The sequence below is a fragment of the Anolis sagrei genome, chromosome 4 (assembly GCF_037176765.1).
Source record: "Anolis sagrei isolate rAnoSag1 chromosome 4, rAnoSag1.mat, whole genome shotgun sequence".
Taxonomy (NCBI): domain Eukaryota; kingdom Metazoa; phylum Chordata; class Lepidosauria; order Squamata; family Dactyloidae; genus Anolis; species Anolis sagrei.
Genome location: NC_090024.1, coordinates 244,301,226 through 244,373,314, shown reverse-complemented (window position 1 = coordinate 244,373,314; position 72,089 = coordinate 244,301,226). Strand labels below are relative to the sequence as shown.

The following is a 72,089-nucleotide window of genomic DNA, read 5'->3' as shown; positions in this document are numbered from 1 at the left end:
TATTGACTCTAAGCTGGAATGTGTCCAGAGGAGGGCGACTAAAATGATCAAGGGTCTGGAGAACAAGCCCTATGAGGAGCGGCTTAGGGAACTGGGCATGTTTAGCCTGAAGAAGAGAAGGCTGAGAGGAGATATGATAGCCATGTATAAATATGTAAGAGGAAGCCACAGGGAGGAGGAGGGAGCAAGCTTGTTTTCTGCTTCCTTGGAGACTAGGACGCGGAACAATGGCTTCAAACTACAAGAGAGGAGATTCCATCTGAACATTAGGAAGAACTTCCTGACTGTGAGAGCCGTTCAGCAGTGGAACTCTCTGCCCCGGAGTGTGGTGGAGGCTCCTTCTTTGGAAGCTTTTAAGCAGAGGCTGGATGGCCATTTGTCAGGGGTGATTTGAATCCAATATTCCTGCTTCTTGGCAGGGGGTTGGACTGGATGGCCCATGAGGTCTCTTCCAACTCTTTGATTCTATGATTCTATGATTCTATATAAGCAGTTCCTAGAATTAATCCAATATAATCATATAGCCAAGGCAAGAGACTTGAAGCACAGGTCTAGTGCAAAATCCAAGAAACAGCATGAAGCAGCCTTCCCAAGAAGACTTCCAAGGCCAGGAGCTTGAGCTACCCATAAAGCAATGTTGAAACTGACACCGAAGAATCCCCAGAGCGGGGCCTATATTGACTAAACATCAAAACAAATCAACTTTCCCACCGAAGTGATGATCTCAACACTTGGCCGCAATCCTCGGGCTACGTCTGAGCACCTGGCCACTTTGAGCCTGGTTATCAGAGGCTGGGTTATCAACTGCATTCCTTTCCTATGAGAACCGCGGCCTCCCTACAAACTCAGCCTGTGCAGCCTGTGCAGGCTGTGACTCAGAAGAACATTGAAATCCAACATCTGCACTCCCATCCCCATCATCCTGTTGAACCACAACACCCAGGTTGTGCCAGTCAACTTTCGCATGATATTGTTTCTAGCGTCCACTTTTTGCTTGATGTTCAGGCAGTGTTTCTTGTAGGTAAGAGCACGGTCCAGAGTGACTCCCAGGTATTTGGGTGCGCTGCAATGCTCCAGTGGGATTCCTTCCTAGGTAATAATCCTCAGAGCTCGGGATGCTTGCCTTAAAAAATGCAACCACAAAATGGAGTCCCCAATATGAGAGTGTGGAGAAGAGCAAACCACTGACCACCTGCTGCAATGCACCCTGAGCCCTGCCACATGCACCATGGAGGACCTCCTTATAGCAACACCAGAGGCACTCCAAGTGGTCAGCTACTGGTCAAAGGACAACTGTGCCCTTTGTTTGCTCCTGATACGATAAATAAATAAATAGGATTAAAAGAATTTCATAAGTGATTGCAAATGAGCATGCAATACTTCATCTCCTTCCTTTCCCTGCTCCAAGAATGCATGCCTTTTCTCAGAGTAGGCCTATCGATAATAATGGTGCATTGCAATAAAAATAAGGGTGCTAAAAACATGGAACCAGATTGTTAGAACGTAGTCTCACTTAATTTAAAAAAATCTGATTTCAGAAAAGATAATTTTAGCCAGAGAACAACACTAAAAGGATTACTATGATTTCTTCCCCTTTCCTTTTTTACCTTTGAGGTTCAAGGCTGAATGTCATGCTGAGGTCTTGGATAAGCGTGCTGACATCATAAATAACTTTCTGTGAAAAAAAAGAAGCTTCAATTAGCATAAAAGTTGGGTATTTTTTGGACTTTCTAGAGCAGCTGTTTGGCAACCGCAGCAGACAGGACCCTAGATCAAGGGTGGATCTGCAATGTAGAACTGATTCAGTTTGATGCCACTTTAACATCCATGGCTCAATGCTATGGGATCCTGGGAGTATCAGGACTCTTTGGCAAAGAAGGCTAGAGACCTTGTCACACTACAAGTCCCAGGATTCAATAGCATTGAGTTGTGGCAGAAGGGGTTTGGACTGGATGGTCTCTGGGGGTCCCTTCCAACTCTAGGATTCCGTGATTCTCTGATGATAGAACTTTGGGGCTGAAGAGAAATTTCACTGTGGAGGCACAATTAATATTTGGGGAAAATTATAGGGAGCTCGACCAAGACTTTCATAGAATCATAGAATCATAGAATCAAAGAGTTGGAAGAGACCTCATGGGCCATCCAGTCCAACCCCATTCTGTCAAGAAGCAGGAATATTGCACTCAAATCACCCCTGACAGATGGCCACCCAGCCTCTGATTAAAAGTTTCCAAAGAAGGAGCCTCCACCACACTCCGGAGCAGAGAGTTCCACTGCTGAACGGCTCTCACAGTCAGGAAGTTCTTCCTCATGTTCAGATGGAATCTCCTCTCTTGTAGTTTGAAGCCATTATTCTGCATCCTAGTCTCCAGGGAAGCAGAAAACAAGCTTACTCCCTCCTCCTCCCTGTGGCTTCCTCTCACATATTTATACATGGCTATCATATCTCCTCTCAGCCTTCTCTTCTTCAGGCTAAACATGCCCAGCTCCTTAAGCCGCTCCTCATAGGGCTTGTTCTCCAGACCCTTGATCATTTTAGTCGCCCTCCTCTGGACACATTCCAGCTTAGAGTCAATATCTCTCTTGAATTGTGGTGCCCAGAATTGGACACAATATTCCAGATGTGGTCTAACCAAAGCGGAATAGAGCATAGGGAGCATGACTTCCCTAGATCTAGACACTAGGCTCCTCTTGATGCAGGCCAAAATCCCATTGGCTTTTTTTGCTGCCACATCACATTGTTGGCTCATGTTTAACTTGTCCACGAGGACTCCAAGATCTTTTTCACACGTGCTGCTCTCGAGCCAGGCATTGTCCCCCATTCTGTATCTTTGCATTTCGTTTTTTCATTGATCCAGAGAAGTCTTGGTCCAGGCCCTTGTTCTTCAAGGGTCTGGAGAACAAACCCTATGAGGAGCTGCTTCAAGAGTTGGGCATATATAGCCTGCAGAAGAGAAGGCTTAGAGGCGATATGATGAGGGCTATGGATCAAGATAGGAGGGGAAGTCATAGGGAAGAGGGAGCAAGCCCTGGAGGCTAGGACCCAGAGCAATGGCTTCAAACTACAAGAAAGGAGATTCCACCTGAATATTAGGAAGAACTTCCTGACTGGGAGAGCTGTTCAGCAGTGGAACTCTCTGCCCCAGAGTGTGATGGGGGCTCCTTCTTTGGAGGCTAATAAACAGAGGCTGGATGGCCATCTGTCAGGGGTGCTTTGAATGTGATTTTCCTCAATGCGATTTTGAATACAATTTTGCTTCTTGGCAGAGTGGCGTTGGACTAGATGGCCAAGATGAGTAAAAATCTGTTACTTTCTGGGAGTCCAGTGGAATCTCTTTCTTTAGGGGTTCTAAGTAGAAAATGGATGGCAATCTGTTGGGAGGACTTGGATGGTGCCTGGCAGAAGAGGGGTGGACTGGATGACTTCAGGAGGTATCTTCAAACTCTGGAATTCTAGACAGAATCCTAGAGTTGGAAGAGACCTCATGGGCCATCCAGTCCGATCCCATTCTGCCAAGAAGCAGAAAAATTGCATTCAAAGCACCCCTGACAGATGGCCATCCATCCTCTGTTTAAAAGCTTCCAAAGAAGGAACCTCCACCACACTCCGGGGCAGAGAGTTCCACCGCTGAACAGCTCTCACAGTCAGGAAGATGCTCCTTAGGATTTTCATTTGGCCTTTAATCTATCTCTCTGTCTTTTCTCCTCCAATAAAACATCTCTTGCTCCCTCAGTGATTCTGCATAAGGCTTTCTTGCCATTTTGACCATCTTTTAGCCTCCACTGAACATCTTCAGAGGCTCATTGAATGCTGACCCCAAACATGTCTCACTGGCCCAATACTCACCATTTTAATGGTAGCGAAGTGCTTATTTGGGGGCCTTGGGCGTGTCCCATAGATCTTGATCTCCATGTCCTGGTAGGCTTGGATCGATGCTGGTTTCATGGAAAGCATTGGAGTCCCATGGGAGATATGCAATGAGGTGATTTTGGTATTCTGGAAGAAGAAAAAAGAGAATAAAATAATATATAAAGATCTAGATATTCCTCAGAGAACTGCTATGGAGAAAATTGCACTTGCCTCTGTAGAATGGATGAACTTTGGCACCACTTGGCTCAAAGCTGTGGGATTCTTGGAGTTGTTCTCGTCAGTGTGTAATGCATGTATGATGTGTGTTTAAATGTAATTTTATGTGATAGGATTGTGATTGTAATAGAATTGTATTGCCAGGATGTAGTTTGACACAGAAGGGTTAAACAGCAAAGTATCAAGCTGTGAGAATGTGACCCTGAGTTCTTGCTCTGTGAAAGATTAGGGAGTGCCAGAGATAAACTTCCTTCCAGCTGCAGTTTGTATTGTTTCCTATCTCTTTTGGTTTGTGTTCTTCACGTCTGTCTGCTGATGGTGTATGTTGTCTATTTTGAGCTGCTTAAGTAAAACTGAAAACATGCTTTTACCGGAGACTCCAGAGTCCATTATTCTGAGCTTCTGCGACACTCTGCTAACACTAACAGTTGTTTGGTGAGGCTCCAGCACTCTTTGGCAAAGAACGCTAAAGAACTTATGAAACTACAACTCCAAGGACTTTGTGGCATTCAGTCATGGCAGTTCAAGTGGTGCCAAACTGCATTAATTCCTTAATGTGGATGCATCCCTGGCCTTCATTTTGCGGATGGTTTGGATGCAGGATGAAAGGACAAATCTTTGTAATTACCAAAGCAAAATGAGACAATGTCATTGCTAATTTTGAAACTACATGGTAGTCATGGGCCTGGTATTTGTATCATCTGTTTATTTTTGTGTTTCCATTTCGTACCGTCCATCTGGACAGGCATGAAATGGTACACCCCCTCTGCTACAGAAATATCAGTGAAACCAAAGGAGAGTGAGAATGGTAACCATTTGGTCATTCCCATAGTCAATGGGATGAACATTTTCATTCATTCAGACAAAAGAAAACAAAACAAAAGAAAGGCCCTGCTTACGGAAGAAGTGCTTATGAATGAAACAAACAGAAACAGATAGCAATTCTATACAAAAGCACAAGACTACTATATGGTATTCCTTTATCATATTTGCTTCAGAAATGTTGCACTCCAGGTCCAGAAGAAGCCCTCTGACTTAAAACACACCACACGAAGAGTGAAGAATCAAATCTTCTTTTATTAAAGCTTAGTAAATAGACAGAAGAAATAAATGCTTGTAAGAAAATCAGAAGGTTCCAAAAAGTATTAGTCCATAAATAGTAGTAACCCAAAGCAATGTCCACACAAGAAATACAGGCAATCCAAGATAGCATTAATCCAGACAGGAATCAAGCAGGATGTAAGACAATCCAAAAGGCTAAAATACTCCACAGAAACAAGATCCCTTGAACAAGGTTTCATGGCACAATAACTTGGTTTCCAAACGATGCCTGATCTGACAAAATTTTCTAGAGACAAACCTTAAATCCCCAAAACTGGTTTCGTTTTCCCCCAGTCTTTGACTGTAATTGATGAATTATTTCGGATCTATGTAAACATTGGGCCTCTTGTCGATTCTGGCTAATCTCCAGCTGCCGACTCTGCTTATCTGACTCCTCATTAACTTTACCAGGTGTCAGACTGTTTTTCAAACTAGAATCTGGAGAGCTGACAGGCGGAGGGAGTAAATCTTCCTCCCAAGGCCAGACAGAAACATTCTCATGAGAATCTGTCCTTTGCACCGAAGCCTCTCTGTCAGTGTCTGCATGAAACTCATTGACCAAAGTGTCTCCATCTTGCACCTCAGAGTCAGTCTCAACATCCCCCACATCAGAAGCACAGGGGGACTGATTTCCCTCCTCATTCCCCACATCAGGAGAAACATCAGGAGACTGAAACACATTCACAGGTTAAAGCACAGGCTCAGGTTCAAGCACAGGCTGAGTCCCAACAAGAAATTAACTTCACCTTGAAACTCAAATGAGTCCTTTCCTTGTATTCAGGAGTTAAGCAACTTATTCAAGGCCTTCCTGTAGGTATTTGGCACAAGAATGCCAGCAATATATAATAAAGTGGCTGGGTTGTTGTAGGTTTTTTCAGGCTATATGGCCATGGTCTAGAGGCATTCTCTCCTGACGTTTCGCCTGCATCTATGGCAAGCATCCTCAGAGGTAGTGAGGTCTGTTGGAACTAGGAGAAAGGGTTTATATATCTGTGGAATGACCAGGGTGGGACAAAGGACTCCTGTCTGCTGGAGCTAGGTGTGAATGTTTCAACTGACTACCTTGATTAGCATATAATGGCTTGACAGTGCCTAGAGCAAACCCAGTGATTCCGGCCATGAAAGCCTTCGACAATACAATAAAGTGGCTGTCTAACCTGAATTGAGAAGTGGAAAATCTTTCAATCTGCAAATAATATTAAGTAATACAAATTATATTGGGAAACCCATTCATTTTAATCTAAGTCACGTTTCCCACGTGAGATAAGTTAGTTAACCTCTGGCCATAATATCGCCCAAAATCTGTCGAGAAACTCACCGCAGGCATCGAATAGCCAGGAATGCTTTCCATTTGTCTTTGGAAGTTTTCAACCTTAGAAAAAATGAACAAGAAGCAGATTAGGAATGGGATGATAGTGGTCTTCCTTCCGTCTTTTGTTTGTTTGTTTGTTTGTTGTCTGATGTTTTGTTTACACAACCGGAAGTGCATCTCTACTGTGGAATTAATGCAGTTCAAGACTCCTTTAACCTCCATGGCTCAATGCAATCCGGTCCTGGAACTGTAGTTATACAAGCTCTTTAATCTTTTATGCCAGATAGTGCTGGTGCCTCATCAAACTACAATTCGGACTCCATAGCATTGGGCCATGGCAGTCAAAAGTGGTATCAAACCGCATTCATTCTACAGTGAAGATACACCCTTAGTGTTCATAAAGCAATTGCCAAGGCACAACTCAGTCTCTTCAAAGTTGGTGTGATTAATATATGGATTTTTTTTTGTCGTGTCAGGAGTGACTTGAGAAACTGCAAGTTGCTTCTGGTGTGAGAGAATTGGCTGCCTGCAAGGACGTTGCCCAGGGGATGATTTAATGTTTTTATCATCCTTGTGGGAGGCTTCCTTCATGTCCCTGCATGAGGAGCTGGAGCTGATAGAGGGAGCTCATCCGCCTCTCCCCGGATTCGAACCTGCAACCTGTCGGTCTTCAGTCTTGCCGGCACAAGGGTTTAACCCACTGCACCACCGGGGGCTCCAAATGACAAGTGGATTGAATGAAATGGTATGAAGGGTGTACAGTTGGGCCCTATATAGCCTAAAGATGCCATCCTAAGAAATAATTCCTGGAAAAATACAAAAGGAGAATTCATGAACTGTCATTAAAAATTGCTGATGAGAACTGCTGACACTAATGACCAGAAACAAATGATTAACTCTTGGTGGAAAACAACATGTTTACATTACCAGAGACAATGACTCTTTTAAATTAAACCCTAAACGATGTGAGCTCGGGCTATTTGACAAACTACATCTCCTCCTATGAACCAGCTCAGACACTGCCGGTCATCGGAGGAGGCCCTGCTCTCGGTCCCACCCTCATCTCAAGTACAATTGGTGGGAATGAGAGAAAGGACCTTTTTGTGATTGCCCCCATCTCTGGAATTCCCTCCCTAAAGAAATAAAAATGTCCCCTCCCTTCTGTTCTTTAAAAACCAATTAAAACCCATCTCTGCACATTAGCATATGGAGAGGTGGAGAATTAAATGATCATAAATGGCAAAAATGCCCCCAATATGGAAGAGACAGGAAGAGTGTGGTCCACCCACTGCTCTTTTCCAAGGGTGTATTTGCAGAATGGCAGATTTGCAGGGAATGCAATCTGGCCTACTTCTGGGTTTCTTTTCTGGGAGAAGAAAGTAGACATAGTAATGCATGAATGAGTGAATGCTTATATGTGTGTGTGAATGCTGAGTGAAATGTAATATCCCCTTTGTTTGTTTACCCAAAGTAGTGATATAGTCTATGTGTCTACCTTCTTTCTCTGTAAAAACTGTGCGCAGCTAGCTGGGTGTCAGCTGCATTAAGATCACTACTGACCGAAGGTCATGAGTTCTAAGCCAGCCCGGGTTTGAGTGAGCTTCCGACCAATTTTGTGTAGCTGGTTGTCAACCATTGCAACCCGAAATACAGTTCCATTTGCCAACTAGGAAATTTAGGTACCACTTTGCGGGGAGGCTAATTTAACTAATTTACGAGGCCATAAATATCTCCAACAAGCATGCAGAGAATGAGGAAGTACTTCATCAATGTCGCAGATGGATGGCCAGAAAACGTTGGACTGTTAAATAGCCTCTGACTGTCTGTCTATATGTGGTGTGTGTCTATGACATTGAATGTTTGCCATGTATATGCACATTGTAATCCATACTGAGTCCCCTGTGGGGTGAGAAGGGTGGAGTATAGGTATTGTAAATAAATAAATAAATAAATAAATAAATAATGAAGTGCTTAATACTCTGTCTCAATGGGAACAAAATAAAAGAACCTTTCAAAAGCTTTTAAAAGTATTGATGACACTGGGACGTCACCTTTCTGCCTTCACAGTTTAGGCAATGAGGGATTTGGGCTTTGGAAACTTGGCGGAATGGTAAACAGTCCCTGCTTACCTCTTCCTCACTGTCAATTTTCATGACCCCGGGGCCCAACATAACCTGCATCACGGCATCGCAAACTGGGCTGCTCATGAGCAAGTTCATGACATACTCAGAGGTCAGACCGATCTGCGGAAGTCGGGCGGAAACAGGAGGCAACATGTAGTTCCCCCCATCAGCCTGTTGCATCAGAACCTGGTAATAAAAGGCAAAGAATGAATGTGAGACTGATACAAAGAGGAAGAAACTATTACGGTATATTGCTTTAAGTCCAGTGTGTGTGTGTGTGTTAAAGAAAGCCTTGCAGAAAAGCCTTGTAAAGTGGTGATGATTAACTGCAGCTGTAATACTAGCAAGGCTGGGCCATGCCTCTTGAATGTAATAGTTTGAGGCTTTTGCAAACTGGTAGTAGTTGGGTGTTTGGCTTGCTGGAGAGCAGATGCAAGAAGCTTATGTTATGGTGAAGTAACTATGTACTTTTGTTATGCTCTATAATTTATAACACAGAAGATTTATTCAGAATTACTTACAGAGACTATGTACCTTTAAGGCGTCCAGGCCGAAGCCTGAAAGTCAGTGGCTGTCATCTTGAAAGACAGGCAGAAGCAGGAGGAGGAGTCAAGCCGACTCCTGATTGGTCAGAGCAATTAGGGGAGGAGTTGGTTGAGAGAGGGAAAGAGGCTGTCAGCTTTTGACAAGGGAGAGAAGTGTCTTGACATCAGACACAGAAGGAAGGGATTTTTAGGAGAGGAAGCTAAATAGGAGTCTGACAGGGAAAGAAAGCTTTAAAGTGAGCCTTAAGGATAGGGAATAAGTAGCAGACAAGGGCTAGGGTTACTGTATTGAGAGGATCAGTAACAGAAAGACTTGTCTTCTTATACTTAGGAGAAGTAAAAGAGAGCTTATTGCCCTTTGTGTGAGACAGATAGGAGTCTGTTCTCCAAGTGATACTGTTTCTAAGAAACTGTTTAAGGAAACTCACAGTTTTGAAAGCTTTATTGTCAGTAGAACTAACTGTTTAACCCAACTAAGTCTCTACAACTGAATCAAGTTTCTGTACCGCTCATTTTATGAGTAGATATTTGCTTAAAGTTTAATAAACCTTTTCTAGTTCACTTTTAACTGGTGTCAGCCTCAGTCTGTCAAGCACTTTTAAAGTCCAGTCAGCCAGTGAAGAAGCAATAGAAGAACCAAGGGCAAACACACTTTACCTTCAACACACTCACACCTTTTGGTTCCTCAGACCAATAAAGCTGAGGTTGTGGCAGTCATATCTACCAGAAATATCGGTCGTTAATAGCTTTATAGCATTGGCAGCCAGTATCTTCCTTACACTTGCATTTGTCACTGTTGAACTTCATTTTGTTAGTTTTGGCCCAAAATGAAGTCCAACAGGGACAAATGCAAGTAAGGAATGTGCACAGAAAATCATCATCATCATCATCATCATCATCATCATCCTGCCTTCCCTCTTGAACAAGATTCAAAGCAGCCAAATGATACTGAAAATGAGACAAAAAGATAACTGTCAAAACAGAAGATGTTTTGGTGGGTTTGGTGGGACAGAATCCAAAAAACGTAGCTCTATTGAGAAGTGACTGTTAGAATGAGCTTAAAATCTCGTGCAAATGTAAGTGATCTACTTAAGTGATGAAGCTTAGGGTTCAAATCAACTATTTAGTAAAATATTTTTTTACGTTAAGGAAACTGCAACCAAAAACAAAGAACACTTCCAAATAGCTACCCTGGGTCAGAATGGGATCAGTCGCTGGGCCCATAACCTAGTTTTCTCTCCAACTGTACTTACTTTATATTCAATTTCCATTTGATTCTGGTAAAGGAAGAATCTATAAGGATGGTAAATGAATGTTTTTCCTTGGATCTGTGAAAATGGTGAACCTAGAAGAGAACGGGAATGGACGAAATCACCAAGTGAAGCTTATTTATTTATTTCTGGTATTTATATCCCGTCTCTTCTCTACTTAAGACGGGTTACAATGGCAGCCATTCGATACCGTTACAATTCATACAAACAACCATTAAAACAAACCATTAAAACATTAAAATGCATAAATACAAAAGCCATTAATTAAACAATATAAAAACATTTGTTACCAAATAGAATCATGTCCTCATATAAATCGCCTTTCCAATCCATTTCCGCTAAAGTGCTGATTTATGTCTGCTGACCGAAAGCCTGGTCCCATAGCCATGGTTTTACTTTCTTCCTGAAAGCCAGGAGGGATGGGGTATCTCCTTCTCCATCCCACCTAGGAGTTGAAGATCTTCTGGGGAGACCCTTCTCTCAGCCCTGCCTCTGTCACAAACACGGTTGGCAGGGACAAGGGACAGGGCCTTCTCGGTGGTGCCCCCCCCACCTGTGGAATTCACTCCCCGGGAAAATTAGGTCATATTCATCTCTCCTCTCCTTTAGAAAGAAGTTAAAAATGTGGATATGGGACCAGGCCTTTGGGTAACTATGTGGACTATGACGATGACAATTGCTATAGTAATGGACTATGGACAAGCTTCATGGAGTCTCCAACTACAGAATTCGGCTAGATAATGGCCACCAGACTGCTATATTTTAGTAAATTTGAATTATACTGACTCAATGTTTTTAACTATATATAATTACTAGCTGTGCCCTGCCACGCGTTGCTGTGGCCTATAGTAAAACTTATCAAAGTTGAGGTAGATATCTGGACTATTATGAAAGAGAGGTCCCTACCTATTCCTTCCCCCTTTTCCTCCCCCTTTCTCTCCTTTCTTCCTTCTCTACCTCTTTCTTTCCTTCTTTCACTACTTGATTTCATCCTTCTCTCTTTCCTTCATTCCCTCCCCCTTTCTTCCTTTGCCTTTCTTCCCCCCCTGTTTGCTTCCTTCTTTCACTTTTTATTTCCTTTTATTTTACCACCATCATAACAATAACAATAATGCAATGCATTGCCTCTGGGACCTGACACCTCTCCCATTCCCCCAGGGTCTCATAGGAACAATAGCATAATAATAATAATAATAATAATAATAATAATAATAATAATAATAATAATAGAAATAACAACCTTTACCCGCCACGTGTTGCTGTGGCCAATCTTCCCTCTTTCTCTCCTTCTTTCCCTCCTTCCTTGTGGGGTTGCGTGTGTGCGTGTGGCGGCGGGGGGAGTGGGGTTGCGTGTGTGTGTGCAGCGGCGGGGGGAGTGATGGAGTGTGGGGTTGTGTGTGTGTGTGCGGCAGGGGGTGTATGTGTGCGGGAAGCGGCACGGCGGGGCTTGGAGTGGGCATGGTTTCTGCAGAGGGAACGTTGGCCGGAAGGCCATGTGCGCGCGCCAGGGAACTTGCGGCTGGGCGCCAATGCGCATGCTCAGTTGTTTTGCCATTTTGTGAGTGTGTTGTTGTGTTGTTTTTCATTTTGAGTAGATATGTTTGTACCTTGTGGGTTGTGTTATGAGCATGGGAATTTTGGTTAAGTTTCGTTGGGGTTTTTTTGAGTTTTATTCTTTTGCCGTTTTGTGAGTGTGTTGTTGTGTTGTTTTTCATTTTGAGTAGATATGTTTGTACCTTGTGGGTTGTGTTATGGGCATGGGAATTTTGGTTAAGTTTTGTTGGGGGATTTTTGAGTTTTGTTGTTTTGCCGTTTTGTGAGTGTGTTGTTGTGTTGTTTTTCATTTTGAGTAGATATGTTTGTACCTTGTGGGTTGTGTTATGGGCATGGGAATTTTGGTTAAGTTTTGTTGGGGTTTTTTTGAGTTTTGTTCTTTTGCCGTTTTGTGAGTGTGTTGTTGTGTTGTTTTTCATTTTGAGTAGATATGTTTGTACCTTGTGGGTTGTGTTATGGGCACGGGAATTTTGGTTAAGTTTCGTTGGGGGATTTTTGAGTTTTGTTGTTTTGCCGTTTTGTGAGTGTGTGGTTGTGTTGTTTTTCATTTTGAGTAGATATGTTTGTACCTTGTGGGTTGTGTTATGGGCATGGGAATTTTGGTTAAGTTTCGTTGGGGGGGTTTTGAGTTTTGTTTCTCCGTTGGATGCCCCTAACAAATTTATATATATAGATTGGTTCTGCTATGTATGTGTACATGGAGGTTTCAAATTGTTGCCGGCTGGAAGCCGCCCTGGTTCCCCCCCCCCCCAGGGTTGAGGAGGGCAGGGTACAAATATCTATATATATAAAAATGGAAAGGGTGTTCAATGGGACAGCAAAACGCAAAAACCCCCCAATGAAAACTCACCAAATTTGCCGTGCACATACCTCAACCCACAAGGTATGCACAACACTCATCAAAATTCCAAACAACATTTCAACAAACTCACAATTACAAAAACCATCTGAGCATGCACAGTGCCCAGGGGAGGAAGTACACACGCAATGAACTCTGGAAACTGTAGTTCTAGAACGCGGCCTGCTCACTGGGGGCCAGGATGCTGCGTGAACGGAGAAAGGAAGGAAGGAAAGAAAGGAAGGGAGGGAAGTTGAGAAGGTATATGAAAGAAGAAAGGTAGGAAAGAAAGAATACAGAGAGAAGGAGGATGGGAAAGAAGGGAGAAAGGAAGGAAGGAGGAAAGGAAAGAAAGATAGAAAAAAAGAAGGAAGGGAAGGTGTCAAAAGGAAGGAAGGAAGGAAGGAAGGAAGGAAGGAAGGAAGGAAGGAAGGAAGGGGAATTTGGGAAGGGGAAGAGAGGAAAAAATGAAAGGAAGAAAGAGAAAGGGAGGGAAGAAAAGAAAGAAAGAAAAGGAAGTCTGGAAGTCAAGAGTGAAGGAAGGAAGGAAAGTGATAGAGAGGGAAGAAAGGAGAGAAAGAGGAAGGAAAAAAGGGAGGAGGAAGGAAAGAGGAAGAGAAGGAAGGAGGAGAGAAGGAAAGAAAAAAGGGAAGGGAGGAAAGATGCAGCAAAGGAAGAAGAGAAAGAAGGAGAGAAAGAGGGAGGGAAGGAAAGAAATAAAGAGAAGGAAGGATGGGAGCAAAAAACTAAGGAAGGAAGTAAACAGGTAGAGAAGGAAGAAAGGAAAGAAGAAAAGGAAATGAAGGAAGGACTGAAAGAAGGAGAGAAAGAGGGAGAGAAGGTTGGCCACAGCAACGCGTGGTGGGTAAAGCTAGTCTGAAATAAATAAATCAAATAGTCATTGCACCTCTCCTTCAAAGGGAAATACAGACAATAGCAAAACATAGCTCACCTTGAAGGAAATCCATCATTCTACTCATTCCCCCTTTTAGGGTTTGGCAGAGCTGTAAAAACAACAACAACAATAATAACAAGAACAAGAACAACAACACAATGATGTTCCATGGAACATAGCCATACAGCCCAAAAAAAACTTTCAACAACCGAGAATGGGAGTCGCTTGTATGTGAACTTTGCCATGTACTTGCTCTCTGCCATCTTAAATAGCTTGCCATGATCTCTCTTTACCTGTATTCTAACACCATCATAGTTGTGTTACTATGTTTGTGAGTATCTCTGTATACTGATAGAAGACCTGTAAATAGTTGTATGTAGCAATGACTGAAGAAGAAACCTCCAAAGGAGTTTGGATGAAATCCAGAGCTCAAGTGTGCTTATTCAAGATATGAGGTACTCTACAAGGTCAGAGGCTGTGATAAAAAGACTCTGCTAACTGTGACCAGGACTCTGCACTGTTTTGGAGATTGGAACGAACTTCTTGCCTTGGAGATGATTGGAACGAACTTCTTGCTCATTGCTCAGCTAGAGGAGGCCGTGAGAGGAGGAATCCACTGCCTACCTAGATTGTGGCGCAGCTGGCTGAGTGTCAGCTGCATTAAGATCACTCTGACCAAAAGGTCATGAGTTCGAAGCCAGCCCGGGTTGGAGTGGGTTTCCAACCAATTGTGTAGCCTGTTGTCGACCTTTGCAATCCGAAAGACAGTTGCATCTGTCAAGTAGGAAAATTAGGTACCACCTTAAAGTGTGGGGAGGCTAAATTAACTGATTTATGAGGCCATAAAGAAGACTCCAGCAAAGCACGCCAGCGGGGAAGCATGCGGGGAATGCGGAAGTGCTTCATCAGCATCGCAGATGGACGAGGAAAGCGACATCTCCCCTGGCGGCCAGAAAAAGTGAAATAGCCTCTGTATATGTCTGTATATGTTTGTATGTCAAAAATTGGCATTGAATGTTTGCCATATATGTACACTGAGTCCCCTGCGGGGTGAGAGGGGCGGAATATAAAAGCTGTAAATAAATAATAAATAAATACCTAGCAAGGGTGATGAGTGTGTTTTACTCTTCTTCTCTTCCACCCCCATGAACAGAGTATGCCTTGTAATGCCAATGAGAGTGACCACTGAAAGGTAAACAAAGCTAGCAATGCACAATAGAGGAGGAGGAGGAGGAGGAGGAGGAGGAGGAGGAGGAGGAGGAGGAGGAGAGGGAGAGGGACACGGAGACGGAGACGGAGAAGGAGATGGAGAAGGAGATGGAGAAGGAGAAGGAGAGGGAGAAGGAGAAGGAGAAGGAGAAGGAGAAGGAGAAGGAGAAGAAGAGAAGGAGAAGGGGAAGGAGGAGGAGGAGGAGGAGGAGGAGGAGGAGAAGGAGAAGGAGAAGGAGGAGGAGAAGGAGAAGGAGAAGGAGAAGGAGAAGGAGAAGGAGAAGGAGAGAAGGAGAAGGAGAGAAGGAGAAGGGGAAGGAGAAGGGGAAGGAGAAGGAGAAGGGGAAGGAGAAGGAGAAGGAGAAGGAGAAGGGGAAGGGGAAGGGGAAGGGGAAGGGGAAGGAGAAGGAGAGAAGGGGAAGGGGAAGGGGAAGGGGAAGGAGAAGGTGAAGGAGAAGGATCATAGAATCATAGAATCAAAGAGTTGGAAGAGACCTCATGGGCCATCCAGTCCAACCCCATTCTGCCAAGAAGCAGGAATATTGCATTCAAATCACCCCTGACAAATGGCCATCCAGCCTCTGCTTAAAAGCTTCCAAAGAAGGAGCCTCCACCACACTCCGGGGCAGAGAGTTCCACTGCTGAACGGCTCTCACAGTCAGGAAGTTCTTCCTAATGTTCAGATGGAAGGAGAAGGAGAAGGAGAAGGAGAAGGAGAAGGAGAAGGAGAAGGAGAAGGAGAAGGAGAAGGAGAAGGAGACGGAGACGGAGACGGAGACGGAGACGGAGACGGAGACGGAGAAGGAGACGGAGAAGGAGACGGAGAAGGAGAAGGAGAAGGAGAAGGAGAAGGAGAAGGAGAATGGCCCACCTGGTTATTCAGGAGAGCAGGCATCCTTTCCTTGATGACTTTGCCCATTATCTGACGGAGGTCGTTGACAGCTTTGAATATAGAATTTTTCCTGGAACAAAACAGAGAGAACGGGCTCAGGCTCAAGGAAGGATGACAAACTGTTTAGTGGGAGAAGCAAAATGCCAAATGCCTGGCAAATCAACTCTCCAATCTGTGAAGGTCCTTTTGGACGCTGATCCTTTCATCGGAGAATTAGCTCTCTCTCCCAATTTGGTCCCATCTACAAATTTGATCCACATGCCATCTATTCCAGTGGTTCTCAACCTGGGATCCCCAGATGTTTCTGGCCTACAACTCCCAGAAATCCCAGCCAGTTTACCAGCTTTTAGGATTTCTGGGAGTTGAAGGCCAAAAACATCTGGGGACCCCAGGTTGAGAACCACTGATCTATTCCATCTTCCAAGTCATTGATAAAGATGTTGAATAAACAGACCCAAACGGCCCAGGACAAACCCTCTTTATGGCAACCAAATAGTCAATTCTGTCCAGGAGGAAGAAAGAAGACCTACTGCGGAGCACCGTTTGGGTTTGGCCTGTTAACCAATTACTTTCCAATCAAAATAAGGGAATGTATTATGTAAAGCCTCCTGAGAGCACTTGTAGTAAAAGTATATATGTATGTTGGTTGGTTGGTTGGTTTGTACTACAAAGGCTCCTCTGTGGCGTGATGGATCTGGACCAAATTGGCACACAGGCCCTTCACGATCCAACCTGAAACAACTGAGGGTCTGAATTAGAAGAAGTGCCCTTTTTGGGACTAGAACAGAAGGAAAGGAAAGGAGCAAAGTGGGTTGGCTGTGACTAGGTGAAGTGGCCTTCTGTGATGTCACTGGGAAATCAAAGGAGTTAACCAGCTCACCCTCATACATATGCAGGACATATGTGTGAGGGAAGGGAAGAAGGAAGGAAGGAAGGGAAGAGAAAAAGGAGGGAAAGGAAGGGAGAGAGGAGGGAGAGAGGAAGAGATAAGAAGGAGGGAGGGAGGAAGGAAGGAGAAAAAGAAGGGAAAAGAAGGGAGAAAAGAGGGAGAACAGAAGGGACAAGAAGAACGGAGGAAGGAAGGAAGGAAGGAAGGAAGGAAGGAAGGAAGGAAGGAAGGAAGGAAGGAAGGAAAATAAAAGGGGAAATGGTATGAGGTCAGGGAAGGAATGAAAGAGAAAGGAAGGAAGGAGAAAAAGGAGGGAAAGGAAGGAAGCAAGGAGAGAGGGAGAGATAAGAAGGAGGAAGGAAGAAGAAAGGGGAAATGGTATGAGGACAGGGAAGGGAAGAAAGAGAAAGGAAGAAAGGAGAAAAAGGAGGGAAAGGAAGGAAGCAAGGAGAGAGGGAGAGATAAGAAGGAGGAAGGAAGAAGAAAGGGGAAATGGTATGAGGACAGGAAGGAAAGAAAGAGAAAGGAAGAAAGGAGAAAAAGAAGGGAAAGGAAGGGAGAAATAAGGGAGAAAGAAAGGGATAAGGAGGAGGGAGGGAGGAAAGAAGCAAGGAAGGAAAATGAAAGGGGAAATGGTATGAGGTCAGGTAAGGAAAGAAAGAGAAAGGAAGGAGAGAAAGAAAGAAAGAAAGAAAGAAAGAAAGAAAGAAAGAAAGAAAGAAAGGAGGGAAAGGAAGGGAGAAAGGTGAGAGAAGAGATAAGAAGGAGGAAGGAAAATAAAAGGGGAAATGGTTTGAGGTCAGGGAAGGAAAGAAAGAGGGAGGAAGGAAGGGAGGGAGTAAAAAAGAAGGGAAAGGAAGATAGAAAGGAGGAAGAGAGGGAGGGATAAGAAGGAGGGGGAGGAAGGAAAATGAAAGGGGAAATGGTATGAGGTCAGGGAAGGAAAGAAAGAGAAAAAGGGGAAGGAAGGAAGGAAGGAAGGAAGGAAGGAAGGGAGAAATGAGGGAAAGGAAGGCAGAAGGGGGAGAGAAAAGGGAAAATAAAAAAGAGGAAGAAAGGGAAATGAAAGGGGAAATGCTATGAGGGAAGGAAAGAAAAAGAAAAAGTGAAGAGAAGGGAGGGAATGCAAGAATGAATGAATGAAAGAAAGAAAGAAAGAAAGAAAGAAAGAAAGACAGAAAGAAAGACAGAAAGGGGAAAATGGGGGAAAGGATGGCAGAAGGAAAGAAAGAGCCACAAAGGGAGCCTGCTGGCCGAAGAGAGTTTCCAAAGCATTGCCATGAAGATATTGGAAGGCAGTCCTTCTCAGAGCTGGAGAAGAGAGAAAGCAGGTGACCAGCAGTTCCTCCAACACCTCGGCAATACCTACTCCGTGTGCGTGTGTGTGTGTGTTTTTGTATAGAAAAAAAGGCTCCTTCTTTGGAAGCTTTTAAACAGAGGCTGGGTGGCCATCTGTCAGGGGTGATTTGAATGCAATATTCCTGCTTCTTGGCAGAATGGGGTTGGACTGGATGGCCCAGGAGGTCTCTTCCAACTCTTTGATTCTATGATTCTATGAATGAGAGAGAGACCAGTTTCAAGGAAGAGGTGGTGCAACTCTTACCCGTCGACGGGTGTCATTCTGATGTCGTTGGGGCTACTTTGGCAGTTCCCAAGGGTCAGTTTCTGATCGCCATCTTCATCTTCGGTGATCCAGGCTTCAGCCTTCATGACCCCAGACACTTTATCACGACAAACACTGCCCCAGATAAGAGGCCTAAAAACAGAACAGGAATGGTTGTTCAAAAAATGGAACATTGCCCTATATAGACATTTGGTATGATTTATTACCCCCACATTTAAGAACTTGGGACAATATAAAAAATTGTATGTTTATATACAAATTTTGCGTAATATTATCTACCCCACACTGAAGAGAGCTTGAAAACTGATGACTTTACACCTCTTAAATAGATTAGGAATGTTTATATTGAAATATATAAGCTCTATGTAATGTTACAGGGACACAAATGATCATCATAGTGATGCATAACAAACTTGGTTCATACATTATTAACTCACTAACAGGCTGTATTGAATTTTTAGATTCCTTAGGTAATAATTAAATTGAGATAAAAACAGATAAAAAACCCCCACAAATTTTGCAAACTCGGTAGTTGATGAAATGTCCTTTGACCAGAATCTGGCCACTTGGAGTGCCTCTGGTGTTGCCGCAAGAAGGTCCTCCCTTGTGCATGTGGCAGGGCTCAGGGTGCATTGCAGCAGGTGGTCAGTGGTTTGCTCTTATCCACACTCGCATGTCGTGGATTCCACTTTGTGGCCCCATTTCTTGAGGTTGGCTCTGCATCTCGTGGTCTGTTCAGCGCCTTCCAAGTCGCCCCGTCTTCTGTGTGCCCAGGGGGGAGTCTCTCATCTGGTATCACCCATGGATTGAGGTGCTGGGTTTGAGCCTGCCACTTTTGGACTCTTGCTTGCTGAGGTGTTCCAGCGAGTGTCTCTGTAGATCTAAGAAAACTATTTCTTGATTTAAGTCGTTGACATGCTGGCTGATACCCAAACAGGGGATGAGCTGGAGATGTCTCTGCCTTGGTACTTTCGCTATTGGCTGCTACTTCCCGGCAGATGTCAGGTGGTGCAATACCGGCTAAGCAGTGTAATTTCTCCAGTGGTGTGGGGCGCAGACACCCTGTGATAATGCGGCATGTCTCATTAAGAGCCACATCCACTGTTTTAGTGTGGTGAGATGTGTTCCACACCAGGCATGCATACTCAGCAGCAGAGTAGCATAGCGCAAGGGCAGATGTCTTCAATGTGTCTGGTTGTGATCCCCAGGTTGTGCCAGTCAGCTTTCGTATGATATTGTTTCTAGCACCCACTTTTTGCTTGATGTTCAGGCAGTGCTTCTTGTAGGTCAGAGCACGGTCCAGAGTGACTCCCAGGTATTTGGGTGCGCTGCAATGCTCCAGTGGGATTCCTCACACAGTGTAATTTCTCCAGTGGTGTATGGGGACATGAGAGAAGCCTCCTCGCAGGATTGCAAGACATCCAGGCGTCCCCTGGGCAACGTCTTCGTAGACGGCTGGTTCTCTCGCCTCAGAAGCAACCAGAAGTGACTTGCAGCATGCAAGCAAGTAAGCAAAACAACCAACGGACCTTTTCAGGACCAACCATGACAATAATCTCAATCAACATGGAAGGCATGTCAGCCGCCAAAGAACAATTGCTCTATGAACTGTGCCAAGATAGGAAATGCGATGTGCTGTGTGTCCAAGAAACACACAGGGATGAACAACAGAAACGACCCAAAGTTCCAATATATAAAAGTCAAAGAATGTAATCTGGTAGGGTGATTCATTTGTTCTGAAGGGGTCTTCTTCATGGTGTGATGAATCTGGACCAAACTTGGCAAACATACCTTTCATTACCAATTTAAAAATAATTGAGGGCTCCAAATAGTAAGAAATGTGTCTGTAGTGCTCCGAGGCAACCAGCAGAGGGCAGTGTTTATATAGAAAGGGTTAGTAACTGGCCTCATATGCTGCACTCAGATACAACCACAAGAGGGCAGTATACAGATAGAAAAAAGCTACTGGGCTATAAGTATGTATGTATGCAGCCCTCAGATGCAATTACAAGGTGTGCTATCGCACGCTGGGCCTGTGCATATGATTGTAGACAGGACATAAATTCTGTGTGCCCAATGGGACACCGGGGCTGCCTCAGATTAAAGGCCCTTGGACCTCCCCAAAACAAAGTTCTGTAGAGACTTAAAGTAAGTCCAACAAAGTTCTTTATTGATGAAAAACAAACAGGTACTTTCAAGCTTTCTTAACAGTCCATTGGTTCTTGCAATCTTGTTCACTGGGAACAGGCACTATCTTCTTAACTGCAATTAACTAATGGGGAAATCCTTAACTTCTAATCTGGGCAGTCTGTCTTTGCCTCTGTTGGCGTGGAGCCCCTGCACCCGGTACCAACTGCGTCTGGCTTCTGCGAGCGACCCTTGCCAAGCAGAGCTTTGTAGACTTCCAGGGGAAAAGGAGGAGTTCAGGTTTCTGTGATGGCCGGCTGAAGTCCCTCAGCCAATCCGTGAGGCCTTTTCTCCCCAGCCAAGCTGTAGGCTGAATATCTCCCCGGCCAAGCCGTAGAAGACGAAGTTTTCTATAGGAGTTACTTCGTTTTATGTCCTGTGTGAAAGCTGCTCTGTGTAGACTGACTTTCTGCTCTGGAGTGTGGTGAAGGCTCCTTCTTTGGAAGCTTTTAAACAGGGGCTGGATGGCCATCTGTCAGGGGTGATTTGAATGCAATATTCCTGCTCCTTGGCAGAATAGGGTTGGACTGGATGGCCCATGAGGTCTCTTCCAACTCTTTGATTCTATGATTCTCCTGGTCTATAGGTATGTACGAATGCAATAGCAACTGACCTATTTATTTATTTATGTAGGGCTTCTATATCCCGTCCTTTCTCAACCTCCACAGAAGAACTCAGGACGGCTAACAAAGTGTCACCCCATGGCGCCCACATCATAAATATACAATTAACAGCAATGTAATAATAACAATATAAAACAGTATAAACAGTATATAGATATGTATAGATACAGCACTCATACAGCCACAAGAAGGAAGTATATAAATAAACAGAATTAGCTGCTGTGCTATAGGCATGTATCTATGCAGCGCTCCAACGCAACCACAAGAGATGAGTCTATAGTATTAGCTCCTGTGCTATAGGTATGTATATATGCAGCACTCAGATGCAACCACAAGAGGGCAGTGTAGAAATAGAAAGGATTAGCAACTGGCCTATACTAGATAGTAGGCCTGTCGGTTTCGTTTCGTTAATTCGTTATTTCGTATTAAAATCGTTATTTTTTGCATATCCGAAGCGATATCAAAACATATTTTCAAACCCGGAAGGGTTTGAAAATATCGAAGCAGCAGCCCCATTGTTTTTACGAGCTGAAGCTCCGCTCGTTAATGGGATGGAGGCTGCTGTGCTGCAGTGCTGGTGTCTGGGAGCCAATCCGGCGCTCCCAAGCACCCTAGCAGTAAATGGGGTGGGCGGGGCGAAGGGGCGGCGCGAGCAACACAGCTGGGAGGAGGAGGAGGAGGGCGCCGGAGCCGATTGGATGGCGCGCGCTGTAGATACCTAAAGAAGGGAGCCAAGAGGCATGTCGAGAATGCCAAGCAACCGCATACCTTCCTCGCCTCAGCAAGGCTTTCCAACGCGCGCGCGCTCGGATAAAGAGGAACTTTTCCCAACTTTGTACGCGACACCGCTCCGCTCTTTGCCGGTGGATTGGCTCACCCATCGCCTGAAGTGTAGATCCAACCCAGGACGACCCTCTCCACGGCTCCCATCCGACTCCAAGCCCTTCCCTGCCCCGACTGAGCAAGAAACGGAGCGGCTCCCCGCAGCGCCTGGGTTGGGCTGAGCCCTCCTGATTCTCAAGCCTCCAAAGCCCGGCGCGCTCTTCCCATTCGTGGAGAAGCACGTCGCTCAAAAGGAAGAGGATTTGCCCCGCCCTGGAAGACTGAGGCATACTGGGAGGTGTAGTTCCTCTAAGAGACCAATGCATGCCTCTTCCTTTTGAGCGACGTGCTTCTCCACGAATGGGAAGAGCGCGCCGGGCTTTGGAGGCTTGAGAATCAGGAGGGCTCAGCCCAACCCAGGCGCTGCGGGGAGCCGCTCCGTTTCTTGCTCAGTCGGGGCAGGGAAGGGCTTGGAGTCGGATGGGAGCCGTGGAGAGGGTCGTCCTGGGTTGGATCTACACTTCAGGCGATGGGTGAGCCAATCCACCGGCAAAGAGCGGTGCTTTTCGGGCTTGGATGTTGGGTACCGTGCGCCTTTGCCGTTGCGCCCTCGCCGTGCGCTTTTACGCACGGAGTTTGGGAACTTGTTTTTGGCACGGCTTTCCTGGCACCGTGGAAGGAGCCTGTGAACGGGAAATGGATCGGGTGTGGAGTGAGCATTGCCCCCAACGCTTATCAGCTCTGACACTCGTGTTTGATCTCGTGTGTGTCGCGTACAAAGTTGGGAAAAGTTCCTCTTTATCCGAGCGCGCGCGCGTTGGAAAGCCTTGCTGAGGCGAGGAAGGTATGCGGTTGCTTGGCATTCTCGACATGCCTCTTGGCTCCCTGTTTGATCAAGAAAAAATTTGTTTCTAAAATGTTTTGTAAATATTTACGAAATTTCTTAAATAACAAAACATTTTTTTGGAAAGTTTTGTAAATATTTTAAATATCGAAACAAAAAAACACCCCAATTAAGAATCGAATTTAGAAACAAATTTTTTCTTGATCAAACAGGCCTACTAGATAGGTAGATAGAGAGATAGATAGATAGATAGATAGATAGATAGATAGATAGATGATAGATAGATAGACAGACAGATATGCAGCACTCAGATATAACCACAAGAGGGTGGTATATAGACATAATTAGCTACTGGGCTACAGGCATGTATCAATGTAGTGCTCAGGTGCAACCACATGAGGGCAGTACATAGAAAGGATTAGTTACGGGCAGGTGAAAGGGCTGCACTTGAAGCCCCAGTCAGAGCATCCACCCCATAAGAAAACAAGGAATTTGATGAAGATTTTTTTTGTTTTGGATGGAATTTTTCTGTATATGTCTTGACCTTGCTCTGAGGCTTTATTTGTCGTGTCAGGACAACCAGTCAAATTATATTACATTTCTAACAGAACAAAGCAAACAAACAGACAAAATACAAAATTTGTGAGTTTGGTATTTGATTAAATGTCCTTTGACCAGTATCTGGCCACTTGGAGTGCCTCTGGTGTTGCTGCAAGAAGGTCCTCCATGGTGCATGTGGCAGGGCTCAGGTTGCATTGCAGCAGGTGGTCTGTAGTTTGTTCCTTTCTACATTCGCATATCGAGGATTCCACTTTGTAGCCCCATTTCTGAAGGTTGGCTCTGCATCTCGTGGTGCCAGAGCGCAGTCTGTTCGGCGCCTTCCAAGTCGCCCAGTCCTCTGTGTGCCCAGGGCGGAGTCTCTCATTTGGTATCAGGCATTGGTTGAGGTTCTGGGTTTGAGCCTGCCACTTTTGGACTCTCGCTTGCTGAGGTGTTCCAGCGAGTGTCTCTGTAGATCTTAGAAAACTATTTCTAGACTTAAGTCGTTGACGTGCTGGCTGATACCCAAACAGGGGATGAGCTGGAGATGTCTCTGCCTTGGTTCTTTCACTATTGGCTGCTGCTTCCCGGCGGATGTCAGGTGGTGCAATACCGGCTAAGCAGTGTGATTTCTCCCGTGGTGTGGGGCGCAGACACCCCGTGATAATGTGGCATGTCTCATTAAGAGCCACATGTACTGTTTTAGTGTGGTGAGATGTGTTCCACACTGGGCATGCATACTCAGCAGCAGAGTAGCACAGCGCAAGGGCAGATGTTTTCACTGTGTCTGGTTGTGATCCCCAGGTTGTGCCAGTCAGCTTTCATATGATATTGTTTCTAGTGCCCACTTTTTGCTTGATGTTCAGGCAGTGCTTCTTGTAGGTCAGAGCACGGTCCAGAGTGACTCCCAGGTACTTGGGTGCGCTGCAATGATCCAGTGGGATTCTTTTCCAGGTGATCTTCAAAGCTCAGGATGCTTCTCTGTTCTTGAGATGAAAGGCACATGTCTGTGTTCTCTGTGTTCTCTCTTGGATGGGTTGGGGATCAGCTGGTTTTCCCTGTAATAGGCAGTAAGAGCTCCTAGAGCTTCGGAAAGCTTCTGTTCTATCGTCTCAAAGCTCCCTGCTTGAGCAGTAATGGCACGATCATCAGCATAGATGAAACTCTCTGTCCCCTCTGGCAGTGGCTGCTCATTTGTGTAGATGTTGAACATGGATGGAGCAAGCACGCTCCCCTGAGGCAGGCCGTTCTTCTGTTTCCGCCATCTGCTTCTCTGGCTCTGGAACTCAACAAAAAAGCTCCTGTTTTGTAGCAGGTTTCCTATGAGGTGGGTGAGGTGGTCGTCCTTTATGAGGCTTAGCTCTGAGGCCAAGAAAGGCTGGAATTGCTGCCATTTAGCAATTAGTTCATGAAAAGGTACAGAAGAAGACAAAAAAACCATATCCTTGGAAGCAATGCCCAACACTAATGGGAAAAATCAAAAACTTGTAACATTAACAATGAATATGTCGAATAAACAGTACTAAAAAATGCATACCTGGGCAACACCAAGCTAATCTATCTGTATAGCAGGCAGATGATGTCCAAGGCACCTTTCCATGTGAGAATGTATATGGGAAAGTGAGATTTCGGGATTTCTTCGACACTCAACTACCTGTTTCTACACTGAGGCACCCCAGTTCATTTCCAGTTCCTCCCATCAGCCCAGAAAGAAGAGTAAAAGAGTCACTCACAGCTTGACCTCCAACACCATTTCCCATGGGCAATTCACGAAGATACGTTTCCCGGTAGTGTCAAAGTGGAAGTTGGGTTTCTGCACATCTGCGCTCGTGATTTTCATTCTGCTCAGAAAGAGGGAGGAAGAGAAGGGAGTCAAAAAGGGCCGTGCCAATTCTGGGGATATTTCCTCTCCTCCAGTTTGTACCATAGAATCATAGAATCAAAGAGTTGGAAGAGACCTCATGGGCCATCCAGTCCAACCCCATTCTGCCAAGAAGCAGGAATATTGCATTCAAATCACCCCTGACAAATGGCCATCCAGCCTCTGCTTAAAAGCTTCCAAAGAAGAAGCCTCCACCACACTCCGGGGCAGAGAGTTCCACTGCTGAACGGCTCTCACAGTCAGGAAGTTCTTCCTCATGTTCAGATGGAATCTCCTTTCTTGTTGTTTGAAGCCATTGTTCCATTGCGTCCTAGTCTCCAGGGAAGCAGAAAACAAGCTTGCTCCCTCCTCCTCCCTGTGGCTTCCTCTCACATATTTATACATGGCTATCATATCTCCTCTCAGCCTTCTCTTCTTCAGGCGCAACATGCCCAGTTCCCTAAGCCGCTCCTCATAGGGCTTGTTCTCCAGACCCTTGATCATTTTAGTCACCCTCCTCTGGACACATTCCAGCTTGTCAATCTCTCTCTTGAATTGTGGTGCCCAGAATTGGACACAATATTCCAGGTGTGGTCTAACCAAAGCAGAATAGAGGGGTAGCATGACTTCCTTAGATCTAGACACTAGGCTCCTCTTGATGCAGGCCAAAATCCCATTGGCTTTTTTTGCCGCCACATCACATTCCTGGCTCATGTTTAACTTGTTGTCCACGAGGACTCCAAGATCTTTTTCACACGTACTGCTCTCGAGCCAGGCATCCCCCATTCTGTATCTTTGCAAAGATGTTTACATTCATCTTTTGAGGTTATTAAGACAAGGCTGCATGGCCATCTCCCAGGAGTGCTTTGATTGTTTCCTCCCACCTATCAGAAACATATTGGACTGGAAGGCCCCTTTTGTTATCTATTATGATTTTATGAATCTGTGCCTTCTTCTCTGAAGATCTTTAAACAGAGATGGGTAGGGCTTGGATTGTGTTGGCAGGATGAGATTGACCTTTACTTACTTACATATATATATATATTAGGGCTGGGCGGTTTCGTTTCGTTAATTCGTAATTCGTTAATAATTCATTAATTTTTTCAATTACAAAACGATAACGAACCATTCTGGAGCAATTATTTAAAAAAACAAATTTTCAAAAACGTTTTGTAAATGCTTCGTATATCGAAATTGTATTCGTTTCGTTATTGTTTTGAGGTCATTTCGTTATTATTTCTGCATGTCTGGGCCAGTTTTATGGTTTAATTAGTGAAAAAAAATTATAATATCACACCAACAGTCAACAACAGAGGGAGAGGGAAGCTTCAGAAGTTTTTGGAGGTTTTTTAGCGTATTTCGCGGTCGCGTTCGCCATTAACGAATCGATTCGTTATTGTTTCGGAAATCGATTCGTTAATTTTTTACCATTTATGAAATTTCGTAAATATCGAACTTTTTAAAAGGAAAATTTTGTAATTATTTTAAATATCGAAACAAAAAAACCCCCTAAATACAAATCGATTTTAGAAACAAATTTTTCCGTTGTTACCCAGGCCTAATATATATATATATATATATATATATATATATATATATATATATATATATATATACAGTATTTGTATTCTGCCCTTCCGCAGGGGACTCAGGGCGGATCACAATGCACATACACATGGCAAACATTCAATGCCAAAGACACACAACATATTATTATTATTATTATTATTATTATTATTATTAAACTTTATTTGTACCCCGCTAGCATCTCCCAAGGGATTCGATGCGGCTTACAACAGGCCGAAGCCCAGCACAACACAATACAACAATACAATACATAGCAAAATAAAACAGTTAAAGCAGAAAACAAAGGCAATAACAATACAACAGGACGTTATTTAAAAAACTGAGCCGGCTGAGGTGGGGCACAGGGTTAAAAGTGCTGAAAAAGTGTCGGAGGGATATAAGATTAAGATATAAGTGCGGTGTGCGTTGAGAGTGATCTTGGCTCTACTAAAGTGCTTCTGGGCTTTGGTAGTGGGGATTCCTAATCTGAGAAGGCACGTTGGAATAGCCAGGTTTTCAGGTTTTTTCTAAAGACCGCCAGGGTGGGGGACAGACACAGACACAGAGGCTATTTAACTTTCCAGCTTCATGAGGGTATGCTTTTTGAATTCCAGCCACTGGGGGAGTTGTCACTTTACCATCCACTTGTGACACTGATGGAGTACTTTCTCATGTACTCTCTAACAGTGGAGAGGTTTTATAGTGTCGTAAATTAGTTAAATTCCACATAAGCGGTACCTAAATTTCCTACTTGAGAGATGCAACTGTCTTTCCGGCTACAAAGGTCGACAGCAAGCTAGACAAATGGCCAGAAGCTCACTCCGACCCAGGCCGGCTTTGAACTCATGACCTCTCGGTCAGTAGTGATATTAATGCAGCTGAATCTCAACCAGCTGCACCACAACTCAGTCCCCAAGTTACGAACAAGACTTCTTTGACGTGTGTCCAGAGGAGGACAACTAAAATGATCAAGGGTCTGGAGAACAAGCCCTATGAGGAGCGGCTTAAGGAGCTGGGCATGTTTAGCCTGAAGAAGAGAAGGCTGAGAGGAGATATGATGATAGCCATGTATAAATATGTGAGAGGAAGCCACAGGGAGGAGGAGGGAGCAAGCTTGTTTTCGGCTTCCCTGGAGACTAGGACACAAGGGAACAATGGCTTCAAACGACAAGAGAGGAGATTCCATCTGAACATGAGGAAGAACTTCCTGACTGTGAGAGCCGTTCAGCAGTGGAACTCTCTGCCCCGGAGTGTGGTGGAGGCTCCTTCTTTGGAAGCTTTTAAACAGAGGCTGGATGACCATCTGTCAGGGGTGCTTTGAATGCAATATTCCTACTTCTTGGCAGAATGGGGTTGGACTGGATGGTGGCCCAGGAGGTCTCTTCCAACTCTTTGATTCTATGATTCTAAGATATGTTCTATAGGTTTGTTCTTACACTGAATTTATATGTAAGTCGGAATAAGAACATTTTAAAAGTGCAACTCCAGCCAAAAATATGTATGTTTAAGCTTTGGATAGCAAAAGGAAGGATCAGAACCCCTGTGGTGTCTGATTTGCTGCCTGTGCCCCTGTTCAGAACATGTAGACTTGCCCAGACAATTCTACATAGGGACCACCAAACACAGCACCCAAACATGAATCGAAAAACATGAAAGGCACAGCAGACTAATTCAATCAGAGAAGTCAGAGCACTTGATGAACCAATCTGGACACAGCATATAATATATAATATATAATATATAATATATAATATATAATATATAATATATAATATATAATATATAATATATAATATATAATATATAATATATAATATATAATATATAATATATAATATATAATATATAATGACCTTTGGGATCTGGTGGAATCTTCTCCTCTGGAAGTTTTTAAGCAGGGGCTGGATGGCCATCTGTCAGGAGGACTTGGATTGTGCCTTTCTGCCTGGCAGAAAGGGTTAAAGTGGCCCTTCCATTTCTGGGATTCTTGGAGTCTATGAACATGCTGCCCTGGAGACTAGGATGCGGAACAATGGCTTCGAACTACAAGAGAGGAGATTCCATCTGAACATGAGGAAGAACTTTCTGATTGTGAGAGCTGTTCAGCAGTGGAACTCTCTGCCCCAGAGTGTGGTGGAGGCTCCTTCTTTGGAGGCTTTGAAGCAGAGGCTGGATGGCCATCTGTCAGGGGTGATTTGAATGCAATATTCCTGCTTCTTGGCAGAATGGGGTTGGACTGGATGGCCCATGAGGTCTCTTCCAACTCTTTGATTCTATGATTCTATGTTCAAACCACCAAATGGCCAAATGGAGGCTCCTTATTTGGAAGCTATTAAACAGAGGCTGGATGGCCATCTGTCAGGGGTGATTTGAAGGCAATGTTCCTGCTTCTTGGCAGAATGGGGTTGGACTGGATGGCCCATGAGGTCTCTTCCAACTCTATGTTTCTATGATTCTATGTTCAAACCATCAAATGCCCCCCCCCCCCCCCATGTGCTAGCTTTCTTTTGGAGCACCATCCTCAAGTTCTCACCCGGTGACGTCACTATATATGTTTTTAATCACGTCTCCGAAAAACGGAATCACCGACATAAAGCCGACTCCGCCACTTTCCTTGATGCCGTTTTTCATTGCTTCCTGGATGGGAAGGCTTTGGAGGCGGCTTATGATCTCCTGGCGGTCCATCCGTGCCGAAATTACTGAAAAGAAAGACATGAAAGACAAGTGAGGGACATTCGTGGATCAAGGCAGTGGGAGAGATGGGGTGCACCTGCACCAGTGGTTCCCAACCTTTTTTTAGCCAGGGACCTCTTGAGCAGGGACAACAACAACAACAACAACAACAACAACAACACTGTGTTTATATATCGCTCTATCTCCCCAAGGGGACTCAGAGCAGTTTCCAAGTAGCATCATCAATACATCCAGAGTAAACAATATAAACATAAAATTAACCAAGCAATGTTGTTGTTCATTCGTTCAGTCGTCTCCGACTCTTCGTGACCTCATGGACCAGCCCACGCCAGAGCTCCCTGTCAGCCGTCACCACCCCCAGCTCCTTCAAGTTCATTCCAGTCACTTCAAGGATGCCATCCATCCATCTTGCCCTTGGTCGGCCCCTCTTCCTTTTGCCTTCCACTTTCCCCAGCATAATAAACCAAGCAATGTAAGCATTAAAAAAATCACAATAGCACATATATATTTAAAATAATCCTGCCTGTCCAAGGCATTTTAAAATGACCCGGCCGAGGCTATTGCAATTTCTAGAGGGCCGGGATCTGGCCAGGGTGGTCCATGCCTTAGTCACCTCCAGATTGGACTACTGTAATGCACTTTACGTGGGGCTGCCCTTGAAAACGGCCCGGAAATTTCAACTTGTACAACGGGCGGCGGCCAGGATGTTAACTGGTGGTTCTTTCAGGGAGCAGTCAGTCCTCCTGTTCAAGGAGCTCCATTGGTTGCTGTTCATCTTCTGGTCCCAATTCAAGGTGCAGGTGCTGACCTACAAAGCCCTAAACCAGTGGTTCTCAACCTTCCTAATGCTGCGACCCCATAATATAGTTCTTCATGTTGTGGTGACCCCCAATGATGACATTATTTTTGTTGCTACGTCATAACTGTAATTTTGCTACTGTTATGGATCGTAATGTTAATATCCAATATGCAGAATGTGTTTTCATTCCCAGGACCAAATTTGACACAAATACCCAATACGCCCAAATTTGAATATTGGGGGTAGGTGGGTGGGTGGGTTATTTTGTCACTTGGGAGTTGTAGTTGCTGGGATTTATAGTTCACCAAAAATCAAAGATCATTCTGAACTCCGCAAACAATAGAGTTGAACCAAACTTGGCATACAGAGCTCCCATGACCAAGAGAAAATACTGGAAGGGTTTGGTGGCTTGTGTTTTGGAATTGTAGTTCACCTACATCCAAAGAACAATGATGGATCTGAATCAACATTGGCATGAATTCTCAATAATGTGAACACTAGTGGAGTCTGGGGAAAAGAGACTTGACATTTGGGAGTTGTAACTCCTGGGATTTATAGTTCACATCCAATCAAAGAGCATTCAGAACCCCACCAATGAGAAAATTGGGCCAAACTTCCCACAGAGAACCCCCATGATCAACAAAAAAATACTGTGTTTTCTGATGGCCTTTGGCGACCCCTCTGACACCCCCTCACGACCCCCCCAGGGGTCCCGACCCCCAGGTTGAGAAACACTGCCCTAAACGGTTTGGGACCTGCCTACCTGCATGACCGCATATCTGTTTACAAACCCACGCGATCCCTTCGATCATCCGGAGAGGCCTTGCTCACGATCCCACCTGCATTGCAAGCACGATTGGTGGGGACGAGGGACAGGGCCTTCTCGGTGGTGGCCCCCCGACTCTGGAACTCTCTCCCCAAGGACATCAGGCATGCCCCAACCTTGGCAGTTTTTAGGAGGAGTTTGAAAACGTGGTTGTTCCAGTCTGCCTTCCCAGAATAAGGAAACTCCAGGCAATATGCCCCTCGATGCACTTTACTAGAGATCCAGGATGTCTGCACGCCCCATCCCCCTCAAATTACCTATTCTTTCTCGCCTTGTCATGCCCAGCACTTTTTAATTTTTTTTAACTACTACACTTGGCTCTGCCACAGATTTTAATGTGTCGTGATGTTTGTTAATGTTTATTGCTTGTTTTATGAGTTCATTTATTTTGCTTTGTTCTTGAGTCCTCTGAGAGATGGTAGCAGGGTATAAATAAAGGATTATTATTATTATTATTATTATTATTATTATTATTATTAGGTGCAGTGCTATAGCAGGCAACAACAATAATAGGTACAGTCTATGGCTGTTCATTTCTGGGGCCAAATAGGAGGAAGTGACCTGGGTAATTGGTAGAAAAAGATATGGCCATATTCAACAATAACTGGGGCTGAGCTAGAACTAGTCTTTCTCAAAGGCTTGTTGAAACCACCAGGTCTTCAAGCTCTTACGAAAGGAGGGTAGGGGTGGGGCCTGTCTTATTTCTCTAGGAAGGGCATTCCAGAGGTGGAGGGCCACCACCAAGAAGGCCTTCTCTCTCGTTCCCACCAACTATGCTTGTTACGGTGGTAGGAGTGAGAGGAGGGCCTCCCCAGAGGATCTTAAAGTTCGTGCCAGTTCATATTTATTTATTTATTTATTTACTTACTATATTTTAGGCCTGGGTAACAACGCAAAAATTTGTTTCTAAAATCGATTCGTTTTTGGGGGGTTTTTGCGTTTCGTTATTTAAAAGAATTACAAAATTTTCCTTTAAAAAAGTTCGGTATTTACGAAATTTCGTTATTATTAACTAATCGATTCGTTAAGATGGCGGACCCCCCGCGAATGCGCAAATCACTTTTTTTCTTTTTTTAGAATATTTTTAGAATTTTTTTAAGAATAAAAGAAATATATTTATCAGAAATATTTAAAAATGGAAAATTAACAATGCTTGCCCTGTTGTGGAGCGAACACAGCCACAGGACAGGGACAAACACACACACAGGCACACAAGGTTTTTTTTTTCTTTTTTTAGAATTTTTTTGAATTTTTTAAAGAATAAAAGAAATATTTATCAGAAATATTTATGGAAAATTAACAAAATGCTTGCCCTGCCCTGTTGTGGGGCGAAAACAGGGCAAAGCCTCCCCGCTGCTCCCAGCAATGAATGAATGAAAGAATGCAAGCACAAGCAATGAATGAATGAATGCAAGCAAGCAATGAATGAATGAATGAATGAATGAATGCAAGCAAGCAGCCAAGAGCCAACCATCAAGCCTCCCTCCCGCACCTCCCGTCTCCTTCGCAATGAGCAATGCGGCCACGCGGAGCCGCTTTTAAAGGGCAGCCCACCCAATCACAATGAGCCACGGTGCTTGGGAGCGCCGGATTGGCTCCCGGCGCACCCAGCATCCTCCATCCCTAAAACGTCATTTCCGAAACGGGCGGAAGCTCGTAAAAAAGATGGAGGATGCCGTTTCGATATTTAAAAACACTTCCGGGTTTGAAAATAAGTTTTGTAATCGTTTTGTAATTGTTAAAAATAACGAATATTTAACTAATTACAAAATTAACGAACGAAACCGCCCAGGCCTACTATATTTGTATACCGCTCTTCTCAGCCCTCGGGCGACTCAGAGCGGTTCACAATAGCAAAATTCAGAGCTTAAAACATCATAAAACAGTTAAAATAATTAAATCAATAGCATCATAACAATCAATTAAACATCATAACATAATTAAAAGTTGCTAATAGTAAACTCTGATAAGAACTGGGATGGTGAAAACAAATGTTTGCAACATTCCTTATGTTAAGAAGGAAGTCAACACAAGACTTGTGTTTGTCAACACCAATTAAGAAGATCAGCATCTGGTCAGGAAACTGAGATGGATCCAGGATGGAAGACGTCTATCATTAATTTACAATTTGGGTCTACATCTGCGGAATATTCCTATAAAAGACTCAATCTAATAATGCTCAAAGTGTGGCAGACCTGAGGAGTCTGTTCTACCCACTATGCTCTACTCCACTATACTCTACTCCTGCTTTGCAGAAGGGGGTTGGTCTCGATGACCTTTTGGTGGTCCCTTCCAAATCTAGGACTCTTACTTACTGTGTTGCAGCATTTGTGGGCTGAGGCTGATGGTGGCGTGAGGGTTGGTCTCTCCTTGGACATTCTTGGCCAGAAGGCCACAAAAGAGGGCAAGAAACACCCCTGGATGCATCTTCAGTCCCTGGACCTGTTGAGAAATGCTCCAGGTTAGGAAAGGCAAGCATAAGATAACACTATGCAACACAATGTTTGTGTCCTGGGTTATAAATGTCATTTCCTAATTGGTTCTATCATTTAAAAAAACATGGAAAAACATCAATTAAAGTTCAAAAACTTTGTTTTTGTGCACATCCTGCAGCACATTTTGCTCTAATTTGCTCTAATAAAACTGCCATGAAATGCAACTGTATGACATATATCCACATATAAAGCAAGACTCGGTGAGATTAACCATGTATATGATGGTATGATCTATGAAACCTCATGCTAGAAATGTCTTTTTCTTGGTGAGTTCACAAAGAGTTGCATTGCTGTGAGTTTTTCGGGCTTTATGGCCATGTTCCAGCAGCATTCTCTCCTGACATTTCACCTACATCTGTGGCTAATGGCATCTTAAGAGGTCTCTTGGAGGTGAGGCAAGTGGAGTGTGTATATAACCGTATATAATGTCAAGAGTGGGAGAAAGAACCTTTGTCTGCTTGAAGCAAATATGAATGTTGCAATTAACAAGCTTGATTAGCATTGAGCAGCCATGATGCTTGCAAAAGTCAATCAGTGAGGGTATCTGCAGAGAGGTAGCCTGGCTTCTGTTGCCAGTTAACACCTCCCAAACAGAGGATACCTTTTAACAGAAGCCAGGCTATCTCTGTGCAGATGTCAGATACCCTCACTGATTGACTTTGCAGCTTCGTGGCTACTCAATGCTATTCAAGCTTGCTATTTGCCACATTATTCCACAGGTACAGATACACTCCACTTGGTTTACCTCCAGTAGGATCACAGAATCCTAGAGTTGGAAGAGACCTCATGGGCCATCCAGTCCAACCCCATTCTGCCAAGAAGCAGGAATATTGCATTCAAAGCACCCCCGACAGATGGCCATCCAGCCTCTGTTTCAAAGCTTCCGAAGAAGGAGCCTCCACCACACTCCGGGGCAGAGAGTTCCACTGCTGAACGGCTCCCACAGTCAGGAAATTCTTCCTAATGTTCAGATGCAATCTCCCTTCTTGTAGTTTGAAGCCATTGTTCCATTGCGTCCTAGTCTCCAAGGAAGCAGAAAACAAGCTTACTCCCTCTTCCCTGTGGCTTCCTCTCACATATTTATACATGGCTATCATGTCTCCTCTCAGCCTTCTCTTCTTCAGGCTAATCATGCCCAGCTCCTTAAGCTGCTCCTCATAGGGCTTGTTCTCCAGACCCTTGATCATTTGAGTTGCCCTCCTCTGGACACATTCCAGCTTGTCAATCTCTCTCTTGAATTGTGGTGCCCAGAATTGGACACAATATTCCAGGTGTGGTCTAACCAAAGCAGAATAGAGCATGGGTAGCATGACTTCCCTAGATCTAGACAGACACTATGCTCCTATTGATGCAGGTCAAAATCCCATTGGCTTTTTTTGCCGCCACATCACATTGTTGGCTCATGTTTAACATTGTCCACGAGGACTCCAAGATCTTTTTCACACGTCCTGCTCTTGAGCCAAGCATCGTCCCCCATTCTGTCTCTTTGCATTTCGTTTTTCCTGCCAAAGTGGAGTATCTTGCATTTGTCCCTGTTGAACTTCGTTTTGTGACTTTTGGCCCTTCATCTCTCTAATCTGTCAAGATTGTTTTGAATCCTGCTCCTGTCCTCTGGAGTATTGGCTCTCCCTCCCAATTTGGTGTCGTCTGCAAACTTGATGATCCTGCCTTCTAACCCTTCGTCTAAGTCATTAATAAAGATCCTGAGCAGGACCGGGCCCAGGACAGAACCCTGCGGTTGGCACTCCGCTCATCACTTCTTTCCAGGATGAAGAGGAAGCATTGGTGAGCACCCTTTGGGTTCGTCCATTTAACCAATTACAGATCCACTTCACCGTAGTTTTGCCGCGGTAGACTCCTAGGACCTCACAGCATTGCCCCATGGCAGTTAAAGTGGTATTCAACTGCATCGCTTCCGGAGTGTAGACACAACCTGAGAAAGGTTTCCCCCAGAAAGAATCAAGAAAAAGTCTCATCCTTTCCTTAAAATTCAGCCGCAGATTAACTCCACCTCCATTCTGGCAAATATTTGCAGCTTTTGGCACTTGTAATGAGAAAGGACAAAGGCACATCTACACTGTAGAATTAACACAGTTTGGTACCTCTTTAACTACCACGGCTCAGAACTGGGGGTTGTAATTTTACAAGGTCTTTAGTCTTTTCTGCCAAACAGTGTTAGTGCCCAAACAACCAGGATTACATTGCATTGAGCCAGAGCAGATGCCAAACTGCATTAATTCTCCAATGTAGACACAACCAGAGTCTAACAGTTTCTGCATCCCTGGATATCTTGTTTTCTTACCTAAGTCTGCAAAGAAATTCAACTCTGTGGCCCCTTCTTCTCCACCTTTCTTGTGGAAATTGGGGAGATGGCATTTATATACCCCACCAAAGAGGGAGAACAAAGGCCTGTGTATGTAACAGATACCACCAAATAATCACCAAATATTTGTCCATCGTATCCTCCCTAATAAACAAATATTGATCGGCCTAGTGGTGAGGTTACAGTCAACCAAGACTGGAATGAAGGTCTTTGTGGAAGGTTTAACCCAAAGTCATGTGAGTTTTGCAGAACGTGGCAGTGGGACCTCAGGGGGAAAAAAGTTCTAGAAAAAAAAGTTTGGAAAAGTTACTTTTTTAAAAAAAAAAGTGCATCTAAACTGTAGATAATACAATGCAATTTTACAAGACTTTAACAAGTAGGGAATCGTGGGAGTTGTAGTTTGGTGCGACATCAGGCTAAAGGCTTTGCAAAACTACAACTCTCAGAACCCTATGAGCCATGGCAGTTAAAGCAGTGCCAAATTGTGTTCGTTATAGAATCATAGAATCCTAGAATCAAAGAGTTGGAAGAGACCTCGTGGGCCATCCAGTCCAACCTCATTCTGCCAAGAAGCAGGAATATTGCATTCAAAGCACCCCTGACAGATGGCCATCCAGCCTCTGTTTAAAAGCCTCCAAAGAAGGAGTCTCCACCACACTCCGGGGCAGAGAGTTCCACTGCTGAACGGTTCTCACAGTCAGGAAGTTCTTCCTCATGTTCAGATGGATCTTCTCTCTTGTAGTTTGAAGCCATGGCTCCATTGCGTCCTAGTCTCCAAGGAAGCAGAAAACAAGCTTGCTCCCTCCTCCTCCCTGTGGCTTCCTCTCACATATTTATACATGGCTATCATATCCCCTCTCAGCCTTCTCTTCTTCAGGCTAAACATGCCCAGCTCCTTAAGCCGCTCCTCATAGGGCTTGTTCTCCAGACCCTTGATCATTTTAGTCGCTCTCGCATTTTAGTAGCACATAATTATGTGCCATAATTATGTGCTTTCCAAAGCAGAGTCGAACGCTCTCCCTTCAGTGCATTGTGTGGCTCATTTTAGCCACATTCCCATTGTATAAATGCTCCGACTTTCCGTTCTTGACCTCTCCATACATTTTGTGCCATTTGGGTAATGGCATTTATATACTCCCAGGATTATGATGGCCCTGGGAAGCCGGCATGGAAACATGCGCTCCTGTATTGTTTGCCTGGTCCTTTTATGGAGATCTACAGGAAGAACAACTCCCTCTCATTATTGGTTTCTACCCTGGAGCGTTATCCCATTAATAGGTGTGTTTTCTCCTTGACGATTAGAAGAAATAAGTGGTATTAATGTCAAAATGTTTGGCAGTGGACATAGGTGCCTTAGGCATATAGAGACTTGCCTAAGGAAGAAGCTGGGATTTTTTGTCCAATGTGGCACGTGCCATTGATATCAGCATTGCCTTTATATATGGATTCACTGAACATGGATGCTGCTGTTCATCCAGTTGTGTATTTGTTGTCACGGTACATTAATACACGGTTGCCATTCAAAACAAACATGAAGGGCAACCTTGCACTAGATTCTGGATTCTAGAGTTGGGTAATTATTGGGTCGCAGTGAATTAATTCTGAGTGGCTTCCTTTCATCATTATTTCTAACCTTGAACCAGTGCTTTTTCAGTATTTAAGTCAGTTTTTCTCCACCTTCCTAATGCCGTGACCCCTTAATACAGTTCTTCATGTTGTGGTGACCTCCAACCATAACATTATTTTTGTTGCTACTTCACAACTGTAATTTTGATACTGTTATGAATCGACATGTAAATATTTGATAGGCTAGATGTATTTTCATTCAGTGGACCAGATTTGGCACAAATACCCAATACGCCCTAATTTGAACACTGGTGGTGTTGGGTGAGGTTGATTTTGTCATTTGGGAGTTGTAGTTTCTGGGATTTATAGTTCACCTACAATCAAAGAGCATTCCGAACTCCATCAACAATGGAATTGAACCTAACTTGGCACACAGAATTCCCATGACCAACAGAAAATACTGGAAGGGTTTGGTGGGCATTAACCTTGAGTTTTGGAGTTGTAGTTCACCTCCATCCAGCGAGCACTGTGAACTCAAAAAAGGGTTTGGTGGTCAATGAACTTGAGTTTTGGAGTTGTAGTTCATCTCCATCCAGAGAGCGCTGTAGACTCCAACAGTGATGGATCTGGATCAAACTTGACACAGAAACTCAATATTCCCAAATGTGAACACTGATAGAATTTGAGGGAAATAGACCTTGACAGTTGGGAGATGCAGTTGCTGGGATTTATAGTTCACCTACAATTAAAGAGCATTCCGAACTCCACCAACAATGGAATTGAACCTAACTTGGCACACAGAACTCCCATGACCAACAGAAAATACTGGAAGGGTTTGGTGGGCATTTACCTTGAGTTTTGGAGTTGTAGTTCTCCTCCATCCAGAGAGCGCTGTAGACTCCAACAATGATGGATCTCGACCAAGCATGGATACTCAGTATGCCCAAATGTGAACACTGGTAGAATTTGGAGGAAGTAGACCTTGACATTTGGGAGTTGCAGTTGCTGGGATTTATAGTTCACCTTCAATCAAAGAGCATTCTGAACCACACCAACGATAGAATTGGACCAAACTTCCCACACAGAAATCCCATGACCAACAGTAAATACTGTGTTTTCTGATCATCTTTAGCAAACCCTCTGACACACACCCCCATGACCCCCCAGGGGTCCAGACCCCTAGGTTGAGAACTGCTGGTTTAAGTGGTCATTTTAATGGTTAATCCATTCTAGTTTAAAGTCCAAGGTTTAAAAGAATTACACTATGTAACATTATTTTTGTTCCTGGGTTATAAATGCCATTTCCTAATTGATTCTACCATAAAAAATATGAAAATAAATTAAACTGCAAAAACTTGGTTCTTGTGGGACATCCTGCAATAGCACATTTTGCTCTAGTTTTTCAATGACTATCTCATTGAGTCTCAACCAAGTCAACATAGTTTGTGGCACAAAAAGGAAGTTTCTGGAGTAGAATAACTGACTACAAATACAACAGGAAATAACACTTTCAAACCAAGACTAGAAAATTTTCTAAATTTTCTTACAGAGTGTTATCCAAGGTGCTGAATCTCCTAAATAGATCCAGCCACTAGAAAAGCTCTGACTAAAATCTGGAATGGATTCCAACCTGTGAGCAAGAAGCCCATGTAGAGACAGAATGTTTTCTGCTGCGTTTTCCCAAGTATATCTGTAGATCTAATGTAAAACTGTAGGTATGTATTCAGATCATTGTGAAGTGCTTCTGGTACATTTACCTCTGAAATGTACAAATACGGAGATGGGTGACTCCTGGCATGAAGGCAGTACATTTGAAAATGCGTAATACTCAAGATGGAGCAAATGTATTTTCAGCTGACCCAGAGACAAGGACACAATAGAGCAACCCGAATATTAGGGAGATGGTTGGAGTTGATGGCCTCTGGAATTCACTGATACTTGAGACACCAGTGGAATCTCCTTCTCTAGAAGTTTTGAAATAGAGGCTGGATGTCTGTCTGTCAGGAGGGCTTTGATTGTGTCTTCCTGCAAAGAGGTTAGACTGGATGGCCCTCGAGGTCCCTTCTAACTCTTCAGTTCTCTGTATTCATAGATGCAATTTTGTTGTGGATGGTCCTGGGGACAGTTAATTCTGCATTGAAGATGCATCCCAAATTTATAGCTGCTTCTCCACATTGAGTCACCACATCTTAAAAACTGTTCAGAGGTCAACGTATTGTCGAAGGCTTTCATGGCCGGAATCACTGGGTTGTTGTAGGTTTTTCAGGCTATAGGGCCATGTTCTAGAGGCATTCTCTCCTGACGTTTCACCTGCATCTAAATACACAAGCATCCTTGTGTATTTCATTGGCTTCTCTGTGTAGTCCGACATGGTGGTTGTGAGAGTGGTCCAGCATTTCTGTGTTCTCAGATAATATGCTGTGTTCAGGTTGGTTCATCAGGTGCTCTGCTATGGAACATGAAAGGCACTGCAGACTACTTCAACCACAGAAGTCAGCCATAGCAGAACACCTGATAAACCAACAGCAAAACAACAGAAACAATCAGGGACAGCTAATCACCTCCCAACAAAAGATTGTCCCAGGCACTGTGAGGCCATCAAATGCTAATTAAGGTGGTCAGTTGAAACATTCACACCTAGCTCTAGCAGACAAGAGTCCTTTGTCCCACCCTGGTCATTCCACAGATATTGTTGTTGTTCATTTGTTCAGTCGTCTCCGACTCTTTGTGACCTCATGGACCAGTCCACGCCAGAGCTCCCTGTCGGCCGTCACCACCCCCAGCTCCTTCAGGGTCAGTCCAGTCACTTCAAGGATGCCATCCATCCATCTTGCCCTTGGTCGGCCCCTCTTCCTTTTGCCTTCCACTTTCCCCAGCATCATTCCCTTCTCTAGGTTTTGCTGTCTCCTCATGATGTGGCCAAAGGACTTCCACTTTGTCTCTAGTCTCCTTCCCTCCAATGAGCAGTCGGGCTTTCTTTCCTGGAGGATGGACTGGCTGGATCTTCTCGCAGTCCAAGGCATCCTCAGAACTTTCCTCCAGCACCACAGCTCAAAAGCATCTCTCTTTCTTCGCTCAGCCTTCCCTCAGGTCCATCTCTCACATCCATAGGTGACTACAGGGAAGACCATGGCTTTGACTAGGCAATGGATCTTGGTTGCCAGTCTGATGTCTCTACTCTTCACTGTTTTATCGAGACTGGACATTGCTCTCCTCCCAAGAAGGAAGCGTCTTCTGATTTCCTGGCCACAGTCTGCATCTGCAGTCATCTTTGCACCTAGAAATACAAAGTCTGTCACGGCTTTGTTTTCTCCCTCTATTTCCCAGTTGTCAATCATTCTTGTTGCCATGATCTTGGTTTTTTTATGTTTAGCTGCAACCCGGCTTTTGCGCTTTCTTCTTTCACCTTGATTAGAAGGCTCCTCAGCTCCTCCTTGCTTTCGGCCATCAGAGTGGTGTCATCTGCATATCTGAGGTTGTTAATGTTTCTTCCAGCAATTTTTACCCCAGCTTTGCATTCATCAAGCCCCGCACATCGCATGATCCACAGATATATAAACCCTTTTTCCTACTTCCAACAGACCTCACTACCTCTGAGGATGCTTGCCATAGATGCAGGCGAAACGTCAGGAGAGAATGCCTCTAGAACATGGCCCTATAGCCCAAAAAATCCTACAACAACCCAGTGATTCCGGCCATGAAAGCCTTCGACAATACATTGTGTTACATAGCATTATTATCTGGAAACAGAAGGCTGCCTTGCAGGGTGCTGCACATGCCTCTGATGATATACGACTTCAGCCTCGATTATACAACTGGTTCTTACATAAACATGGCAGGTGGGGTTGCTTCCGAAAGCTTTGTTGGCACAGTGCTGGTGTTATCTCCTTGCCTGTCAACTGATCCTCCAAAGGACACAATTAGGCACAGTATCTTTGGACGGCCAAGCTGAGAAAATCCCTTTGTGCAAACACTCTGGCCGCCCTTTCCTCCTCCCTTGTGTAAATACTTCCACCAAGTAGGGAGGCTCTTCTTGGGTGTGGTGCTCCTCCTCTTTTGTCCTCTGTCATTCACTGTGACTAATTGCACACACGGGAAAGGAAACAGGATGAAACAACATCAACGAGGCAAAGACCAAGACCTTGCTTTGGTCCAAGGATGCAGAGGGGTCCAAAGCCAGATGCAAGGGATTCGAGACCCCAAACAATTCCAGAAACAACAACAACAAGAACCCCACTTTCTTATCTACAATGAGATTCAAAACAGCCCCTTTATGTACAAAAGTAGTCTTGAAAAACTACAACTGACATAATTCCATAGCACTGGGCCATGGCAGTGAAAGTGGTGTCAATCTGCATTCATTCTGCAATGTAGATGCACCCAACACTTCTGTGTCAGAATCCATTTTGTACTCTATACATTCAGGAAGACTTAAGGGTGCATCTATAATGTACAGATAATACAGGTTGACACCACTTTAACTGCTTTGGAGTCAAGGTCCATAGCTTAATCTGCTGGGACTTGCCAAACTACAACTCCCAGCATGGAACCATGGCAATAAAAGTAGTGTCAAGCTGCATTCATTCTACAGCAGGGTTCCCCAAACTACGGCCCGCGGGCCACTTCCGGCCCGCCAAGGGCACTTACCTGGCCCGCGGAGGAGGAGCGCCCCCCCCATACAGTGCCCCTCCCTTGGCTGGCCCGATGGGCAGCATGAGCCAGCCAAGGGCAGCTTCTCCGCGTGTCCTATTCGCTTGTAAAGCACCTCGTGAGGTGCTTTACGCACAAGTAGGCCGTGCGGGTCTGCTCCTCCCTTGGCAGGCTCACGCTATCCATCGGGCCCGATGGGCAGCGTGAGCCAGCCAAGGGAGTCTGCCCCGGTGCTCCATGCAGTCATGCCGGCCACATGACTTTGGAGGTGTCTGCGGACAACGCCGGCTGTTCGACTTAGAAATGCAGATGAGCCCCACACCCCAGAGTCAGACATGACTGGATTTCATGTCAGAGGAAAACCTTTAACTAGGAAAATTGTGGAAGATCCAGGGTGGAAGAAAGAACTCTTGCCTGTTGGAGGTAGGTATGAATGTTTCAATTGGCCACCTTGATTACCATTTCATAGCCTGACAGTTTTTAGGGAGAATCCTTTGTTGAGAGGTGATTAGCTGGCCCTGATTGTTTCTTTTCTGGAGTTCCCCTGTGTTTGAGTGTTGTTCTTTATTTACAGTTATAATTTTAGTGTTTTTTTTTTTAATACTGGTAGCCAGATTTTGTTCAGACTAGAAATAGGAAGATTTCCCATTCTCTGCTCCTGGAATTACTGCCTAAAGAGGGCTAGAAAGAACCCCCCTCCCTCTCAGGGCCCTTCCACACAGCAAAATAAGATATGTGCAATGTGCAGAGGGATTTTTAATTGATATATATATTTTTAAAAAACTATAGTCCGGCCCTCCAACGGTCTGAGGGACAGTGAACTGGCTCCCGGTTTAAAAAGTTTGAGGACCCCTGTTCTACAGTGTAGACACAGCTATAGTTTATAGGATACAGGATATTGCTTTCTGTGAAACCCCTTCTACATTGCCATATGAAATCCACATGATCTGCTTCGAACTGGATTATATGGCAGTATAGACTCATATAATCTCATTCAAAACAGATAATGCAGATTATCTGGATTACATGGCAGTGTGGAAAGGGCCTGGCCTAGAATTGGATCTGACTAATCCCAAGCCAGGCAATTGGACTCTTTCACTTATTTGTTTATATATTTTAATTTAATTTTAAATATACATATATTAGTATATATAAATGCTGCCCTTCAATCATATTCCCAGGACAGTTTTCAAAATGCATTACAACATTTAAGGGTAAAATACAAAAGGAAAGAGAGAGAGAGATTCATTTAAATTAACCTTCAAATTAGTAAAGTATGAACATGAATAAAGTGGAAGGATTTGAACTGGGAAGATTTGGTAAAAGCTTGAGGAAATAAGGCATGAGCTTGTAGCTGAAATGCAAGCTTTGGGTGCATCCACAGTGTAGAATTAATGCAGTTTGACACCACTTTCCATGCCATCACTCAATGCTAGGTCACCCTGGGAGTTGAAGTTTTGCAAAGTTTTCTGCCTTCTCTGCCAAAGACAAGGCTGGAAATCCCAGGATTCCATAGCATTGAACCCTGATAATTGAAGTGTTGTCAAACTGCATTAGTTCTACAATGTAGATGCATGTTTGTCATGAATCAATGGACCCAAATAAATGAGTTTTCAGCTAAACTTTAGGAAGAATTTCTTTATTGTTGTGGAACACGGATTGCCTTTGAAGCTGGTGGAGTTTGGATAGATGTGTTTCATTCCCAGCCTGCTCTATCACTGCACCCTGAGACACGCTGAGACCTGAACCCATAGCTTCTAGGTCCAAACCCCACCATTATGTCAGTGTGTATTTCATGTATGATGTATGTTTAAATGCAATTTTATGTGACAGGATTGTGATTGTAATAGACTGTAATAGAATTGTATTGCCAGGATGTATGTTTACACAAAAAAGCTGTGAGAATATGACCCTGAGTTTCCTGCTGTGTGAAGAATTAGGGAGTGTCAGAGAGAACTCCTTTCCAGCTGCAGTTTGTCTTTAGTGCCTATCTCTTTCGCTTTGTCTTCTTCGCATCTGCTCACTGATGGTGTGTGTTGGATTTATGAACTGCTCAAGAAAAGCTGAAACCTGCTTTCTACCAGTGACTCCAGAGTCCATTATTCAGTGCTTCCGCAATTCTTCTGCTAGCCCTAACACATTATGCATTGAAAGAAAAGACACCAAATAAGCTTTTTGTTCTTCCAGGATATGGAAGGTTCCTTTTTCAGATTTCTACTCCCAGAATCCCCAGTCAATATGGTAACTGGCCTTTTCTTGGCAGCATCGTTTCCAAAGATTAAGCTTTCTTTGTTTGTCATGAGGTGGAGTCGTGGTCTTTTAGGACAAAGTTAGCCCAGGATAAAGAAGACTTAAGGGGAATGTGACCTCCTGGCATTTGGAGGTCTGGCATCGGGGAAAGGAAGGACAATCTCCATTGGAGGGGAAACAAGAGGTGCATTGTGAAAGCATTGAAAAAAAGGGTCCATATGATGCAATCCTTTTGGATGTTGATGTCCAGAGCGAGGCATCTCAAAGGCCATCGTGATCTGCAGGGCTGGTCTTCAAGGTTGCTCCTGGCAAGGCTTTATCCTAAAGAAAACAGAATTAGAAATGGAGGGGAAGGAAGAACGTCTTCACAGTCCTTGCACATCAGGAGGAAGATCACGGAGTGCTCAAATTATGAGGAATGGGAGAAGGAGGAGGACAGAGGGGAGAAGATAGTGTTATTTTATACTTTGGGAGCGGTTGGTGGAGAGGGGAGAGTGGAGGAACTATGCTTTCATTGGGTACATGAATACTTTAGAATTAATGCATTGCAACTGCCATTGACAGACAAAGGATAATGACGACTAGAACTGGATAGGATTATGACAATGCGGAATGAACTTACGGATTTTGAGCTTGGCGAACGTTGATCACTAGATTAGTTTTTATTAGTTGTATTGTATAACTGGATTGTTTTAATTATTTTATAATTGTTGCTGCTATGTATTTTATCTTACTATGTGTATTGCTGGCATCGAATTGTGCCTTTTGTAAGCCGCCCTGAGTTCCCCTTCGAGGGTTGAGAAGGGTGGGGTAGAAATGCTCAAAATAAATAAATAAATAAATAGCTCCATGTTGTGCTATCCTGGGAGTTGTCGTTTGTTGAGGCAAAGAAGGCTAAAGCACTGGGACTGTGGTGCAGCTGGCTGGGAGTCAGCTGCATTAAAATCACTACTGACCAAAATGTCATGAGTTCAAAGCCAGCCCGGGTGGGAGTGAGCTTCTGACCATTGTGTAGCTTGCTGTCGAACTTTGCGGCCCAAAACACAGTTGCTTCTGTCAAGCAGGAAATTTAGGTGCCGCTTATGCGGGGAGGCTAATTTAACTAATTTATGACACCATAAAATCTCCAGCAAGCAAGCAAAAGAATGAGGAAGTACTCCATCAGTATCACAAATGGACGGTAAAGCAACAGCTCCCCTGGTGGCCAGAATACCCTCATGAAGCTGGAATGTTAAATAGCCTCTGACTGTCTATGCTGTGTGTCTATGGCATTGAATGTCTGCCATGTATATGTACATTGTAATCCGCCCTGAGTCCCTCTGGGGTGAGAAAGGCGGAATATTAATACTGTAAATAAATAAATAAATAAATAAAGGCCATGCAAAACTACAACTCCTGGTATAGTGTTAAGCCCATTCTGCAGAGCAAATGCACCCAATGGTTTCAAGCGGGATGCTTTGGAAACATCTCAGTTTTACATCCAGTCAACAACTAGGCCTGATCCTACTTAGTTTTCCAAAACTACATATGCTCAATCCATCTCAGTTTGGGAGAAACTGACTCAATTAATCCTAAGTCATTCACTTTCCAGCTACTATTAAAATGCCATAGTTTCTGCCCTTCTCTTCCTACTTTGTCGTAAGCTTATTGCTACAAAATGAGTTTGAGGGGCAAAAAGTAGCCTGCATTCAGTTATTCTCAGTGTTAGGAGTCTTTTAGTTGTATTTTCACTCTATTATTTACAATATGCTAAAAACAATTAAAAAGCTTACAACATATGCTAGCTTACCCAATTGACTTCTTGTAGAAGCCCATCATGAAGACTTCCGGCTGCCCGTTGCTGCTACAACTAGAGAGAAGCAAGTAGATAAATGGCTACTAATTTTTTAACTTTTCTCATTTTAAGTTTTCCTCTCAGACCCATTTAACTCTTCTTCATTAGGAATAGCTGATCTCGGAGTATAGTTCTCCATAAAGTTTCTACTCAAAGACAGTGATAAATAATAGGCCTGGGTAACAACGGAAAATTTGTTTTTAAAATCGATTAGTTTTTTGGGGGGTTTTGCGTTTCGTTATTTAAAATAATTACAAAATTTTCCTTTAAAAAAGTTCGGTATTTACGAAATTTCGTAAATGGTAAAAAAAATTACAAAACAATAACAAAACAATAATGAATCGATTTGTTAATGGCGGCCGCGATCGCGCAATACGCTAAAAAAACTTCTGAAGCTTCCCTCTCCCTCTGTTGTTGACTGTTGGTGTGATATTATAATTTTTTTTCACTAATTAAACAAAAAACAACTATAAAACTTGCCCCAGACATGCGGAAATAATAACAAAATGACCTCAAACCAATAACAAAACGAATACATAACGAAATACGAAGCATTTACGAAATGAATTGAAAAATTTGTTTCGTTTTTAAGCTGCTCCAGAATGGTTCGTTATCACTTCGTTAACAAAAAATTAACGAATTTTTAACGAATTACGAATTAACGAAACGAAACTGCCCAGCCCTAATAAATAATTCCTGCTATTTCTTTCCTGCAGAGAGAATGCGTTCAAAAATCACATACCTTTAGAAGGCTATTTCCAATTCAGGATTTATTTTGTGCAAAATTTTCAGATTTTGCACAGAAAATAGAATTTCTGTCCAGGGAGCAGCATTTTCTGCATAGTAAGTATGTCAATACCGAAATATAGAATGTGTGTTCAGAAAATGTTATGTTCTCGGCAGAAAATGACACTTTTTTTTTTGTAATTCAGTTTGTTTAGATTTTTGATAATATCACTTAAGTACAACAAATTGAAAAAGTAAAATAGAAAGGACAAATGTGAAAACAGAAAACAAAACAAAATAATCAAATACAAAAATAAACCCATGTTTACTTTTTAGAAGTAACAAATAAACTCTATTCCCCCGAAATGATACTTTCTATGCAAATTAGCCATGAGCATAGAATAAAACCTCAATTAAGGTCATTTGTTTGGCAGAAACTAATATTTCAACACAGATTTTTTGGTATTTTTCTGTTGACATATTATTCACCACACAGAAAATGCTGTTTTCTATACAGGAAGTGATGTATCTCGCATAAAACAACTGCCATGTGAATTTTGTTCAAAATAAGTCCTGAACTGTGGAAATGTTCATCTGTGCAGCACTTTTCTCATCTGGCCATAAGGTTGACATGGAAGAAAAAGAAAAGGGACTTACGGTTGAGAAGCCATTGGAGGAAAGCTCCAGGAAAAGGTTTGTCCTGAAGTAAGAGAAGAAAGACAACCAGATGTGATAAAACCAGAGCAGGATATGACTTGAAGGCATGGAAATGACTTGCAAACTAGGCTTGGGTAACCACAGAAAAATTTGGTTCTAAACTCGTTTTGTTTTTAGGGGGCCCCTGCGTTTCGTTTTTTTTAATAATTCCGAAATTTTCCTTTTAAAATTTTTGAAATATACGAAATTTTGTAAAATTACGAATCGATTCGTTAATGGCGGACGCGATTGCGCAACATTCTAAAAAAACCCTCCAAATGGGACAGGGGGAACTTCTGAAGCTTCCCTCTCCCTCTGTTGTTGACTGTTGGTGTGATAAAACAAACAACAACTATAAAACTTGCACCAGACATGCGAAAATAATTATGAAATAATTACGAAATAATTACGAAATAATTACGAAATAATTACGAAATAAATTGAAAAAATTGTTTCGAATCTAATTTACTCCTCACACTATTCCTGCATGGCTCAATATTGGATCGTAAGCTAATTTAAATACGAATTAATAACGAATTATGAAATTAACGAACGAAACCGCCCAAGCCTATTGCAAACACAGAGAACAACAAAGGTGGATGGTGTTTCCATGCAGTTTGGCTTCCATTAGTTTACTTAATGTATTATAAATACACATGCACACACACACACATATTTCATAAGTTATATCAAAGAACATATAGGAAAATTACAGAAAATCCCCAGAATACAAAATTCAGGTAACCTAATATAGCATTACAGTGTACTATAAGAAAAAAAATGTATTATTTCCCTTGAAAACTGGTTGGAGTTATCCTAAATACTTCATTCTTTTAAAAATATGTTTTAATATGTTAATATTTCTCTTTTTATTATATTTTGTCTGCCATCTTTAGTCATTATCTGTGGTTTTAATTTTGAAACTCACTAGTTCTCCATACTGTTCCAATATTTCTAAAAGTGGGTTCATAGTTTCCAAAGGATCTTCTAGCACAATCATTACGTCATCAACAAAAAACCTCCGTTTTACAGATACTTTTTTATCTTCAGTCTTTCATTTTGCCTTATCTCTCCCAAATGTATTTCCAAACTCTAAATAAAAGGAATGGAAAAAGTGGACACCCTTGTTGCAGATCTTTCTAAATTTTACAAATGTCCATCAATTCCCCAGTTTCCTAAGATTTTAGCATATTGTTTGTCATAAATTAATTTTATCCTAGTAATTAAAGTTTGACTTAAATCTGTCTTTCCTATTACTTCCAATGTGCATTATCAAATGCCTTTTCGGCATCTAGAAATATTCATAATGTTTGTGGATCATTATGTCTTTCTAGGTATTCCATTAAATCAATTGACCAAATTTATTTATTTATTTATTTATTTATTTATTTATTTATTTACTTCATTTATATACCGCTTTTCTCAGCCCTTAGGTGACTCAAAGCAGTTAACAACAGCAAAAATCCAATGCTAAACATCATAAGAACAATTAAGGGACAGTTAAAACAGTAGCATAATAAACAATTAAGCATCAATATAACAAATCATTAGCGTCTCATCAGTAGAATCAAAATCCAATCTTATCATCCGTTATTCCGTGTTTCTATATTCATTACACTGCCTAATCAAATGCCTGCTCGAACAACCAGGTCTTCACTTTCCTCCGAAATGCCATCTTTTCTGTTTCTGCAAACATTAAATTCTAACTTAAATTTTCAAATGCCTTTTCAGCATCTAGAAATATCAGAGCTGCTTGCTTCTTGTGTATTTCTTTCTAGCTCTTCCATTATAAATTCTTCAAAATCCATCTTTTCTATTACTTCCAATGTACACTATAAAATGCTTTCTCGGTGTCTAAAAATATCAGGGCTGTTTCCTTCTCATTATGTCTTTCAATGTATTCAATTCCATTGCATCCATCAACCAAAATCTATCTTTGCTATTACTACAAACATGAGCTTCCAAGTACATTATCAAATGCCTTTTCAGAATATAGATATATGAGAAATGCATCTTCTCATTATGTCTTTCTAGGCATCGCATGATATTCATCAATCAAAGTTCATATTTTCTATTACTTCTAATATACATCATCCAATGCCTTTACAGTATCTAGAAATATCAGGACCACTTGCTTCTCATGTATGACTTTCTAGTTATTTGATTGTATCAATCACACATCTCACATTGTTTCTCAATTGTCTTTTCAGTATATGCCCAAGTCATATACCAAGCACTGCAGCAATAACCAAGTGAAAGGAAATGTGGACCTACCTTAAAGTCAAGCTCTGTAAACTGCCCTGTGGAAAGTGGCACACTGGAAAGAGCTGAGATAATTTGGCCCGGGAGACCAAGGAAGATTTCTGAACACAGAACAAAATGTGGGTGGGATATCATTTATTATTTATTTACAGCTTTTATATTCCGCCCTTCTCACCCCGCAGGGGACTCAGCGGGATTACAGTGTACTCATATATGGCAAACATTCAATGCCAATTTTGACATACAACATATACAGACATAGACAGAGGCTATTTAACTTTTTTCTGGCCACCAGGGGGGCTGTCGCTTTCATCGTCCATCTGCGACACTGATGAAGCACTTCCCCATTCCCCACATGCTTTTTTTATGGCCTCATAAATCAGTTAATTTAGCCTCCCCACACTTTAAGGTGGTACCTTATTTTCCTACTTGACAGATGCAACTGTGTTTTGGGTTGCAAAGGTTGACAACGGGCTACACAATTGGTTGGCCCAATTCAAGGTGCAGGTGCTTACCTACAAAGCCCTAAATGGTTTGGGACCCATCTACATGCGTGACCGCATTTCTGTATATGAACCCACACGATCTCTTCGTTCATCTGGAGAGGCCCTGCTCACGATCCCACCTGCATCGCAAGCGCAATTGGTGGGGATGAGGGACAGGGCCTTTTCGGTGGTGGCCCATGACTTTGGAACTCCCTCCCCAAGGACATCAGGCAGGTCCCAACGTTGGCAGTTTTTAGAAGGAGCTTGAAGACGTGGATGTTCCAATGTGCCTTCCCAGAATAAGGACTCCCAAGCAATTTGTCCCAAATGCACTTTACGAGAGAGTTAGTACTGTCTGCATGCCCACCTATCTTTAAAATATCCAACCTATTTCCCTGGACATGCCCTGCATTTTAAAATCTTAATTCTTACATTTGGCCCTGCCACAGGTTTTTAACTGTGTCGTGTCATTATTGTATTGTTTTGCTTTTGTTATGAGTTATTTATTGTTGTATTGTTGTTGTTATGTTTTATGATGTATTTGGGCTCGGCCTCTTGTAAGCTGCACCGAGTCCTGTGGAAGATGGTAAAAAGGTAAAGGTAAAGTTAGTCCCCTGACATTAAGTCCAGTCATGTCTGACTCTGGGGTGTGGTGCTCATCTCCATTTCTAAGCCGAAGAGCCAGCGTTGTCCGTAGACACCTCCAAGGTCATGTGGTCGGCATGACTGCATGGAGCGCTGTTACCTTCCCGCCGGAGCGGTACCTATTGATCTACTCACATTTGCATGTTTTCGAACTGCTAGGTTGGCAGAAGCTAGGGCTGACAGCGGAAGCTCACGCTGCTCCCCGGAATCGAACCTGCGACCTTTCGATCAACAAGCTCAGCAGCTCAGTGCTTTAACCCACTGTGCCACCGGGAGATGGTAGCAGGGTATAAATAAAGGTTTATTTTATTATTATTATTATTATTATTATTATTATTATTATTATTATTAACCAGCTAGAAATGTTACTTAGATAGAAAAGTATTTTCATTACATGAGAGACTTCTAATTTCAGTGATTCCATCATCACCATCATCACCATCTTTAATTATATATCCCGCTTTTCTCCCTGGACTTAGATTGAAAGTATCTCACATCATCAAAAACTGTACAATTTTAACTACAAAATATAAATATTACAATAGAATGAAAACATTGTGAAAACAAGTAAAAAATGGTTACAAATGATCCTATGATTCTAACGTTTATCTTCTTTTAATGAGGTCTCCAAGAACTAAGCTCAAGCTCCCCATTCTGTTCCTCCACATGGCCTTCCAATTTTGTAGAGAGATATTAGGGAAAGACATTCCTCTTGAAATATCAATGGGTAGATGAATTTGCCCCCATGACTTTTAGCCTGAACATTAAAGGAGGTCTCCTAGGTGCGGAACAATAACAACCACAACCCAAAATTTGTTCAGTATCTTGAACGGTTCCTTGGAGGTTCAAACTGAAAGTTTCGGACCTCTCTGACAGCTCAAATTAAACAGAACGGGACATTTTTCTCCCCAATACAGTCAAGAAGATTTGTGCTCCTTGTCCAACAACCTGCCAAAGCAAACTATATGATTCCATAGAACCGAGCCAGTGATTCTACAGTGTAGATGCATCCACAGACATGCAACACTTACCATTGAGGAGATGGAGTACCAAGTTGATGATAGTGAACCAGATTTGAAACAGAGGGCACACCTGCAAGGAAGAACAGCATGACCAACAGAGACTAGGGATGCAAAATCTTAGAAGTGTTGTTCTTGCTGCCAATAGTTTCACTTTTTTCTCATCTCTGGCCATTTATAACCCAAGAGACCACTCACCAGGGTAGGAAGGAGGGTATGGAGTACGGTGTTAATTAAACCATTCACCAGTATGCCTATGAGGCTGTGGAGAAAAAGCACAAAAGAACCTCAGTGGAAGTTCCTGCATGGATTCCTCAATTCCAAAATGCTTCTTTTGTTTCCACCACCAGATTTCAGGGCGTTTGTATCTTTGAGAATCTTGATAATGTATGGATTCCCACATCTCTCAAATGTTGTTATACTTAACTAGAAAATTTGGTTTTGGTTTGAGAAGAGGTCTAGGGGAATGACACCGTGAGTTACAGCACTGGGTGACATCAACACTAGGGAAGCCATTGACTAAGGTCATGTCTGTCAGGTTGAAAATGCTGTATTAGATAGGAAAGCATTGGATGTACCTCCAGTGCAGAAAAATACAGTTCTTACAGACATGTGTTCACAGTCCACTGAAAGGGTTTAAAAAGTAGAGATGTGACTGGGCCATTTCCTGTGATCCCTGGAGGGAAGAATGGAAGTGTATTGTCGAAGGCTTTCATGGCTGGAATCACTAGGTTCTTGTGGGTTTTTTCGGGCTATAGGGCCATGTTCTAGAGGCATTTCTTCTGACGTTTCGCCTGCATCTATGGCAAGCATCCTCAGAGGTAGTGAGGTATCACTACCTCTGAGGATGCTAGCCATAGATGCAGGTGAAACGTCAGGAGAAATGCCTCTAGAACATGGCCCTATAGCCCGAAAAAACCCACAAGAACCTAGAATGGAAGTGGCTTATATGTGAACTTCCTCTTTGCCATGTGCTTGCTCTCTGCCATCTTAGATAGCTTGCCATGATCTCTCCTCATCTGTAATCTATCGCCGTCTTCATGTGTCTTGCTATGTTTGTGAGTATCTCAATATACTAATAGAAGACCTGTAAATAATAGACCTATTTGTTTAGCCATTGTTTGAGGTAATATGGAAACCATTTATTAGCAAAGGTGAGTTAAGGGCAGAGAGCTCCAGGCACTTACTAGAAGTCCCCACGAGTTGTAGGTATGTTGTTTACCATTAGTTAAGACAAGACCTAAACTATGCTGAGCCATGTTGGATATCAGCCGATGACAGTTGACCCAAATGGGGGATTCTGGGAGCTAGAATACCAAACAGTACTATTTTGAAGTTCTGCTGCCACGAAGTAACATAAAAGGTGGGTTCACTGAACTTCATGAAGGACAGGGAATGTTTTGGAGAACCCGTCTGCCTCAACTGATAGGATTCATCCTCTTTTTCAGTCACTCACCCCTTGGGCAGGTTGATGGAGAAACCTCCAACAAGATCCTTACAGTTTTTGAGCTCCAGCTTGAGGTCTCCAGGCTTGTTTTGGGTGAATGCGAGGTGAGCAGTGACGTTCATCTCCGCAGAAGATCCACTCATAAAACGGAGTAACCTGAGAATCAAAGAAAAGTAGCAGAAGGTTCAGCCACTCCTGCCTTCATTTTTTTAAAAAAAATCATTCCATCATGTGTTACATTTATAGTCCTTAGATACCATCTTCACTTCTGAATTACAGTGTTTGAGACCACTTTAGCTGCCATGTCTCCCTCTCATAGAATCCTGGAATTTGTAGTTTGGTGAGGCACTGGAGCTCTCTGATATATAAGGGGGACTATCTCACAGACTTATAGATACCAGGATCCTGTAGCATTGAGCTGTAGCTGATAATTTGGTGTCAAACTGCTATAATTCTGCAGTGTAGATACAGTCTGGGAGACTAATTGGCTGAAGTTCACCTAGTGAGTCTTCAAGGCTCACTGGAAACTTGAATCCATATCTCCTAACTCTGAATTTAATATTGTAACTAATACAGGTCATAGGCTCATAGAGGTTGAAGGCCACCTGGTCCAACCCAGAAAGGAACCCACAACTGCATCACACCTGAAAGAGGACCATCCTTTCTTTGTGCAAAGAACTCGTAAACCGGATCGGGGTATAGGGTGGCAACCTGTGCTGGACGGGGTTACACTCCCCCTGAAGCCACAGGTCCACAGTTTGGGGGTCCTCTTGGATTCATCGCTTACGCTTGAGGCTCAGGCGTCGGCGGTGTCCAGGAGGGCTTTTGCACAATTGAGACTTGTGTGCCAGCTGCGACTGTACCTCGCAAAGGCTGATCTGGCCGGGGTGGTCCATGCCTTGGTCACCTCTAGATTGGATTACTGTAATGCGCTCTATGTGGGGCTGCCCTTGAAAACGACTTGGAAATTTCAACTGGTTCAATGGGCGGCGGCCAGGATGTTAACTGGCGCTCCTTACAGAGAGAGGTTAACCCTCCTGTTTAAGGAGCTCCATTGGCTGCCGTTTACCTACCGAAACCAATTCAAGGTGCAGGTGCTTACCTACAAAGCCCTAAATGGTTTGGGACCTGCCTACCTGCGTGACCGCATCTCCGTGTATGAACCCACACGATCCCTTTGTTCATCCGGAGAGGACCTGCTTACGATCCCACCTGCGTCACAGGCACGTTTGGTGGGGACGAGGGACAGGGCCTTCTCTGTGGTTGTCCCCCGGCTCTGGAACACCCTCCCAAAAGACATTAGACTAGCACCCACGTTGGCAGTCTTTAGGAAGAATCTGAAGACCTGGCTATTCCGATGTGCCTTTCCGGAATAGGATAATCTCCAACACCACGTCCCAGAAGCACTTTATTAGAGTTTAAGACACTCTGCACATTGCACTTGCCCAGAAATCCAACATACCACCTGCCACACCCAGCACTTTTTAACCTGTACACATCACTGGCCCGGCCCTGGTTTTTATTGCGTAATTGTTGTGTTGTTTTCTAATTGCTTATGTTTTAATTTGCTTTAAATTGTACTGTTATTGTTTTGCTGTTGTTTGTTGAGGCCTTGGCCTTTGTAAGCTGCATCGAGTCCTGCAGGAGATGCTAGCGGGGTACAAATAAAGTTTAATAATAATAATAATTAATAATAATAATAACTCCAAGAAGACTGAATCTACTATTCTCCATGACACTCAATTTCACTGACAAACAGCTCCTGTGGCCCAGAAATTCTTCCCAGTATTTCACAAGATCTCCAGCCTTCTCTGCCAAAGAGTTCTGGAACTTTCCCAAACCACAATTCTCAAGATTCCATCACATTGAGCTAAAGAAGTTAAACTTATTTCATCCTAGATGCATCCTCAACCATGTTATTTGGAACCCTTCTAGCTAGAGATACTTGGAGCTAAACCAGGGTTTGGATCAATGGGAGATCAGTAGTGTGCCTCTGGAGTAAGGAACCCCCCCCCCCCCCACACCCTGTTTTCACACTAATCTTAGAGCCAGTAGAATAGGAAGGAAATCTTGAAGATGACTCACCCAGGTAAATTTAGAGTGCATTTTGTTTGGAAGTTGAGAACCATCTCCGTTCCCCGTAAGATCTTCCAAGAGCCTCGGACAATCTCAAGGTTCAATAAATTGAACCTGTGAAATTAAAAATACAGGAGAGATAAACAACAAAAACATGCAATGAAGTCTGGTGACTCTGGTGAAAGTCAGTCAATGAATCTGTCCTAGGTTTAGGTCTGAACAGTACAGGAACTATCTAAGATAGTCTTCCCTGGAGACTAGGACGCGGAACAATGGCTTCAAACTACAAGAGAGGAGATTCCATCTGAACATGAGGAAGAACTTTCTGACTGTGAGAGCCGTTCAGCAGTGGAACTCTCTGCCCTGGAGTGTGGTGGAGGCTCCTTCTTTGGAAGCTTTGAAACAGAGGCTGGATGGCCATCTGTCAGGGGTGATTTGAATGCAATATTCCTGCTTCTTGGCAGAATGAGGTTGGACTGGATGGCCCATGAGGTCTCTTCCAACTCTGATTCTATGATTCTATGATTCTAAGATAACAAAGCCTTTGACAATACATAACAAATCCTATTCTCAAAATGGCTTTCACATGATTCTATGGCATGTTTAGAAGTTATCGTACAGTTGCCATGGAGAACCTTGCACATTCATTAAAGGATACCTTGCTGGGCCCTCAAACACAACTCTATGGCACTCTGGGACACAAAGAGAAGTAATTTAATGACATTAGGTCATATCCACAGTTTCATGTCACCATGGTCTAGCTCAGGGGTCCACAAACTTTTTAAACAGAGGACCAGGTCACAGTCCCTCAAACTGTTGGAGGGCCAGATGGTAATTAAAAGAAAACATGAATGAATTCCTATGCACACTGCACATATCTTATTTGTAGTGCACAAAAACCACTTAAATGCAATACAATAATTAAAATGAAGAACAATTTTAACAAATATAAACTTATTAGTATTTCAATGGGAAGTGTGGACCTGCTTTTGACTGATGAGATAGGATTGTTGTTGTTGTTGTTGTGTGCTTTCAAGTCGTTTCAGACTTAGGTTGACCCTGAGCGAGGGCCGGGTAAATGATCTTGGAGGGCCGTATCCAGCCCTCGGGCCTTAGTTTGAGGACCCCTGGTCTAGCTGGAAACAGATCCTCCACTGGTAACAGAGCCATTATTTCATTGCAACATTTCTTTGCAGACTCCCATTGAAAAATCTAGAATGGGAATATAAAAGTTGCCAAAATCAAATTTAGTAGGCCCAGAACTGTCTTGAAGAGCGAGCCAAGTCTCCCTCTGGTGTCAAAATGGCATCAGAATAGGTGCCAATTGAGGCTCTTTGGGGAAAGCATGGGTGCCAAGGGCTTCACTCAATAGTCACCTTTGAGGACCTTTAGGTTCAGGTGAGCACAGGTACCCTTTAGTGGTAAGAGGAAGGGTGGAGGGTAAAATTAATTTACAGAAGACACGGGAAGAGTGAGACCATGCTTGCCCCCAAGAAAGTTTCCAAAACAAGTAGCCTATGGGAGAAATGGAGGAACCCTACATAGCCCCATAATGAAAGTTCGAGATGTTTGCAGGTATTCTTTGTCATGCAGCCAAGTAAGTAGCAACATCTATCGAAATTCCCTCTTCCTCACAACCATTAAAGGAACAGGTGATGTCACCCGTTCTCACTCTGGTAACTCTGCAAGATAAGAAGATCAAGTGGAGCATGGTAGGAGGAGAGTGACCTTCAAAGGTCCCATGGAGGGCTAATGTGACCCACTTGTTTGGCCTCTTATCAATGGTCCCAAAATGGCCAAAAATGTGAACTGTAGGGAATATCTAAGGTATAACACAGAGCTATGAAGATTTGTGGTGATGCAGTCTTTTTTTGTCAGTTACGATACCTATCTATCTACTGCTATAGATTCCACCTTGTTTCTATCAACTCACCATTTGAATGGCTCCTTTGGTTGACCACTTCCAAGAAGACCCCCAAGTAAGTCGCCACCGAGGAGACCACCGAGAAGGCCTTTCTCCCCAAGGAGACCACCGAGAAGGCCTTTGTCCCCAAGGAGACCCCCGAGAAGGCCTTTGTCATCACCGAGGAGACCACCAAGGAGGCCCTTTTCACCACCGAGGTTCAAGAGCCCATCTTTGCCAAGTAGACCTTTATCACCAAGAAGTCCTTTTTCTCCCAGGACTCCACCAAGAAGGCCACCACCTCCTGATTCAGCTCCACCACCAAGGAGACTTCCGTTGCCAAGAAGACCTCCAAGCAGGCCACCATCTCCTCCTCCACCACCACCACCACCACCAAGGAGGCCACCTCCACCACCTCCAAGTAAACCTGTAAGCAGACCACCTTTCCCAGAATCATCACTTTTATCAGCAGAGGCACCACTTGATTCAGCAGTTCCTCCAGCTGGCTCACTAGACCCACCACCTGAAGCAAGAAGACCTGTGCCAAGGAGGCCCTTATCACCACCAATACCTGTGCCAAGGAGGCCTGTATCACTAGATCCACCACCAGAACCACCAGATCCACCACCTGAACCAAGAAGACCTGTGCCAAGGAGGCCCTTATCACCACCAATACCTGTGCCAAGGAGGCCTGCACCACTGCCAAGACCAAGGAGACCACCTGTGCCAAGCATATAATCGAGGTTAGCTGTAATTCTCTATTTGCAAGGAAAGACATGTTGGCTGAGGTCCTACATCAGTTTTGGTTATGTTGCTGTGTGCCTTCAAGTCATTCCTGACTGATGATGACCTTAAGATAAACCTATCTTAGAGTTTCCTTGGCCAGATTTATTCAGAGAGGAGTTTCCATTTTCTTCCTCTGAGACAAAGATGGTCCGGCTTGCTCTCTCAGGTAAGGGAACTTTTCAACTTGCTTAAAAGAAGCAGCAGTTAGACCACTGCTGAAAAGGCCCTCCTTTGATCCCTTGAACCTTCATAATTATTACAGACCAGTCTCCAAGGTGATTGAGAAGACAGTTGTCTTCCAACTCAAAGCAGTCTTGGATGACACACACTTCCTTGACCCATTTCAAACTGGCTTCAGAGCAGGATATGGGGTTGAGACTGCTATGGAGCCCAAAAATGGACATGGCTCCTATGCTTTGAATGTTTGTTCAGAAGAGGAATTTCAGTAAGTGCATAAATCCCTTTTTTGATGAAAAGGTCCAAATCCTCTTTTGTATCCAATCATTAAAGGCATAGAAACTTGTTCTATTCTCAGCAAACAAACTCTGAATCAGGTCAGAGTTTGTTCAGCCTCAAGAAATCTTCAGGACCCCCCATAAGAAGTTGTTAGATAGAAAATGCATCGTCGAAGGCTTTCATGGCTGGAATCACTGGATTGTTGCTGGGGGTTTTTTTGGGGGGGGAGGGGAGCTGTATGGCTATGTTCTAGAAGCATTCTCTCCTGACATTTCACCTGCATCAGCCCACCAGGACCCTAAGATCTTCTGGGGAGGCCTTGCTCTCTATCCCGCCTGCTTCACAGGTGCGGCTGGTGGGGATGAGAGACAGGGCCTTTTCTGTGGTGGCCCCTCGGCTCTGGAACGCCCTTCCCATGGAGGTAAGATCAGCCTCCTCGCTGATGGTATTCCGAAAAAGACTAAAAACTTGGATGTTCAAGCAGGCATTTGGTTAATTCGGTGCAATGAATGTGTTGATTACGGATTGGTAATATGGATGATGCAATTGGACCACGATTTTAGTTAGGAGATGTATTGGATTGTGATTTATGTGAAATATTGTGTATTATGTTTTTTACGGTTTTAATTGTATACTGTGTACTGTATATTCTGTTGTAAACCGCGTTGAGTCGCCAGTTAGGCTGAGAAACGGCGGTATACAAGGACAGTAAATAAATAAAATAAATAAAATCTGTGCATTTCTTTGATAGAAATGCACTGGCAGTTATTCTATTGTGTAAAATACAGTTCAAATGGACATGTGGTCACACATCTGCAGAATGATTAAGTGGGTAGTAGGGCAATACGTAAGGAACATGCTGAAAAGGCTGAGTCATGATCACGTGACATTCATGACAAAGGGTTGCATCATTCATGTTGTCCCTGGCTCATGACAGGCCAGCATGGGTATCAAAGAAGGCAGGAAATGCTTGTTCTCTCTCTTGTCATGCGTCCCTTGCCGATATCCCTTGCATTGCGTCTCTTGACTGTGTCTGTTGCCTATATCATTAGTATATTGCTGTAGATGCCAGTGACTAAGTGGGGATCATGGTATCCTGATCTGTGTGTATATATTGTGTCAAGATTAAAAGCATCCTGAGTTTGGATGAAAACTGAATCAGAGTTTTTTCTAAACAGAGAGCAGAACAAGGTCAGAGCGTGCATTTACACTCTGCTGATAGGCACTCTGCTGTATTTGTTTTTGCTTGTCTCTGAAGCATTCAGTCCAGTGCGCAGTGTTTCCAGGGAAGGCATGATTGGGAAACTATAAATCATGTACCTATCCTGCCTTGACAAAAGTGACCAACAACTAATTTCCATTTTGAAGGAAAAGGCTTCCCATTTGGAAAAGAGATTGATATGGTGTTTGGATATGATATATCAGGAGGACACTTTGATCATGAAGATAACTGCTGCTGATGAAGCATTAAGTCCCAAACATTGGTTCTCCATGTCTTTTGGACTCCAGTTCTCAGAAACCTAGAGCCTCAGAAACCTGAAAACAATATCCAGGAAACCTGGTAGTTGAAGTCCAAAACACCTAGAGCAGTGGTTCTCAACCTGTGGGTCTCCAGGTGTTTTGGTCTACAACTCCCAGAAATCCCAGTCAGTTTACCAGCTGTTAGGATTTCTGGAAGTTGAAGGCCAAAACATCTGGGGACCCACAGATTGAGATCCACTGACCTAGAGGATCCAAGTTTGGGAACAACGGAAGCTTCCAAAAGCAACCGTTTGGAGGCAACCCTCCCAAAAGTCTGGAGACCTGAAAGGTGGGCAGAGGCTTTCAGATGTGTTGAGGAGATATATGGTTTTCATTCCTATATTTTAAAAGATTGGGCACTCAGTTGTCACTCTTGAGCAAACCCTGGTTGTGAACTCACCACCAAGAAGGCCTTGTGAAGGAACCAGCAAGCTCCAGATGATGACCATGTGCCACGCTTTTGCCCACAACCGGTTCCTCTGCATCCTGGTGCCTCCTGAAAGAAAGTCAAGGCAATGAGGTGCAAAACCATGAGTTTACTTTGCAGGGACCATTAGCAGAAGAACCAGTTCTTCATTCATTGATTTGCAGCTTAGTTTTGCAAGTTGCTTGCTCAGGAATAAGCATGGAGAAGAGGAGGAAGAAGAAGATGAAGTAGAAGAAAAAGAAGAAGAGGAAGAAGAGGAGGAGGAGGAAAAAGAAGAAAAGAAGCAGGAAAAGGAGAAGGGAGGGAGGAAGAAAAGTGGGAGGAATAGAGGTGGTACACGCTCTGGTCACATCCCGCCTTGACTACTGCAACGCTCTCTACGTGGGGCTGCCCTTGAAGACGGCCCGGAAGCTGCAGCTGGTTCAGCGCGCGGCAGCCATGTTACTAACTGGAGCGGGTAGCAGGGAGCACACAACGCCCTTGTTTTCCCAGCTCCACTGGCTGCCGATTTGCTACCGGACCCAATTCAAGGTGCTGGTTTTGGCCTACAAAGCCCTAAACGGTTCCGGCCCAAAATACCTTTCGGACCGCATCTTGGCCTACGAGCCCACGAGGACCTTGAGATCGTCTGGGGAGGCCCTTCTCTCGATCCTGCCTGCCTCACAGGCACGGCTGGCGGGGACGAGGGAGAGGGCCTTCTCGGTGGTGGCCCCCCGGCTGTGGAACACCCTCCCTGCAGACATCAGACAGGCGCCCTCCCTCATGTCCTTCCGAAAAAGCCTTAAGACATGGCTGTTCGAGAGGGCATTTAATTAAGTGCAACAATGTGGTAAAGAATATCGGAATGGAACAAGGAATATGAGACTGGTTATGATTCTACTAAGAGACGAAGCGGATTTTTAATGTTGTCTGTAATTGTTGTTTAGTCTATATGTTGTTGTAATTGGTTTCTTTTGTAAATTGTCTTCTATATGTATTTGTACACCGCCATGAGTCGCCCTAATGGGCTGAGAATGGCGGTTAATAAGTGCATCAAATAAATAAATAAATAAAAAAAAATAAATAAATAAGTAAGAAGAAAGAAGATGATGATAAGGAGTAGCAGTAGTAGTTAAGTTATATTATTGACAAGGGGTTTTGTCAAAGTTGGATTTTACCACCCCATCTGTCATGAATGACTTTTCAATAACTTGGAAGCATAGGTTCTTTTTATTGCATTTTCCAGTGTGAGGGTATATCAGATTACAGAAAACATTTAGACAAAGAATGACATTGGGAATACAGACATACAGATTCTGGCAACTACATTGGATTCACAATTACATTGGTTAACAAACAAACAAAGGAGAATTACATTTTTACTCAACATTCACACCACATATACACGCATTCATCCTCAGGCATTCAAGTATTACCAAAACTTCCATAACGCCAAAACTTCAAAACGCCGAAATGCCAAAACTTCTTTCCCTATGACCAATGCCAAGGACCATATCTCTGTTTTCCATACAGCAGAACCTGACTCCCTGCACAAAATCCAAGACTCCAGAAGCATTTCTTACTCTTCCCTTGAGAAAGAAGCCCAAAGTGACTAGAATAATGCTTTCCCATAGCATATCTGACACTCTGCTTAGATACACTATCTCTCTCCTTCCCATGGAGCAGAACATAGCAGGTGGAACAGACTCCTCAGTCTGCCACACTTTGAGCATTATTAGACTGAGTCTTTTATAGGAATATTCTGTTGATGAAGTCCCAAAGTTGTAAATGAATAATAGACGTCTTCCATCCTAGATCCATCTCAGTTTCCTGGCCAGATGTTGTCTCTTCTTGATTGGTGTTGACAAACACAAGGCATGTGTTGACTTCGTTCTTAACATAAGGAATGTTGCAAACATTTCCTTAATTTGAAAGAACCATTGTCACAGTTCTTATCAATTCTCATTAGCAGGTTTTGATCACAGTTCCAGCAAGCAGGTAGTTAGTCATTGCAGGCCTTAATATTATACTGGTGTTCCCAAAATTATTAACTCCAGCCACACATCCTTCCATTCTTCCATTCATACCCACACATCATTTTAAATTCATATTTATCAAATCTGCACATTGAATTTCTTGTGATACATCTTTTAACTTTTATACCAAAGATACAATGGAGAAAGCAGGATTCAAAATGGAGGAAAGAAGCATGAAAACTGGAGAAAGGACCATTTGCAACTGATGTTATGCAGATGACACCATATCACTAGCAGAAAATAGCAGAGTTGTGGAACCATTACTGGAGAACGTCAAAAGGGAAAGTGCAAAGGCAGGTTTACAGCTGAACATCAGGAAAGCAAAAAGTAATGACCACAGATGATTTACATGTATTTAAAGTAGTGGATGAGGACACTGAAATGGTTCAAGATTTTCCGTGCCTTGGCTCGAAGTGCATCTACACCAGGCATGGGCAAACTTGGGCCATTCAAATTTGCCTATGGGCCATCCAAGTTTGGGCCATCCAAGTTTGCCCATCCATTTTGGACTTCAATTCCCACAATACCTAACAGCCTATCAGCTGTTAGGAACTCTAGGGGTTGAAATCCAGTCTAAAACACCTGGAGGGCCCAAATTTGCCCATACCTGATCTACATTGTAGAATGAATGCAGTTTGAATTGCCATGACTTATGTGATGCAGACTGTGGCCAGGAAATCAGAAGACGCTTACTTCTTGGAAGGAGAGCAATGTCCAGTCTCGATCAAATAGTAAAGAGTAGAGACATCACACTGGAAACCAAGATCTATTGCCTAGTCAAAGCCATGGTATTCCCTGTAGTAACCTATGGATGTGAGAGGTGGACCTTCGGGAAGGCTGAGCGAAGGAAGATTGATGCTTTTGAGCTGTGGTGTTGGGGGAAAGTGCTGAGAGTGCCTTGGACTGCGAGAAGATCCAACCAGTCCACCCTCCAGGAAATAAAGCCCGGCTGCTCATTGGAGGGAAGGAGACTAGAGACAAAGTTGAAGTACTTTGGCCACATCATGAGGAGAGAGGAAAGCCTAGAGAAGACAATGATGCTGGGGAAAGTGGAAGGTAAAAGGAAGAGGGGCCGACCAAGGGCAAGATGGATGGATGGCATCCTTGAAGTGACTGGACTGACCTTGAAGGAGCTGGGGGTGGTGATGGCCGACAGGGAGCTCTGGTGTGGGCTGGTCCATGAGGTCACGAAGAGTCGAAGACAACTGAACGAATGAACACATGTGATGAAGTCCTGGGATCTGTAGTTTGGTGGGACGACAGCACTCTTTGTGTATACTAGGGTCCGCTGTTTAAGTGACCCCACTTAAACTGCCATATCTGAACACTATGGGAGTTGTTGTTTGGTGTGGAACCACCTCTCTTTGGAAAAGAAGGCTAAAGGTCTTGCAAAACTACAACTCCCAAGGTTCCATAGCATTGAGCTATGGAAATTGATAGGATGTCAGGCTGTAGATGCACTCCATATGGATTGATTGAGTCAATAAAAGAAGTTGATTCCTTTCACCAATTCTGCTGGGATTCAATCCTTGGTTATGGAAACATCCCCAAGAAGCTCTTGGACGTTACATGTTCATTTTCCCAATTATGTTCCCGAGAACAAATCTGAATGGAACGATTCGGGTCATAGTGGATAATTCCCTCATTGTTTAAGACAATTCTTCTTCTTTTAAAAAAAAAGAGAGAAAGAAAAACACTTTGGGGTGAAATTAAATGAGATTGTAATTTGCTTGACGGCTCCGTTGGCTCCGTCTTTGATCGGCGGGCGCCCGGGCTCGGTGCCAGGATCCAGGATTATTGAAAAGGAGAGAGAGAACGCTTGGCACTTGGACAAACTTCGATCAAGAACAATGTCAAAGGAAATCAAAGGGATTTGCTGGCATCTCTCTTTCGCAGGCGTGACTGGCATGGAAATTTACTGGCACGGCTTTCCAGATACTTTAAGCCGGGTTGATTATATATACTTTTTCCTTGCGGAGAAAAGAAACAGCCGTGAGCACCAATGAGTTTGGCTCAACTGAATGTAATTATCAGGCTTAAAAGAATTACAGTCCAATGTCTATCTCTACGATAGGATCTGCTTGACCTTTTTATCCCAGTATCAGAAAGGCAGGAGTTATTAATTTCAGACTGAGAGAACTGGAAGGGTCCCCAAGAGGCCATCCAGTCCAACCCCATTCTATTTGACCTTTTTATCCCAGTATCAGAAAGGCAGGAGTTATTAATTTCAGACTGAGAGAACTGGAAGGGTCCCCAAGAGGCCATCCAGTCCAACCCCATTCTATGAGGGTTGAATGAAAAGTAATGCCTCCACCTTCGTTCCTTGGGTTTGGATGGGAATATTTAAATAAATCAAACGCAGAAATAATCCTTAGAATGTGCTCTTTTTATAATTGTTTTTATTGATTTTTTTGAAAGTAAACTCCGATAAACTGGAGTGTGAGTAAAGTTTAAAAAGATAAAAAAAGTTACAATGAAAGTGAGGGAACAAATTATTTAAGAACTGTAGGAAAGGTAGGATAGGGTTGGAGGGAGGAGAGATAGGGAAATACAGAAAACAAAAAAAAAAAAAAAGGAAAATAAAGAAGGAAGATAAGATGGCTTCCAGGTTTTCACCGGTTGTGTTATCTATTCTTTTCCTTCCTTGCTCTTTAACTACCATTATTTACTTTTCCACATAATCACCAGACAATTGAATACGTTTCTGCCAACGATGAACAAGTTTTCTGAAGCCGTCATAGAAGAAGTCGACACTTTAGTTTACATATATATATGGTTGTTGTAGGTTTTTTCGGGCTATATGGCCACGTTCTAGAAGCATTCTCTCCTGACGTTTCACCTGCATCTATGGCAAGCATCCTCAGAGGTAGTGAGCTCTGTTGGAATTAGGATAATGGGTTTATATATATCTGGAATGACCAGGGAGAGACAAAGTACTGTTGTCTGTTGGAGCTAGGTGTGAATATTTCAACCTTGATTAGCATTTGATGGCCTGGCAGTGCCTGGGACAATCTTTTGTTGAGAGGTGATTAGATGTCCTTGATTGTTTCCTCTCTGTTGTTTTGCTATTGTAATTTTAGAGGGTTTTTTTTAATACTGGTAGCCAGATTTGGTTCATTTTCATGGTTTCCTCCTTTCTGTTGAAATTGTCCACATGCTTATGGATTTCAATGGCTTCTCTGTGTAGTCTGACATGATGTTTTTTAGAGTCAGACTACACAGAGAAGCCATCAAATGCTAATCAAGGTGGTCAGTTGAAACAGTCACACCTAGCTCCAGCAGACAAGAGTTCTTTGTCCCACCCTGGTTATTCCACAGATATATAAACCCACTTTCCTAGTTCCAACAGACCTCACTACCTCTGAGGATGCTTGCCATAGATGCAGGCAAAACGTCAGGAGAGAATGCCTCTGGAACATGGCCATATAGCCCGAGAAAACCTACAACAACCCAGTGATTCCGGCCATGAAAGCCTTCGACAATACATATATATGGTTATACATTGCTTCATAGGACAAATTATTGGGAGATTCCATCTCGGTGCAAGGTGGGGAAGTTTTTATTCAAGTGCAACATCTGTGTTTTGCTATTATTGGAAAGTGTAAAATTATTACTCTTCATTGATAGCTTTACATATTAATAATTATGTTATAATGTGAACACATTGGAACCGCCATGGTTCAAGGTTATGGAATCACAGGAGTTGTAGTTTTGCAAGGCGTTTAACCATTTTTTTCTGGTGCCTAACCAAATTGCAACTCCTAGGATTCCATAGCCTTGAGCCACAGCAGTTAGAGTGGGCTCAAATTGCATTCATTCTCTAACATGGATGCACCCCAGGATAGTATATTCCTCAGCAGAAAGAATGTAAACGGTGGACTAACAGACTCATAGAATCATAGAATCAAAGAGTTGGAAGAGACCTCATGGGCCATCCAGTCCAACCCCATTCTGCCAAGAAGCAGGAATATTGCATTCAAATCACCCCTGACAGATGGCCATCCAGCCTCTGTTTCAAAGCTTCCAAAGAAGGAGCCTCCACCACACTCCCTCCGGGGCAGAGAGTTCCACTGCTGAACGGCTCTCACAGTCAGGAAGTTCTTCCTCATGTTCAGATGGAATCTCCTCTCTTGTAGTTTGAAGCCACTGCTCCATTGCTTCCTAGTCTCTAAGGAAGCAGAAAACAAGCTTGCTCCCTCCTCCTCCCTGTGGCTTCCTCTCACATATTTATACATGGCTATCATATCCCCTCTCAGGCTTCTCTTCTTCAGGCTAAACATGCCCAGTTCCCTAAGCCGCTCCTCAGAGGGCTTGTTCTCCAGACCTTTTATCATTTTAGTCGCCCTCCTCTGGACACATTCCAGCTTGTCAATATCTCTCTTGAATTGTGGTGCCCACATTATTATTTGTGGGCACCACAAACTATTTTCCTCTTCGGGTTTTTCTTCTCTTTGCAATCCCCAATCCCTTTGGCCATGTTTTGAATTGAAGTCGCAGTTGCATTAAATTTGAGCAAGTTTCATGAAATTTAAACGTGAGGATTTCGACTGAAACAAATCTGTCCTTCGAGTGCTTCTCCGCATCTTGAACCGTTCCACCTGTACCTTCACAGAATTGCAAAGCTGTAGAATATCTGCACTGAATATCTATAGGATATTTTCCAGCTTTAGCTTCGGAAAAAGCTGCAATAACCCATGTCCATTTCATGCAAGGAAAAGCACTGAAGAATGAATGCAGCTTAAGACCACTTTAACTGTTGTGGCTCGATACTACGGAAGCCTGGGAGCTGTTGTTTGGCGAGGCACCAACACTCTTTGGCAGAGAAGACTAAATACCTGACTGTGAGAGTGGAACTCTCTGCCCCGGGGTGTGGTGGAGGGTCCTTCTTTGGAAGCTTTTAAACAGAGGCTGGATGGCCATCTGTCAGGGGTGATTTGAATGCAATATTCCTGCTTCTTGGCAGAATGGGGTTGGACTGGATGGCCCATGAGGTCTCTTCCAACTCTATGATTCTATGGTTCTATGATTCTACCTTATATAACTCCAGCGCCCATGATTGCATTGCATTGAGCCTTGGAGGTTAATGTTGTATCAAACTACATTCGTTCTACAATGCAGATGTGTCCTATGACTCTGGAGACCCGAGTTTGAATTCCAGTCAACCAAGAATCCCACTTGAATACCCTCAATGAACAAATCATACACTTTCAGTATCAGAGGACGATGAAGGCAAACCCTTCTGAAAACACCTTTGTTGTCATTGCTAATTGCCATCAAGTCAACTAAGGCAAACTTATCATGGGGTTTTCTGGGGCTGAGAGAGTGTGACCCAGTGGGTTTCTATGGCCAAGTGAGAATTTGAAACTTGGTCTGCTGAGTTCTAGTCCAAAGCTCAAACCTGCTGTTGCAGGTCGATGGTCTCCATTAAAGAATAGGCCTGGGTAACAACGGAAAAATTTGTTTCTAAAATCGATTTGTATTTGGGGATTTTTTTTGTTTCGATATTTAAAATAATTACAAAATTTTCCTTTTAAAAAGTTCAATATTTACAAAATTTCGTAAATGGTAAAAAATTAACGAATCGATTTCCGAAACAATAACGAATCGATTCGTTAATGGCGGACGCGACCGCGAAATACGCTAAAAAACCTCCAAAAACTTCTGAAGCTTCCCTCTCCCTCTGTTGTTGACTGTTGGTGTGATATTATAATTTTTTTTCACTAATTAAACCATAAAACTGGCCCAGACATGCGGAAATAATAACGAAACGACCTCAAAACAATAACGAAACGAATACAATATCGAAATACGAAGCATTTACAAAACGTTTTTGAAAATTCGTTTTTTTAAATAATTGCTCCAGAATGGTTCGTTATCGTTTTGTAATTGAAAAAATTAACGAATTATTAACGAATTACGAATTAACGAAACGAAACCGCCCAGCCCTATTAATGAAGCCACCGCTGCCCTGAATCTGCAAAGCCTGAGTAGGGTGGTTTGGTGGCAAATGGATCTGGAGATGGATCACAAGGAAGAATGGATCACGAAGAAGAACTTCCTGACTGTGAGAGCCGTTCAGCAGTGGAACTCTCTGTCCCGGAGTGTGGCGGAGGCTCCTTCTTTGGAAGCTTTTAAACGGAGGCTGGATGGCCATCTGTCAGGGGTGATTTGAATGCAATATTCGTGCTTCTTGGCAGAATGGGGTTGGACTGGATGGCCCATGAGGTCTCTTCCAACTCTTTGATTCTATGATTCTATGATCTTTCACCCCCAATTCTGAGTCCACTTGACAGCAAAAAAACAACAGCAACAAAGCCACTTTGGGACCCAACATTGTAGAAAAGGTTTGCTATCATAGAATCATAGAGTTGGAAGAGACCTCATGGGCCATCCAGTCCAACCTCCTGCCAAGAAGCAGGAATATCAAAGCACCCCTGACAGATGGCCATCTAGTCTCTGTTTAAAAACTTCCAAAGAAGGAGCCTACAGCACTATAAATGAATAGAAGTTATAGTAGTAGCTGTTCCATCCAAAAAGTGGAAACATTGGCTGTGATTTACACCAGCAGTGGTATCCAACCTTTGGTCTTCCAAATGTTTTGGACTTCAGCTCCCAGAATTTTTGACCACTGGGCAAGCTGGCCAGGACTTCTGGGAATTGGAGTTCCAAATGCTGTATAACTATATAAACCCTTGCTGCACTGCAGAGATGCAAACAAATCCAGTTGTTGATGTTCTTAGTTGCCTTCAAGCTGACTTCAATCTATAGCTTCTCCTGGAATGAGAAACCCCCAAGTCACACTGTCCTCAACAGGTCTTGCAAAGTCAGAGCAGCCATGGCTTCCTTGGTTGAGTCTCTCCATCTGGAATGAGGTCTTTCCAAGTAGGATTACCTTTCCCAAAGAGTCCTGTCTTCTTTTAAAAGATCCTTTTGTGTAGAGTTGCTCCAGGATTGGTTTGCTCCAGGATCTATTTCTTTGTTTTTGGAACAGCCCGTAGTTTTTGCAGAACACTCCATCACCAATTTGCAATAAGTTCAGATTTCTTCACTGGACTGTCTTAAGTCGGAAACAACTTGGAGGTACACAACAGTTTATAGTTGAGATCAATGAATGGGACCTCAACCCCAATTTTCTCCAAAAAAAATGTATGAATATGTGATTCTATTTCAATATCAGATTGCTGTTTCAATAAATTCACACCCAGAACTGTACAACATTTCCATCTGTCATCTGCTCAGAGTATTAAAAAGGAGTATGTGTGTGTGTGTGTGTATTTGTTGACTTGTTGAAGGTCATTTATCTTCATTTTGCTCCTTGCCCCATGCTCCAAACACACTTCGCAGCCCAAGTTCGGTGAGTCTGAGAGGAACGCTGCTTCCAGCCATCAGACCTTTGGAGCCGGTTGGAATATCAATTCAGTCCCATAGATTCAATTTAGATATTTGAAGAAAAGTGCAATTCTCTGCCCAGCTTACTCTTTCCAAGCAAAACTCTATTTGGCAGAGAGGTGGAGAAGGAGAAAGAAGAGAAATCAGGAGTCTTAGCGCTCTTACCTGAGGTGCTTTGATGTTTGCAAATAGCTCTCCGGGGCTTTCCTTATCTCCTCCTGCCGAGCTCTTATATATCTCGGCCAAGAGCCCATTTCGGGGGAAATGGAAGGGAATGAAACGATGACATTTAGAAAGATTTTTTCCCTGCCCCTCGGAAGATGAGAAAATATGATTCAGCAGCAGGATGTAGTGGTTTGAGCACAGGCAATGGCTATGACCCCATAGACCAGGGTTGAAGTCCTCATTTGCTGTAGAAACCATTGAATGATCTTGGGCAAGTCCTACTCTCTCAGTCTCAGAGGAAGGCAATGGCAAACCCCTCCTGAACCAATCTTGCCAAGTAAAAACCCTTGATAGGGGGTTGATAGGGCCGCTGTGTTTGTAGCCTCCACTGTTTGCTGATTTGAGCATTAGACTACATCTAGGAATGGTAGTTTGCTTCCCCACACTTCCTTGGCTTGTTTGGAAAGTCAGCACATATGCAATCCATTGTACACTATCAATTCACATGGATATTTCTGGCTTTCCATCATAGTTCATACCAGTATATCTCTGTGTCCATCTGCCTGGCACCCCTGCCACCTTCACCACCTCCTTCCTTCCCTCCTTCCCTCCTTCCCTCCTTCCCTCCTTCCTTCCTTCCTTCCTTCCTTCCTTCCTTCCTTCCTTCCTTCCTCCCTCCCTCCCTCCCTCCCTTCCTTCTTTCTCCTCTTTGTCTTCATCTTCTCTCCTTTTCTCACCATTTTCTTCCCTTTCTTTCTTTTTTCCTCCCTTTTCTTCCTTTCTCCTTCTACCTTCCTTCTCCTTTCATTCTCTTTTCTCCCTTATTGGCTTTCTCCTTTGCCTCCTTATCACTTTCTTCTGCGCCCTACACCACTGGAGAAATTACACTGTTTAGCCGGTATTGCACCACCTGACATCCGCTGGGAAGTAGCAGAGAATAGTGAAAGGACCAAGGCAGTGATATTTCCAGCTCATCCCCTGTTTGGGTATCAGCCAGCACATCAATGACTTAAATCTAGAAATAGTTTTCTAAGATCTACAGACACACTCGCTGGAGCACCCCAGCAAGCGAGAGTCCAAAAGTGGCAGGCTCAAACCCAGAACCTCAATCCATAGCTGATACCAAAGGAGAGACTCTCTCCTGGGCACACAGAGGACTGGGCGACTTGGAAGGTGCTGAACAGACTGCGCTCTGGCACCACGAGATGCAGAGCCAACCTCAAGAAATGGGGCCACAAAGTGGAATCCTCGACATGCGAGTGCAGAGAGGAGCAAACTACTGACCACCTGCTGCAATGCAACCTGAGCCCTGCCACATGATGCACAATGGAGGACCTCCTTGTGGCAACACCAGAGGCACTCCAAGGGGCCAGAGACTGGTCAAAGGACATTTAATCAACTACCAAGCTTGCAAACTTTGTGTTTGTTTGTTTGTTTGTTTGTTAAAAAATGCAATGCTACTGTTTGGTCTGCCCCTGACACGATAAATAAAATAAACTACTTTCTTCTTTCTCTTTTTCTATTTCTCCCTTCTATTTTCACTCTTCCTTCCCTTCCTTTCTCCCTCTCTCCCTTCTTTCATACTGCTTCTCCTTCCTCCCTTCCACTCTACTACTTTCTCCCTTTGACTTTCCTCCTTATCCTCCTTCATTCTCCATTCTTCTTTCACCCTTCCTCTCCTCCTCCTCCCTTCCTCTTTTCCACCCTTCTTCCTCTCTTCTTTTACTCTTTCATCCTCCCCTTCTCCCTTCTTCTTTTATTCTTTTCTCCTCCTCCCTTCTTCTCATCTTTCTCTTTTTTCTTCTATCTCTCTTCTTCTTCTCCCTTCCCCCTTTCCTCTTTTCTTTCTCT

At 43.4% G+C, this 72,089-nt stretch overlaps 1 protein-coding gene across 1 annotated transcript; it reads right to left on the bottom strand.

The window, feature by feature from the left end:
* Positions 1–51,798: 51,798 nt before the first annotated feature.
* Positions 51,799–70,323, bottom strand: LOC132772737 (uncharacterized). Its single transcript, XM_067467127.1, has 8 exons — positions 70,239–70,323; positions 60,643–60,738; positions 57,510–58,200; positions 55,586–55,690; positions 53,510–53,656; positions 52,252–52,315; positions 52,066–52,126; positions 51,799–51,812 (listed from the first exon to the last, which is right to left on the bottom strand). Exons 2-8 carry the CDS (start codon positions 60,725–60,727, stop codon positions 51,799–51,801), a joined length of 1,167 nt encoding a protein of 388 aa, XP_067323228.1. The 5' UTR covers positions 60,728–60,738; positions 70,239–70,323.
* Between the last annotated feature and the right edge of the window lie 1,766 nt (positions 70,324–72,089).

Bases quoted from the DNA above. Each gene is read 5' to 3' on its own strand.
- LOC132772737 (XM_067467127.1), bottom strand. From the start codon at position 60,727: ATGCAGAGGAACCGGTTGTGGGCAAAAGCGTGGCACATGGTCATCATC. The intron at 53,657-55,585 runs GTGAGTCATCTT...TTTGATTCTCAG, and splicing joins TGCACTCTAAATTTACCTGG to GTTACTCCGTTTTATGAGTG. The intron at 52,127-52,251 runs GTGAGTGGTCTC...TCTTCCTTGCAG, and splicing joins ATACCCTCCTTCCTACCCTG to GTGTGCCCTCTGTTTCAAAT.